This window comes from Diadema antillarum, unplaced genomic scaffold (genome assembly GCF_040938485.1).
Source record: "Diadema antillarum isolate AM-2024a unplaced genomic scaffold, OU_Dant_1.0 seq00000246_RagTag, whole genome shotgun sequence".
Lineage (NCBI taxonomy): Eukaryota > Metazoa > Echinodermata > Echinoidea > Diadematoida > Diadematidae > Diadema > Diadema antillarum.
The window spans coordinates 18,156-90,244 of NW_027271290.1; the positions used below are offsets into that span (position 1 = coordinate 18,156).

A 72,089-nucleotide genomic window follows, 5' to 3' on the forward strand; every position below is an offset into this window, starting at 1 on the left:
ATGTAATACCAGTATTTGTGATATTTGATACAAAAGTTTTAAGTTTCATTTGTCCTACATACAAATGTAGTAAGTACCCATCTGTATACTATATCATACCTTCCCCCTTTCAGAGAATTATTTGAGGCTGAATCTATCGAGGAATTATGCTGTTTGTTATGCTGTTGGATTGCCCACAAAACAATGAAAATGTGTAGAAAAAAAAAGAATACAAAATGTGGTAAGAAGTGTAGAAGATTTCTGTGAAATGTGTGAAAATATTGAAAGTGAAAGAATCAAGCCTGTACAGGTGTATATGATGCACAGATAATGTTGTGAAGACACCACCTCACAAGATTCTATTTTGATGTTGATGGCTATTTGTTTCACTTACAAATACAATGTGTATGCAAAGCAAACCAGTGACTGTTCGAAAATGGCCTAAATCTTGGTTATGATTCAATGGAAATGACTTGTTTACTAAGTATATGTGACTGCAAATGTTTCAGTGTGTGTACTACTTCTGCGGTGTGGGTTACATTGTCAATAGTAGTTACTGTGGATGTGCTCGTGGGTTTCCATGAGCTGAAATGTCAATGAAAGCAATTTTTGGCACGCACAAACACCCAAATGATTTTCCACTGTTTGTAGTTCATTAAACCACTTTGCCAATACATGTACCTCCAGGCCATGTATCTGCATTTCAGCCATAATGAGGGGATTGCAATGTTGTGTACAGAAAATGAAGCCAACTGCAATCGATAATTTTCCAAAACAAACAAAGTTTTAAGTTCATATTTCTCCAAGCAGGGTTGAACGGCAAAGATGTCGTGTAGAAGGGCTTGTCATCGTTTTACTGTGTCTATTTTGGTGTTATGGTCGTCGTTTCTAATAGGCTTTACATAATAAACATGCACATCTGTATACACTCATCTGCTCACGAATTTCCCTAAATCTGAGGCATTTTATTTACCCTTTGGCAGATGTTTTTATTTGATGTCCATTTTGCCTATGCTAAAACAGGGCTGCACGCTAGTTTCCTACTGGTCCGACCTGTCCCTGTCAGACCAGTAGATACACAGTGTTGTCATATTTTACTGGTCAGAACCTATGAAATTTTACTGGTGTCATCCTGGCCCAGACAATTTCATTCTCTTTCTACTAGTAAATTTGGCAATTTCTGAGAAGTTACTGGCCCAACAACAGTGATTTTTAATGTTAAGCATTGGCAAAAACAGATTATTTTTTATGAAAGTGGATGGCAACATTTTTCAACCAAAGTTGTCCCTGCTGCTCTACTATTCAAGGCTTCAAGCTAAATGCCCTGAAGGCAAGTTTTGGAGTAAAGCTGGCATGTGAAAGAGCTGCAAATAATTCTTAATCCTTCCTATTAATGCCTTGAAGGTTGACATCTTTTGCCACTTCATAGCCACACACAGCAACTCATATATGTTTCATATTGTTCTGTGTTAGTACAGACTCATTGCTTTTTTTTTTTTGCCTTCAAATTTAAATGCCCTTAATGAATATTACAGTAACATTTCTTTCCACTGAAAAAGATGAAAAAGGCGAAATATGGCTCAAGGTCAATTATTGCAAGGCAGTTTTGAAGGGAAAGATAACAAAATAACTCCCACGTGACTCCTGTAAGTTTGATGTTGTTTGTGTGAACATTAACACGCTATATACTTAATAGACATACACATTCCCCATGTACGTATGCAACGATTACGTACATATAATTTGTTAAATATATTATTTCTATCCAAACAGCCCTGACACTGTGTGGAAGTACATAAATGGCTTTTAAAGGTTTTATGACATACAAATGCATGTTAATTTGAGTTGATTCATGATACTCTCAACATCACTTTTGCGGTGAAATGATCTAGAAACAATTCGTATATATATTTTAAAATAATTTTTCTTCTATTTTTCTTCAGATTACTTGGATACGCCCACAAAAAAACAACAACTTCCAAACCAAGATTCTGGTTGTGACCTCATCTGTCAATCATTGCTACAGTACTGATATGTTTAACAAAAGACATTGGAATGCACCTTCCCCTCGACTCAGCATAACTTGCATGTTTCTGTGATATTAACGTGACTAACAAAAGACTTGGCGAGGGAACATGGAAGTTATGCTTGGTCTCGGGGAGGGTGCATTCCAATGTCTTTTTAAAATCATATTAGTACTTTAGCAATGATTGACAGATGAGGCCACAGCCAGAATCTTGGTTTTGAAGGTTTTTTTGTGGGTGTATCCAAGTAATTTGAAGAGAAATAGAAGAAAAGTTATTACAAAATACATGTACATGTATTCTATGGAATATTTCTAGATATTCATTTCACTGCAAAAGTGATGTTGAGGGTATCATGAATCAACACAAGTCAGCATGCATTTGTATGTCCTAAAACCTTTAATTTTGCAGGTAGTTTTGGCTTGACAAGTCTATTGTTTCATCATAAACATCCGCTTCTCTGACCATCTTCGGTGTGAAATTGGGTGTCACAGTTCTTATCGAATCACATTCAGCAATGGAATATCAAATCAGATTTAGTCGATGGCAGTTTCTCTTTTCAAATCTGCATGTCAGCAGGAATTTGGGTGAGTGAATTAAATGTAGACAGTTTATAAAAACAGATGCTTTTCTTTTCATTTGCTATGCTAATGTGCTGAACTTCAAATGAGGCAATATTTTCTGTTGTGACCCCTTCTTCTTTCTCCAGAAAATACTGCCTGTGATACAGATAAGGATTGCATAGGAAAAAAATTGATGAATTTATTTGACTGCATTTCTTCTTCCAAGAAATCTGCTGCCTTGTTTAATCTGTACTTGTTTCTGGTTGAATCATAGTTTTCACAGTTTGACTGCTCCCAACACCTAGGTTTCTTGTTTTGTTTGTTTGTTTGTTTATTTATTTTTAGGTCGTTTATATCTTTTTGCCAAAGTTGGTGTACTACCACCCGAAAAAGGTGACTAAGAGTTGGCAGTTCATGATAAAATTATTATACTGCCCTCAGTGACGATAGCCATACAACTCATTGCAGTCCCAGAATAATTGTTTCTTTTTGTTGTAATTATGTGTTATCATTGTGACCATTCTAATGATTTTTACTGTTGGAACCATCATTACTGCAGTGACTTCCGGTGATAAATAAACCATCAGTCAAATGCTCTCTGATTATTCTTCAAGTCATCAGCCCGTCTATCTGTAGTGTTATATAATTATTTTTAAAGGGGTTGGCTCGTAACTGATCAGTGGGAATGCTGGGGGATGATTATTCCAATCCTTGTGGGATTCATTTAAGAGTACATTATATATCTATTGTTGTGTGAAAATTATTTGCTTCAGAATGGTCTCATATTCAAGTAATGTGCAGTTTAATGTTAATGATTGCCCAGTCACTGTACTGGTATGCTAACCTGACAACAGTAAACTGCATATTACTTGAATATGAGACCATTCTGAAGCAAATAATTTTCAAGAAATATTATGAACATTGTTGTAGATCAACACTCCTATATTGAAAAGAAGAAAACAACAACAAATGAAATAATGAATTAGAATTGTACCTGGATGTATTTTGTGCTTGATACACAAATATTATTCATATTGCTGTTTACAACATACTTTTCATGGTGTGATCATTTCGATTCATTTTCCACCTCCCTTTTCATGTCTTCAGATGTGACTGGCAATGTATGCCATGGTTGTGGTCTCTGTCATTGGTGTTTCCTACTCTGTCTTAACTGTTGTACTGATTCTTTGCCGTAGTTACGGCATTTTAGACATGTCCATGGAACTCAGTAATTGCTGAATGATGATAATTTATTGAACTAATGGCAGGGCTGGACACTCCGGTTTTCTTTCTCTGCTGGACTATACGGGACCCTAAAATCTTAAAGTTAAAAAATTTGATGGCCTGAAAAAGAAATGTATTTGCCCAATATGAAGGGAAACAACAATCCATTTTGAATCTTAGTTAATCGGCTGGGACATCAAAAGATAACCTTTTTGGAAATTTGGTGATCCAACGTCAATTCTTAGTAGCCCTCGGCCACCGAACTACCGGACCACTGGACCACCACTTGTTGAGCCCTGCTAATGGTAAAATTTTCATTAAAATTGAGCACGAGATCAGAAAATGAGAGAATGTCAAAAGTTTTGCATGTTTCCTGTCCTGAATAGATATGTTGGTTGCAAGATGGCGCCGTCACCTCACGAGTTTCTCATTGGCATGGACACCAATCAATAAAATTTGTGTTATGTTTTATATCGCATCAGCACAAATAAGGAAGAACAGTTTTCACATAAAGGCTTTTGTAAGGTTGTAGTAACTCGGCAAGAACTTTTCAGGGTGATGGGCATATGTCGACTATCATTAAATTTGTGAAAAAAAACCCAACAAACCAACACAAGCTCTTTGTATGAAATGAGGGAAAATTGTGAAGCAGCCACATTCATTTGGAATGTGGCAGTTGCTACCAATATTTCTGCTTCATGAGAACAAGTGAATCTAATGGAGTTGTCAGTTCCAAAACTTGTTCATTCCATGTGTATGAATATTTTATCATTTCACATTTTTATCATTTTTTCATTTATTTTAGTTTAATGAAATGAGCTCACAGGGATTTTCATCAAAAAAGTGATATTTTCACTCCAGTCATATTTTTACTCATTATATGATTTTCTTTTCATATCAAAGAGTATTACGTTTTTAACATGTAGTAGTGAAAGATTTCACTCTGCTTATGGTATGGCATATCAGTAACAGACCTGCATCAAAAAACGAAACACATAAATGTTGAAGTGAACGCGAGAATATGCTTGTGCAGTACAGAAGTCACAAAAAGTGGTGCTGTTGGAAATTGCATGAGTGCTACAACATCAGCACAAATGCATTGTACTAAATTGACATATTTTGTGCCTCTGCATGCGTGCAAGTTATAGTGTGAACATAAAGTTGGCTCTGAACTGGCAGTACTGAGTGATGCATTAGCTATGTCCTTTGGGAGTGGACACACTAATGAGCTGATTGAGAGATTGCCCGACATCAAGGTAAATGAACACTGAATAGATCAGTGTCTGACAGAAGAAATCATGGGCATGCATACTCAAGCAGGATTCGAACCTACAACCACCTGATCTCCGGACAGGCGTCATTTCCACTAGACCACCGAGTTTCCACCCAACAGCCAGGGCTGGTTCTAATGAAATCCTTACAGCATGCAGTGGGTACTGTGTAATGCCCATTATTTCTTTTGTTGTGGCTACTATTAACACACTGATCAATCCATTACTTATTTATGTCAATGTAGGACAATTTGTCAGTCAGTTGCAGTAAAAACAACTAAATGGAAGAATCACACTACTGATCATTCGAAAGCGAATACATTGTACAATGTAATGGGAGTCATAAGTACCAGGTCATGAAGGAGGTAAAAAATCACATTCATGGTTTGAATTTAGTCCGTGGAAGAACACAAGTGCAAAATGTGTGCACCTTTCACATAACAGTATTGGTTGCCTGCTGGCGTACGGGATCTATCACATGCATGTATGGAGATGAAATTTGCATAATCCATGGACTAGATTTTGACTAACATTGTGTGAATTCCGGCCATATTGTGCTTTTATGCTGGTGCAATTTACACAATATGAGTGCATGCTCAGTGTATGCTCACAGACAGACTTGAATAAACTCAATTTCTAAGCTCTGAAGGAATTTGGTCTAACCTATGAAGTTGAAGGTAGTACCTCTTTACATAGAGTGAGGAGCACTGAATAAAATGGATAGTATCTGGGTGTGCGTGTGTGTGTGTGTGTGTGTGTGTGTGTGTGTATAGCACATTGTTGGTGGGGTGACAAGACCCTGTATCTCATATTTTGGTGAAAATCACTGTTTTAGATTAAATGTCAGATCATCATTTAAATGATGTCCTGTCTAAATCCTAGCTGTCTTATCCCCAAAATTAAGCCACCATTGGATGGCATGTCAAAGGAGAGGTGATTCCATTTGTTACAGTGCTTTGGCTTCATTTTTTTTTTTCTCTCCTGCACATTCAACACTTTTTAAGAAACGAGCTTTCATCACCCCAACAGCAAAATGCCACAGTGTTCAGTTAGTTCTGAGTTGAACATCCAAGCATGGACCACACTAGAATAAGAACAAGGCATTTGAATATCAGGTAAAAGTTGTGAGATTTCGTCTATCAAATTTATTTCTGTCATTTTTTCCAAAGTCTGTTTACAATGCAAACATTGCAAGAATAATTGGACAAATATCACAGTAAAAAATAAAAAAGAAAGGCTATACAATCTTCACGGAGCTTTGCAATCGGCATCAAGGTCAGTTTAACAGAGGATTAAACATTACTGAACATGATACAGAAATACCAGTCTTCATAGCAACTGATCGACAAATTGCCAGTTTTTGTCCCCAATAAACAAGTATATCTTGGGTAAATGGATCATAAATGAATGCTGCAAAATGAAACCATCCAGATTTATGGGATCTTGGGGCAAGTTTGATATTGATAAGTTGAATTTATTGTACACTGTAATAACTGCAGTTACTACGGAAATGACCATAATGACCCATAACCTGTTTCTATCTAAAGAATTAAAATTTCCTTGATTTTATTGTAATAAATTTAGGAACAAATCTCTGCATATACCTTTCAGATTGATAAAAGAAGAGTGAGTAAATGTTCTAATACATGCTATTCTGTATAAGGACATGATCAGCATAAATTTGCAAACATAGTTGCCTACATTTTTGAAATGAAACTTTAAAGGTATGTTACCACATTAACAGCATTTATATCTACATTCTTTTCTTGGTATGGAAGCGAAGATCATTAAGGAACCAGAAAGAAACAACAGCAACCAAATCATTTCCTTCACACACAGTGTTTACATCTGACACTTTGTTTACGTACATTACAAACCACTTTGTTCTTTTCACTACAGAAGGAGATAGCATCTACCCTTCCACAAAAACAATCACATTTCTTCTACTTGTCAACAACAAAAAGGAAACAAACTATAGATGCCCTCCATGTTTTTGTGTTCAATCATTGCATTACTGCTAGAACAAGTTAGTACTATTTTTCTTGGAACTTACACAGAAAAAAAACCCAACTTTATTTATTACAAGGCAAATTAAAAAAAAAGAAAGAAAGAAATGACTTCACTCCCTTTGGTTCTCAGATTATATATTTGAAATTACTATTTTATATATATTAAAAAAGAGAGCCAATTTGTCTCGATGTCAAAACAGTACAATATACATTGCTAAAAGACACGATGAGTTTACTGACATAATGTTGTATAATTCTTATTACACAAAAAAAGAATCTATCAAATGGCCTTATACAAGAGATCTTTATTTGTAAGGATATTTTGCTTCTTTATACATTATATTTCAAAACCTTCACCAAAGATTCAGACTCTCATATTTGCATACTTTTAATGTAAGATACACATATGACAATACAGGGGAAAAAGTCAAAACAACACAGAACACTACATTCATACTTCTTTGTAAACCCTGATAGAATCACATTATTTTGCGCTATCAAATATGCATGCTTGTAGATAGGAGTTGAAGGGTCTTTTTAATCTGCTTAGACACCAAAACTGTCCGCCAATTCTAAAAGAACTTGTACACAGCATATCACACAGTACACTACAAACACACATTTGTCTCATTAAATTCAAGATCAACCATCCAGTAAACACGTACATCAAGCTATTCTTTCTGCCATGCATGCAAGACAGTAGCTGTTCATGACCAACATTTAAAACCATGTATGGGCCTCATATTACAAACCAAGTGGTCAACAGTCTTTAAATGCTTTCCAAATGTTTGAAAATTCTCCTCTTGTAGAGGCAACTGACAAAATCACCACATGTGCAAAATTCTTTTTTGCCTAAGTAGTCACATAAAATGACCAACACAAGAATAAAAGCATATAAAAAAGATTAATTACTTGACATGATAGGCTGTTTGAAATATTGGTACTCACATGAATGAAAATCTCGCACATGACTTTCTGCAATGCCGACTGTCACTCTGGACAAAGATCACATGCTTTGTGTCGTCACAAATGTCTGACTGGTGTGAAATTAATTTTTGTACAGAGGAAATCTATGCTAGGAATTCAGTCAACTTTACTTTTCCCAATATAAATCTGCATTTTTTCTAGCACATTGCGCTGCATCAACAGCTTACATGTGAAGGTTTACAATTGCACTAACATGGCATTGTGGGTTACTATCAAAAGAACTAAAACAAAATAAAACAGAAACAAAGTAAAATGTTAATCAAACACTTGAATGTTGGCAAAAACATATAAACACATTAGAAAAAGAAGAGAGAGAAAAAGCTGCTTCAATGTTATCTTGATCTAGTCTCCAATCAAAAGCAGACTTATGACTCTGACAGAATTGCTGTACTAATCAAGACCTTAGACGCCTACCAACTGCTTTGCATAAAACAATTTCAACTTTAGCGAAAAACGTAGAAATGAATGCATGCAGATGACACAATGTTTTGGCACTGTTAAACATACAGTCCACAGTTTGTTAGCAAGGCGCGACATTCGGCATGAAAAGAAGGAATCGTCCCTTCTGTCGTACATGTGGGTGATGGAGTTGTGTTAGTCTGCAAAACGGATATCAACTGCTACAAATGGAGATGGTACATAAAAGCAATCTTAACAGCCACAAAGTTTTTCATTTTTCTAATCATTGCTTCTATCATTCCAGCATTATCTGGCTGCAAACTTGTCAAGAACAGCAAATAACATGACCAACACGATGACATAGTAGTGAGGTATTCTTTTTGATTTTTTTTTTCTCATTGGCAATAGTGAATGTCTCCCTCTATGGGACAATCCCAGATTAATGATGCTCTCAAGCACTTTTGGCAACAAAGATTTATTCTGGATATGTGAAGGCATTTATCACACAAACTAGGATATTCCTACCTTTTCAATCAGAATCTCGGTCTGTTGGATTAATACTCTACAAACACCAGAGTTCTCTTGACAGAGGATCTGTTACCATGGAACCTAGATGGCCTTTTCATCATGAGAAATACATTCTCACAAACCATCTCCGATCCCCTGCCATCTCTCCTTTGTTTAACTACATCTACAGTACTATATCTTGCTAAAGCCTATTTCTCTAGTAAAGCTTTGACATTAAAGCTACTCATTCATATACAGTACCTTGCCAACCAAACAGGATGACAATGTCATTCAGAATGACAAAGTTCTACTATATTCTAATCAAGAGCCCAAAACTATCATAAAATTCATCTGCACAAATAGGTGTATATCAGAACTACATGTATCAGGTTACAAAAATATCTCCACGACTTTTTATGATTACCATTTGCACAAAATATTCTAGAACTAGATTTTTTCATGTCAGATCTCAGCACATCATAACTATTGTCAAAACTTGAAACTGGATCATGAATTACATAATTAATACAGAAATAACAATCACTTAAAAAATATGAAAAGCAGTGGATGTGTATCCTTCTTTACACAAAAGCTTGCTTCAATACACACTACTTTATATTACTTGCCACAGATTGAACTCTCATTGCTTCCATAAGCAAACTGTCCTGCAACATAACTTTATGACGTACCCTCTTCATGTATTGCCAGTCATACCAAGATTCTCAAAACTTTGACATCAGTGTGTCGCATTATGTGAATAAGAACTTACCCCCCCCCCCCCCAAAAAAAAAGGAGAAACAAAAGTACAGATTTCATGAGTTTAGGACGCAAACTTTTGAACCCACATACAGTTCTGTACAAGGTCTAACTTTTATCTGTACATTTGTCGCATGTTGAATGATCCGAAACCTGTAAAAGTGTGCCCAGGGCAGCCTCTGAGTGAAAGCACTCTTCTTCACAGAGGACCCTGGCATTTTCCATACCCCAGCACTGCGAGGTAACCTATCCACACTGCAGTGTCATGAGCGACATACACATCCCGACTGAAAGTTTGCCCATCACTTGGGGTCTGAACCAGCGATCTTGTCTATTGAGTCCACACCCACATCCCCTTAAAATATTGAAATGCTCCAACTTGCATGCTGGTATTCAAGCAAGCCTATCGGTGTCCAAATTCCTTTCCTGAAGTCTGAAAATAGACTAATAAACATAAATGCATAGAACATTCAAGCTGTGTATAAATGCTAAAAACGATAAATTTCTGAGAGAGGTACATGTTAACAACAAAGTGAAAACTGCCGGCACTGTTGCCTACAAAAAAAGAAAGAAAGAAGAGTAACAAGTAATTTTTCTATCCCACGTAGTAGTCTAACACTGTGTGATTGAATGTTAACTGTAGGCACAGGGTACGATAAACCCTTTGGTGATTGATACATCATTATTTCCAATACTTGAGGTAATGCTTGTGGTGGTGTCTCAATTTGAGAGAATCTACAATGTACTCTTGCAGATCCATGTCAGGCTTATATCAAGGTAGATATTTCGGTTGCATACCGAATCACTTACATGTTTGTTCATCACAGACAACACATGTGCACCTCATTCTATCAAACAATGTAGTAGGTTTCTGGGTATTAGTATTTTAGTTTGCCTGAGAAATTATCAGAAAACAAATACATTAATCAAATGTCCTATTTCATTTTCCCACAATCCTTGGCACACACAAACAAACAAAAAGTTAAAAAATTAGCATCTTTAACACACATGCAGCTGAAAATGCCACTGTACAATAGTCACAGCACTACAGTTTCCAAAATCACCACATCACATCTAAGCAGAAATTTTCCTTCAATATGTCTCATGCCAGTCTAAAATTCCACACAAATTCCTCTTAAGTTTGTGTATAGATTGATGGCAAGGCATAGAGAAATTAAACCCATTCTTCATGTTCACTGCAGTTCTGTTAGAGGCACAGGGCCATCTGCAACCCACCTTATTCTCATCCTATGGAGACAATGAAACACTGCAGCTACAACTATGACTTGATTTTTGAGGTATTGACAAAGAGTCCACAACTGAATTTTTCTTTCACATTTCCATGAGTCTAAAGGGCTATTTCTGCATGTAGATCCCCCTCCCCCATGCTCCTAACAGGGAAAACATGGGTCTGGGGGCATGTTACACATTTAAACACTTATATTTCTGTTCTTTATTTCAATTACAGTATTACAACACAAAATAAAAGAATTTCAATATCTTAATGAGACCTGCACAGTAGATACATGTATTTACACAATCAAGCAACAGGTCACTCATAGAAGCCTGCAAGAAGCAGTGTCGGGTTGGTGTGTGAGTAGTGGGCAGTAGCTGTCAATTGCAGTCAACTTTCACACCATATCACCTTCAACTGGTATTTGGTGACAAGAGTAATCGTGGACCAAAAATCTTAAGAACACATCAGCAATTACTGCCTCTATTCCAGCGTGTGACAAAGCATGTTACATTTGGAAGAATTTGTTCCCTTCACATACCTCACTGTGCTTCATTTGCTAGTTAGCACATCAGCTGGTGTGGTTTCTCTGCCACAGAGAGATGAAAACTTAATTGTTATTGTGTGTGGGTTTCACACAGCCCTCCAACTCATCCTGATTTCTGTCACCTTGCCATTCACGAGAGACTGGAGCATCACAATGCCTCAGTAAATGGATCAATCCCCCATCAGACAATGTGTGTCCTGGGAATAGATATGCCGCTGCTGTTCCTTTTAAAATGATAAATCTAAGGCAACAAACAAGTATGTCGACAATTCTCCAGATTTCAGATCCAGGATTACATGCTTTAATACTCCACTAGTGTCTTGTTCTGTTCTGATTTTGTCTGCTCAGGGGTGAGTGATGACATTGTTCAAGCTTCCCTAGATATGTTTTACTGCACATTTTTGTTTCTCTTTAAAATTCTCATTCTATTCTTTACAAAATCCTAGATAAAAACAGCTCATGCAAGTCTTCAGTAATGTTGACCAGAAAATTATACATATATTAAAAAAAAAAAATCCACAGTGATCTCAACATTTACACAGTTATGATGCTAATAACACATACATTACATACATTTTCAGTGTACTTCAGTGGACTGGAACAGAGTTTGCTGTCATAGAAAAATCATCAACACATCCTAATTATGCTCTGGACCAAATTCTGACTGATTTAATTACACTTGTTCTCTAACTTTAAGAAACAGAACAAACAGCAAACCAAAATTTGGGAAGCAAAATTGCGCTATGCATACTCTAAAATTACATAATTCACCCACTGCTAAGTTTACCAGCAATTCATGGTTATTTTTCTTCATACTGATCCTGTAGATGATAGTACGCATCGTACCAGATCTGGCCCGAGGTTTTCAGGGACCTGAAAGAGAATGGCCACAGAAACAATAAAAACATCATCAAGACATCATCATTACCATTATCATCAATTTTATTATAATCATGATTACTATCATTATTATTTTTATGTTGCTGTTGCTGTTATTATTGGTACTATTATGTTGATGATGATGACAAAGACAACTATCATTACAATTATGATCATTATCATTAACCCGTTGAGGACAAGTCCCCGAGTATACTCGGGCAGGTGTCTAAAGGGAAATGCATGCTGTAGCAAACTCAAACCGTCCTCTACGGGTTAAAGGGATCGTATAGTTTTGGCTGAGACCTAATTTCAGGTTTCTAACATTTTTTTGTCAGATAATGAGAAACCTCTACGAAATATGAAAGAGCATGTAATTCCATGAGGTATTCAACTTTTATTTGATGAAAATTGGTTTTGAAATGGCCGAGATATCCAAAACAGAGCGATTCTAATAAGTGTGGGACCCACACTTTATTACGATCGCTTTGTTTTACTTTGTTTTTGGATGTTTCAGTCATTCCAAACCAGATTTTTATCAAATAAACTTTGAATTCCTCTTAAAATGGTATGCTCTGTACTATTTCATAAGTGTTTTCTTGGTATCTCGCTAAAAGTTAAAAGCCCAATTTTCATCTCCACCAATACTGTACTATCCCTTTAACATCATCATCATCAAACAATATGTAACCATCACCACTGACACTGTATGTGTGGTAGATTTTGCCATTATCATTATTCATTTTTTTTTTTGGTAATAGAATTTGACAAGTCAACTAATACTCGTAAAACATCACATCCTATCACATGAATGTGATGAATATCGTCTCCAGGGTGGAAAATCACTAATTTATATCCTGAATAGGAAATATACTTGCTTCTCATTTGTCACTACGGTTCTAAATCAAGAATTCATACACTTGTGAAATCGTCTCACAAGTCTCATTATTTGTGAAATATCGTACTTCGAAATGTATGGTGTACACAGTATTATTTTACAGCAACTGTTTGAAAGAATGACCTGCTGACCCCAATCCCCCCACTTAAAGAAAGGAGTGAAGAACTACTTTGCGTTCTGCCATCAGCAATGATCACAGTAACCTTGATGCCATGTAAAAAGCAAGTGGGGCTATCACAGTGACTATAATCACGAGGTGAGTAAACTCACATACATACAAATTAACACATGTTATGTCATTCCATCAATGCCAACAGAGACCTAGTAATCCTGGTCAAGGTCTACGGCAGGACTGCCGACACTGCCACTTTAAAATCAGGGAGTTTCATAAGAGCAATCATGATGATTCTTATCCACGTAATACATGAAAGACATACACCTTAATGGGGGGAGGGATTCCCAATAAGGGAGACTTTTGTATTCTTGTGTTAGGACAAGACAAGATACATTTCGTGCATAAGTTTTCAGGGAGCCTTTCGCAGGATAAGGGAGACTTGGTAGTTCTGCTGTCTTTTACTTTCTTTATCACTTCTTGGTTTTATTCTCCACATGCTTCACAAGAAGCACAGCGATGCAATATATAATATTTTATTGGCTTGTTTTTAAAGCAAGAACAGGGGGGTGTTTCATCAATGTTTGTCAGCGCTGACAACTTGAATCACAATAGTAACAGTCAGTGACCAGAGCATCTCAGCCAATCAAAATCAAGGATTTTGCTGAAATTGTCAGCGCTGACAGTTGTCAGCTCTGACAAACATTGATGAAACACCCCCCAGGAGAACAAAACTTTTCCTCAGCTCTGCAGCCCCCTTTAATACTCTATGGGCAGCATCTTTAACATTATTAGTACTGAATCCTCCCTGACTCATACATGTAGCAACATTGACAAGCATTTGGTTATCAAGAAGTTCACAAATAGGAAAAAAAATCTCAAGGGCCATATAAGAACAATTCCCGCCCTCCAGTAAATACCGGTTTGTGATAGGGTTAGAGTACAGATAAGGGTAGAATTGGAATTTGGCTTAGGGTTAGGAATAGGTTCAGGATTAGGGTTAGGGTCAGGGTAAGTGTCTGGGTTTATTGCCCTACAACCTTTTTGAGGCTAATACCTGAGATCCCTTGAAATGAAAGCAGGATCATTATCATTATTATTGTTATTATTATTATTATTTTTATTATTTTTATTATTGTTATTATGATTACTATTATCATTATTATCATTACCATACGAGCTGAAATTTTCGCGGTGGCTTTATTTTCGCAAATTTTGCGAATCGTCTTTGAACCGCGAAAACAACAACACGCGAAAATAACAACGCGCGAAAAACAAAACATGTTATGTATCCCATCCTGCGCTGTGCCTAGCTAGCCTTCAACTCGTCGACTATGCATGCACGTTGCACAGTACAGCTAGCTATAGCTGTTCAAAGTGCGTTCAGTCTACTCTTGCAGCTGCATTCTTGGTGTTCGCCTGTCGATGTCCGGCACAAATTTCAACAGTCCTTGTAAAGTATTTCTTTTTGATATTTGTTTTACTTTCAAATTGAGAAAGTACTAGTACTTACATGTGTAAGGTACTTATAGTTTAGACAGCTATAGACAGTTTTTTTTTGGGAGAGTTCAAGTAAGTTCAGTTAGACCTTCGCGACTGCGAAATTAACAACACACAAAAATGTCCTCCAAGTAGCAATTCGCGAAAATATCTGTACGCAAAAATTTCAGCTCGTACAGTACTATAATTATAAAATTATTTTACTATTATTATCAATCTTACTAATTTCTATTATTATTATTTTTTACCTGATGATGTCTGCAAAACCTTCCAGCAAAGTCTTGGTCTTGTATTCTACGTTGTGCTTTTTGCAGAGTGACTTGACATACGGGGAGATGCGGAACAGGTTGTGGCGAGGCATTGTCGGGAACAGGCTGGGGGAAAAAAAAGTACTTGGAGGTTCAGTACCACTGGTAAATGCATTAGTCAATCAAGTATTTTTCGTCCAAAACACTGGTCTCACACACCCTGGTTGCAACTTAGACATGAATTTGGGACTCCCCATAAAAATATACTTCTGTGGGGAGTTTTCAGTAGACAATGCTGTAAGCTCTGTGATGCAGGGAAGTAACCAACCTTGATAGACTGTGCCCTCTGGTCCGTTGTGCCTTGCAAACAATAACAAATGCATGACGCAGGAGCTCAGCGGACTTGCCACTTTCCAAGGTGCATATGACGCCACTAACAGTACTGTTCCTTAACCTGAATTGCAACATCAAGGATGACGCTATTCTGGCTGACTACTATTGTAAATTCTGGTAGATGCATACTGTGAAGTTTGTAACCATACCAACAGCAGAATTTTGCAGAAAACGCATAATTTAACACTCACCTCATATATTGAAACCTCCCTAGTATCTCTTCATGACAAAAGGATACAGCGTATGGCAGTTCACAGAGTCACAAACCCAGATACTTCATGGTTAAACATACCTCACAAACATGTGAGCCAATTAAAAGTTACATCTTCAATCTGCTAGGCACTACCTGGAAATTTGTTTTGAGAAATAAGGCTCAATATTATGTCCATTCTTCTCTCTCTCTCCATCCATCCATCCATCCATCTATCTATCTATCTATCTGTCTTACACGAGGTGCTGCAGAAAGTATCATTCATGCTCTGATATCATTTAGACTGGATTTCTGCAACTGTCTCCTTACTGGCCTGCCATCAACATCAATCAAACGCCTCCAGGCTGTACAGAATGCGGCTGCACGCCTTCTTACCGGCACCAAGAAGTCTGACCATATCTCTCCAATACTTCGTGAGCTTCATTGGCTGCCTGTGCAATGCAGAGTGCAGTATAAGATCTTACTGCTTACTTATAAGGCTCTCCATAACTTGTCTCCTGGCTATGCGTCAGCACTTATCAGTGTACGACAGCGACAACCAGGACTATGTTGTACTGGTCTGACTCTCCATGTTCCCAATACCCGCCTAAAGATGTATGGGGATAGAGCCTTCTCTCCTGTTGCGCCACGTCTGTGGAACTCTCTACCAGTCCAGCTTTGGAATTGCAACAGCCTCAATACCTTCAAGTCTGAACTGAAGACCTATACTTTTCCAGCAACTTTGTGAATGATGTGTGACATTTTGTGGGAGCTGGGCGCCTTTGAATGTTTCTACAGATAAATGGCGCTATATAAATGCTGTTTCATCATCATCATCATTATCTATCTATCTATCTATCTATCTATCTATCTATCTATCTACCTACCTATCTATCTATCTATCTATCTATCTATCTATCTATCTATCTATCTATCTATCTATATATTATCTATCTATCTATCTATCCATACCTCTGTCCAACTATGTATTCATTACTGCTGTCATTAGGGAGCTTTAGATTTTAGACGCGCGGACGTTCAAAGGGAAAAAAACATGGTCTGAGTGTGCGCAGTAGCGCACATCAAGTTGCTACGCACACTCAGACCATTTTTTTCCCCCTTTGAACGTCCGCGCGTCTAAAATCTAAAGCTCCCTATTATGTCCTGTCAAAAACAACAGACTGAAGGTATGACACAGTACAGTACATGCCAGAGATTGAAGAGCGTTCTGTGGAAGAGACTTACTGATGCTCTATCTGGAAGTTGAGATGTCCCGTGAACCAGTCGTTGAACCAGCTCTTCTCAAGGTTGCATGTGGCATGGAGCTGAGAAAAAAAAAAAGGTCAATGAAAGCATGCATATTCAAAATACACAAATGTACATTAAGTGAACTAGAAAAGCACTCCTTGGCCCGAATTCATGAAGGTGGTACAATTGAAACCATAGTTTAAACCATGGACAAAGACGGTAGTTCTTTATGGGGTGCCAAGTTTCGCGTGGCCCATTTCATTATGGAATCAGTTATTTTGTCGACGAAAATGACCATTTCTTTAACAAAGTGATCATTTCGTTGACGAAATATTACATTTCGTAACAAAAGTGGTTATTTCGTCAACGAAAAGACTGATTTCATAATGAAATAGGCCACACACACTTGGCGCCCCATAAAAAACTATGGTCATTGTTCATGTTTTAAACCATGGTTTCAATTGTACCACCTTCTTGAATTTGGGCCAGAGAGTGTAGATCTCTGCCAAGCAGCTCGTTTCCAACCATATTGTGATTTCCATCCTGTACTATTGACCGATTCTGTGATGCGCTATGTGTATTTTTGGCATGGGCAGCGCCATTACTCGGTGTCTTAGAAGATCCCCCCTTCCCACTCCCCACCCCTCTCCCTACATTAGCACGCGCGCAGAATGAAAAACTGATTTAGCCAATGGCCGTCTCGTACTGAGTGCGCGAATGCTTGCTTAGTGCGCGAACCTTTGTTACAAGTGCGCGATAAACATGTTGCCCGGGGTGGGGGAGAGCAGGGGGGGTCGGCTCAGACACCCACTGTGGCTGCGCCCAGTGCCATGAAATGTCTGCTGCCCTCAACGAACCCGAATCGGTCAATAGTCCTACAAGTGTACATCCTGATGGTGATCTGGATCACTACCAAAATTTCAATTTTAATCATCTGTTCTTTGTGTCATTTATCAACTTCTTTTGTCATCCAAATCTGTTCATAACTTTCTGACTTATTTAGCAAACAGACAGACACACAAACAAACAGAAAATTAACGCCGGAAAAAGCATAACCTCTTTGGCCAACTTAGCAAACCAGAATGGAAGCTAGTTTATATTGCTACTGCTGATACCAGCACTCCATGTCTAAATCACGGTCGTACAAAAAGTTATGAAAATCTGGTGGACGTGGTAAGTGGTAATTTTTTGGTCAATTTTGGTTTGGCCGTGCTCTGTACGGGGTATGGCCGTTGGCGGCTGTTCCACTGGTGAAGCAGTGCCTAACCACGTCCTGCCATGTGTATGTATGCGGAAAAATCAATTTGTCAGTGATATGCCGCTAAACACACGCTATTTCCCGTGATACCAACGCGTAACACGCGTCAGATGACCGTGCTCTGCCCATGACAGACCGCTAAACTTTCAAGTCTTATACCGCGTCTCCCCAAGTTTAATCACTGCCGGAACACGGACTATCACGTGTGTTTCATGTGTGTTGCACGTCTTTACCACGTGTGCCACCCGTGGTTGTCCGCGGACTAAGATTTTGAGCAGTTCAAATCTTTGTACCGCGTCCGATGTCATTCCGATTTTTTCCCACGTCCTGCCACATCTATAAATCGACCGTAGCTCGTCTTACACTCGACATCAACGCGAACAACATCGTCTGCTTCACGGGAGACCACTCTTAGACGGGTTTTGGCCGTGATTAAGCCATGAAGCGATGTGTGACCAGGGCTTAAGATCAGTGAGGCATAAATCAAAACATACTTTTCATGACATCGTAGACTTGTCTATCATGCAGCATAGATTTTTTTTTTTTAAGTACTAAATACTGCAACAAAATTAACAGGTGCATTTCTGCATAAGGAGCACTTGAGATGGGTGGGTCCTTCACATGTTATAGGGTACTCACCTGCAGCGCCAGCCACGGTCGTGCCTTGTCTTCATCAATCTCCATCGGTATGTGGTTGGACTGGGACACCCAAGTAAACCAGATGCTCTCCAACACACTGTTTGGTGCAAGGGGGGGGGGGGGGGATGGAAGATGGGGGAAATTGTGGAGTGTGGTAGTTAAACTGGATTCCCGCAGGCACATCGATGCTAGCATTCTGACGAGACTCTAGGTGTACGAGGCTACGCATCATCTCTCTTTCCAATAGCTTTTACAAGTCCATCAAATTTCATCTCAATGTACTACCCGTCACCAGAGGGGCATGGATCAGAATTACACATCTTACTACCCATAAATAAAGCAATGGGAAAACACAAATTCTGACCCATAACAATTTTGAAGGGGTATCCTTCAATTAAACTGGAATGGAAAGTACCATGTACGAACATCTGAATGAATGCATATATCATTTTTCTGTTTAAAATACAAACACATGCAGGCACATGATTATAAACTTGCTTATATGTTTGCTCAAGATGAAAATGCAGAAACACTGCCGCAACATCAAGACATAAAAAAATTAAAGGTCCGACTATATTTTTTTTTTCATATAAACTAGCAAGAATTTGACAAGAAGAATGGAAATTCTTCAAGTGTTTCAGAGAGGCTGTTTCAAACAAAAGAATGTATGAAGGTTATTTTTCACAAAATCTCCTGCTCTCCTGCTTGAGTTTGAATTTCTCCTCCTCAAGCTGTGTGTTCTTCTGCTTTCAATATTCTCTCCTGCTTTAAAGATCCTATATGAAGGGAATAAATGTTCGTAAAATTCGTTTGTAGATGAAATATATGTTGGTAATTGACCAATTATGCAAAAAGTTTGGCTCAAATCCCCGCAAGCATCTAGATATCCGCTATTTGCAAGTCCCAAACATCCCCCTCCCTCCCCCTCGAAAACCAGCCACAGTACGGGACTCCAAAAGTTGTGACGTCACGCCAGGGTAGTTAGAGCCACGGGCCCCGGATGCTCTGTAGAAAAGCATTTGGCATCGGGAAAGAATTTCTGTCAATTTTTTTTCAAAGTCTGAAATCTCTGCTATTTATACTTTTGACACCAACTCTTTACTGTTTGTCTACACTTAATAGTATTATCATGAACTGCTTCTTCTCAAACAATTATTTTGTATTACTATGATCTGCAACAAGCCCAAATTTCACACAATTATCACAATTTTCTCCTCATAGTTTTGGTGCGAAAGTAGATCCGGTCGGCCGTCGGTCGGTATGACGTATCACCTCGCAGCTCGTATCGTATGCATTGTACGTACGTACGTGCGGTTCACATTTGTATCATCGTAACTTTTTCATAGCGGTTCGTTTCGAAATTTCGCGTCGATCAATTTTGAGCTTTCACTCCTTCCGAAAATGGCCGAGAACAGTGAGTTATCAGAGTGATCTTTTTATGGACTTTGAGGAGTACGTTAGTGAAGAGGAATGAAGCGACAAAAGCAGAGAAGGGGACGAGAATATAGACGAGGACGATGGAAGTTGGGAAGATGTAAGCTGGGGAGAGGACGATGGAGAAGTGGGAGAGCAAGGTGCTGTCGACGTCAATCCAGCCGGGGAAGCAGCGGCAGGGCCACGGGTGCCGCAACCCTATGAGCCGCTGCCTTTCGATGGAGATGGAATGGCAAACGACGGGGATGCTCCTCGTCTCGATTTTAGACATATTCATTAAGACATATTTCAAATTTCATGGCGAAATGATGTTTCTATCTTGAGAAATTTAACTTTGAAATCACAGCAATATCACCCCATTTTTTTACGAGCACGCATGAAAATGTGACCCAAATCATGTTTGCAAACAACGCCGAAAAGCTGCATTCGCGTGTGGATCTCCAGCGATCAGATAATGAGCGTACAGCGGTTAGAAAATACGCGTAACAAGCGCAGAAGCCACTCCCCCTATGTGTTGTCATACCCTGTGTGCGCTGCGTGCGTACGTACGTGCTCGGTATTCAGTTTACATTCGATTCACATGTACCGTATTGAGCGCCCTACAACACGTACGAACCCCGCGTATGTATGCAGGCGCAGCTAGCTAGCAGCAGCTAGGCAGCCCCGCCGGTAAAATTCGGGGAGCCGAGCGGACGAGAGAGCATCGCGATTGCAAGCCAGGGCAGCCGGCATGGCGAGCATGGTTACGTTCGCACTTTGGCTAAGCGGACATGATTGTATTCACAACCGACTTCTCGGCTTTATAGTGCCAGTGACTCGAGCATCGCGAGTGCACTTTCGAAATATAAATGCCATATAAATGAACAACGATAAGATCATAACCAATCCACAAGTAAACTAATAATAGTAGACAGAAATTTAGTCTGGTTGTTTTGCAAGACGTACGTGATTTGTGAGCGTGACTGTATCCGATATGTACAGTACAGGGTGCGTGCTATGCTGTGATGCGTGTTGTAGGCCTATAGGAGCTATCGCAAGCGACACCAGCCCAGTTTCCTGCCTCGATATGCACATCATACACAACACATACACACACACACGTAGTGACACACACACACAGAGGTAGCTCTTTGCTGGCAGCATCTGGCGTCCGCACCGTACCGCGCGCTGGCACGTACAGAGTCGCATCACTCGCGGATTAATCTTTTACGCGGGACGTTATTTTTCCAACCAAAATAAAACTAAAAAAGTCCTCTCAAAATTCTAAATTTTCTGAATATTATGTGATGTATCAAAAAATCGTTCACTAGAACATTTTTTTCTAATAATTCTTAAACAAATTAGAACATAAAATCCATCATAAGAGAGCGATATGACGCAATTTTAAAGCTTTGACAGCACTGCATTTGCGTGGACATAAGAGGGAATACCCTTACGTGACATCATAATCTAGGGGTCTTGACTCAACGGGGAATAAGGCTTCGATATTTTGACGAAATTTGAACGCATATTCCTCAAAAACCAACCTTTTTAGGGGTTTGAAAGATGTGAGATAGGAAAGTATGGTTAATAAGCCTTTCAAAAACACAAACAGTCCAGTTTTTGGCGATCGGCTTCTTATGTGAACTTTAATATTCAGCTTTCTCCCGCCCAACTTTTAGTCTTCATGTTCTTGATGTGCACATGTTTGCGCAATCAGAGTTGCCTATTTGCTAGAGGGTCCATCTCTAGCCTGAGACTACTTGGAGTTGGAGTCTAGGCTTACTGTAAACGTCAATATTTTTGCGTGATTAATTTTTGGCGCTGAGCAGCTCAAAAACATATTCGTGTATTCTTGAATTAGTGCTGTGTAATATCGTCAACACATTCAAAATATTGCAACTGATTGACAAATTGCCCTACATCGATGTAAATAAGCACTGAATTGATCACTGTTTTTAAGTAGTAGCCACGATAAAAAATCATGGGCGTGCATATTTTTTATCATGGCTCCTACTACTAAAAAACACTGATCAATTCAGTGCTATTTTACATCAATGCAGAGCAATTTGTCAATCAGTTGCAATGAGAACATCTCGACGGAAGAATTTCATGAATTTGAATACATTCAAAATATATAGAGAAAATTGTGAAGATATTTTCACAGGTTTTAGAGGTCATGCTAGCCAAAATTAGTGCAAAATACGCAAAAATTAATGTACCATGAAAATTTCTGTGATTTTACAGTATCTCACACTGGATACTCACCGGAAGGTTTCATAGAAGAGGAGCAGCTGCCACCATGTCATGAGAGGGACGTAGCAGTAGAGGAACCGGATGTAGTACACCACGTTAAAGGCAAGGTCCTGAAATAAATCAACGACACTTGATTGTGACACTGAACGTAGTACACCAAGTTAAAGGCAAGGTTCTGAAATAAATCAACGACACTTCATTGAGACACTGAATGTGAATAATGCGCTCATGTTTTATGTACGATAAAACTGAAATAAAACTAACTGAAACAATCAAGCTGAAATTAGTCAAAAGGTGCTGAACAAGAGAAGAGAGAATAAAGATTGGATCTGGTGTCACACCACAGCAGCATACATTTAGTAAGTGCCTCTGTGCAAAATTGGAAGAAAGTTAAACACTATAAACATAAATGTTCAATACATGTACACTTGTATATATACCAAGAATGTATCTGTGTTGAGTTGACATGTCAGAGAGTGAACATTCTTCTGTGTGTTTGCCTGTTGATTTGTCAGTATACATGTTATATTTACAATGACTTTGTCCATCACTGTAACAAGACATACAGTTATATTTCTAAGTGGTACGTCAAAGAGATGTATACAGGCAAACATACATGTAAAGCATGATTACCTCAAGAGTCTGCAGAAGGTAAATCAGTGTCATAAACAGTTAAAATCATTTTCCTATCAATTAATAACAAAATACAAAAAGTTGATGGACACTTACGACCCACTCCCTTCGCTTAATCATGTGGCGGTAGATCATAAACTGGAAGTAGACAGGAAATAGGAGGGGAGGTCCAACTGAAAGGAAAAAAAAAAAAAAACAGAAACATAAATCTATCTTGACAATCATGTCACATAAGTCATAAATACAGTTGTATCTGGTCTCTGCTAACTCAACTGATATGCTACTTATACAGTTTCATGTGTGTCTAACCAATTCACCCATACTAACACAAGTAGGTGGGGCATCACTGCAAGATTGATTGGTCATGGTATAAAAAGCAGCATAAGCATAGCCTTTTGAATGCATAGTGAAATACCAGGAGGGCATTTCATGAAGTGTTTTGGTCAAATATTTTGCTGACAAACTGTTACAAGCTACAAAAATCCTTGCATCTGATTGGCTGAGAGCAACTTTGTAAGACAACTTTGTAAGACAAAATGCTTCATGAAATGCCCCCCAGGTAGTTACTTTCTTGTCAACCAAAACGTAGAATGATTCAATTGATCATCCATTCAAAGATCCCTACCCATTTTCTTCTCTCTTTTTTTTTCTTTTAAAATACAGTCTGAGAATAGAGAAAAGTTACATTGAAAGAGCTTTCTTTGAAACGATAACATTTCTGGAAGCAGGGTTTCAAAACTTCTTTATAATCATACAGTATGTGTTCTGGACATCAGACAAACAGTGTATGGACAGCTTCATCAACTAAAGGGTAAATGAAGCCTGCTGATCGTAATATCAATGTAAAAATCGAGTATAGTACGAATGTCGACATGAATCTGGGGTTTCATAGCACTTGCAGATTTCATTGGGACAAGAAGGTTGACCTGTTGCCTGGGAAATGGAAACAGCTTTCAAAGCATATCCCACGCACTTTTTTCCCCCCGTTTTTTTAGCATCATATCTTGTAAATAATTGATTTGCCCACACAGTGCAATATCCACTCATCTTCCAATCAAGCTGCATCTTTGATTGCATACTTTAATCTAACCAGGACACACTAAATATAGTCATGCCAAGTGCAAAGTCATCAAGTTTGTGATCAACACTAACTACAGTTAACAGATTATGACAGATATGACACTGAAAGGTGTATCTATGCAGGTCACATTCAGCATCTTCCTACTCACTTGAACTTTGTACACCAACTGACAATAAGTAATTAAGGTACCAAGTGGTAAAAAAAAAAGTTGAACTCTAGTTTATGTACCTACACAGGTAAGGTGTGTGTTCCTGTAAAAATAACATTGCAGGTGGCACTACACAATGTACATTGTAAAATTCATAACCACACACACATACACACAATTAAAGAACCCAAAGCACTTTCCCGCCCTCCCCCCCCCCCCATGCAGAAATACATTGTACAGATACAGTGCCTGTGTATTCATACTTCATGGTTCACTGTTTTGCGAAAGAGAAAGCACAACAAAACATGCACGCACCAAACTTACAACTGGACTCTATGCACAAAAGCACAGTAAGAAAGTACAAGAACTGCATGTAGGAAGCTATGTTTGGACACCATAAAAAGATGGTACAGTTTTGACTGGGATAATGGATTCTGATTTTAACTTTTTGCGAGATAATCAGAAACCACTTATGAAATATTGAAGAGCATACAATTCAAAGAGAAACTCATAATTTATTTGATGGAAAATTAGTTCTGAAATGGCTGAAAATTCCAAAAACAAACTAAACAAAGAGGTCCAAATAAAAGGAGGGTCGAATTAGGACCTCTCTGTTTTTTAGATTTCTCAGCTATTTCAAATCTAGTTCTCATCAAATAAATTTCGACTTCCTCTTTACAGGATTGTAGGCTCTTTGATATTTCAAGAGGTTTCATAAAAGGTTTCTCATTATCTTACAAAAAGCTGGAAACCTGAAGCCCCATCTCAACCAAAACTATACACCATTCCTTCAAAACCTAATTTCTCATTTCACATAGCAGGATGCCTTATTTCAGGCTCAACATGTACGTACATAAAATCTTCCAATACAAAAAGAGAGCACATCAATATTACAGGGGACTGTACTTTATGTATGGATAGCCAAGTTGCTTTATAGGGTGGAATGATTTTGCAGTGAATAAAATAGATTCATCTGCCTGGGTCTCTCTATTCAAAGCTGATCTGTAATGGCTGGTACGTACTGATGAAGAAATACTTGTGTTGATGATTGAAGGGCATGTTTGATTCTCCACTTTCAGCCACAGTGATGGGCATTTTCTCTCCCACGACAAAGAGCTTTTCGAGGCGAACATCTGGATCCTTGTTGATCTATATAAGGTATAAAGATTAAACAAAATGGATGACAACATAAATAAATCTCCTACGATGAAAATTGCTGTGTTGCATGAGTAATACAAGTATACAGAATCCTGCTTCCCAATCTCTTCCAGATAGCTGTTAACCCATGAGGATGAGTCCCGAGTATACTCGGGCAGGTGTCTATATGGGAAAGGCGTGTTGTAGCAAAACCAAACCGTCCTCAACGGGTCAACTGTGAATCAAGGAAAGTTCACATGCATTTTGATTTTGTGAATTTCGATGAGCCAGGATTCACGAAATTAAAATGCATGCACAAGTTCTCGTCTACACTATTTGCAATGAATGCCACCAACATATCGCAAGAATTTCATGCTGCGAAAAAGGCTGACGGCTCCAACTCATGAAAATCTCAAGTTGCAAAAATATCAGATTTTCATGTATGACACAAAAATGTAGAGGGTCCACGTATCCCAGCATGAAAGCTAAAATCATCACCATCATCATACCAGTTCTTATCTGGGTATGTCCATGATAACACAGGGGTGGCTGAAATCATCTCATAGCTCTTATAGCAATTGCTCTCACACCTTCTTGCCATCTCTTAATCTCAGAAATATCAAAGTTAAAACATATGTGACCCGCTACAACAAAAGGATCCTAAAGTCGCTGACGGGCGAGCCAAGCATGGCCCAGAAAAATGCTATTTTCAGGCCTTTCCTTTGATCATTTAGCTTCAAAATTTCGGCAGATGATAGAAGATACATTAGACTACAAGATTATGTTAAAAACAGAAATCCGAACGTTTTGACAGATTTTGGTAATCTGACTTCAAAACGATATTTTCGGCTCACCCATCAACGACTGTAGGATCCTTTTGTTGTAGCGGGTCACATATACTGAGTACATGTAGTGCTCAGAAAGGTTCAAAATTCATATTTAGCCATTCGCAATTTGCTTGCGATTACATCAAAAGGGTCTGCCAAGAAGCTTGTCAGGCTGATACAATATGACAGGGGATAACGAGTTGCTTTGGAGTACTTTAAGATGAAAAGTGTAAAATAATTTCAATCGTAGCACACAACTTTTATCATTCAATGCACCATATCCATTCAGTAGTGAGTACATGGAATGTTAATTGTCTGGGTATGTAATGATTGAATCGTGTCCTAACTGTGGTATTGAATTGAGCTTGGAAGCTGCATGCTGCATGCCATTCTCTCTCACAGGAAGGACTGCCGTAGACTGATTGTATGAAACTATATAAGATTATTCAAAACAAACAAACAATTATACAATATCACATAGAGATCCAAACAGGGTATGCTCCAATACTGGCTCCTGGGGTACCTTCTGGGGTAATATTTCAAATTTTTGTCATTACCGAAGTGAAATTGTGTTATCACAGCATTACTTCACACATTTCTTATGCTTTAATACAATATCTCTTCTGTTTAACATGATTTTTCGCGGCATGAATTTTTCGCAAATTGGAGCCGACGGCCTCTTTCATGGCATGAAATTTTCACTAATTGCCTCTAACATTCAATGCATATAGTGTAGACAAGAACTTTTGCGTACATTTCAATTTTGCAAATCTTGGCTCTCGCGAAATTAGCAAAATTAAAGTGCACACGAACATTCGTTTTACAGTATTTTAGAGCAAAAATTGACAGTTTCTGCAGTCACATGGAAACAATGTTTTACTTTCAAAGCCATTAGTGCAGGTACATGTACTGTATACGCTGTTATTTTCGCAAATGAGGTCATAGAAATTTTCTCGAACCGACGCTGACGCTAACGTAAATGGTAAATGCGCTATTAACCTAGCGCATGGAGTCATATTCGTGTGTTGTTAAATTTGCGATCCAACTGAGATTCGCGAAATTTGCGAAAATTAAACCCTCGCGAAAATAACAGCTTATACAGTACGACCAAAAGCCACCAAAACTGTAATTGATAGCAACAATCTGAATACCCTCCCCCAATTCTTTGCTATATTCTTATGTGCTATTTGTTTTCGTTATCACTTCCTGAATTTCAGCTAACAAAATTATGTGATGTAGTCCAGGTACATTTTTGTGAGTTGACATGCATGTGTGTGTCGTAACATTATCTTTCATAACTCACAAACAAGGGTTTCTGCACGTGGATTCATCCTTAGGTTTGCAGGTCCTTCAATCTAGTTTGCATCCAAATGACTGTCAGACAACTACACTGTACATTTTCTGTATGTCCAATCTTCACCCCCATGTTAAACAAACCAAGCCCTGATTATATCCACACTAATCACTGCTTATCATTATGCAAACATTACAACTCACTGTTACATCAGGAATAATTTTCTGGATGCATAGACTTGCAAACTCTGCAGTGGACTGTAAGGTTACACAAACTGTATCACCTGCTCCTCTCTGAACTAGGATATCACATTACATCACAATGACATACAGACTTCCTTTTGTCTCTTTTACTTCACTGCATCAACCTATTTTTTTTTTCATCTTTTGTTTTCTTTGTTCTATTCAAGAGTTTTAACAGCATTTCACATTATTAGAATCATGGAGGAAATTTCTGCTCATTTATAAACTCATTCAAGGCTAATCACAAGTCTACTCGGGTGGGTGTGTATGGAAAATGTGCATTCAGTATAGCAAATTCAGCTTGTCAGAGACATCACTTGGACACACAATATTTATTAGGATCACCAACTCCAACTGGGACTGCAAAGGCTAGCAATTTATACAACAACAAAAAAGAGAAAAACTACAAGATGTTCAAATGCATTTCTGCACTTAGAAACATCAGTATTAAGCACTACAATTTTGTATGATGATAAGTATTATTCATTATTCATTATCATTATCATTTTCATTTACAGCAATGCCCATTATTGTCACATCTACATATCACCATATTCATCTATTCCATGTCATTACTTGATGGAAGTCATTAGCAGCCTCTCTTTCAGCACGGAAAATTTGACAGAAAAGTGTCAAGGAGAATGTTAACAAACAGTGACCATTCTACGCAAATACCACTCCCTTTCATACCAGTGGTTCATCTGTGATGTAAAATGATAATATGTGGCATACATGTAAGAGATAAGCTTCGAGAGGTCTTACCACATTAGGCTTCGCATGGTGTTGGTAGTGCATGTGTGTCCACCACTTAGCTGATGCGCCCTGCAGAGTGAAGAAAAAATATACCGGTATAATGGAAGAAAATAATGAATCAGCTTACCGGTATTCATTCGATTACAAAAGAGACAAAAAATCTCTGAAATCTTATGAGCTGATTGCCAAGAAAGAGTAATTTTTGTTGATTTTCTTTTTTTTTTTCTTTTTTTTTTTCTAGTTTCTACTGTATATATTTTCAGCCATATGTTTAATAGAGAACTTTGTCTTAATCTTGTGTACAGCCATGTATCTTGTAAATTCCTCACATGAAATTCTTGCACTGGATTCCTCACTCAAATGTTACCTACAATATTGGTTCATTTTCACATATTCTAGTATGTTAAATGGGTACTGCTGTCTTCACAGGAATACAAATTGTACTGCTTGAATCAATGGAATGGGATGCACACATTTCAATGCTTTGGAAATGGTTTGAAACCTCTTCAGCTGCATATCATGTGATTATGCCATATTAGATTAACTCATCCATGCAATTCTCATCAATCCATTCATGTCTGGCTATCAATTTAATAGATTGAATATGAATCAAAACAAGCTTTAATGTATTCACCATCTGTAACAACCTACATCTCTTACAAGGTTTCACACAGACAAAGCTAATTACCTACGTGATGATGTTTAATGACACATTAACAATGGCTAGATTGTTAAGGGCACTATATGCCATTTGTATGTGCGCATTATACACTATCTTCTATGCAGGATATCATATGTCATACAAGTAGTTTGTAGAGGAGAAAATGATACAAATAATAACTTGATAGCACTCTGCACACACATCAGCAAGTTGCATGAGAAGTATGATACAACATACAGATATATCAAGTACATTTGAGTAAAATTGGTTTCAATACCAAACCAGTACTCAAAACACTCTTGCTGTCAGGCAATAAGTGTGATAAGGCATACTGATGCAATTACTCATTTTTGTCAATGGTGATAACCACAATATCAGGCAATTTTGGTTTCAGAGCTCAAGATTACTGTTGTACCCTGGCCTTGCACTGGGTATGTTCACGGTATAGTACCTATAGCAAAGTGGTGGCATACAGTTTTCTTCTCTAACACTGCATTAAAAGACCACTACACAATAAAGGAGTCATGATTGTGTTTTGAACAACAGTATTTATAAAAGAAAACACACTTTTCCAAATGTTCTGAATACATCAGGGATGTCTCTTTGTCTCATACTTTTAAAACATAATCGATGTTGTACAGAAGAAAATGAATTATAAACCCACAAGTGAATAATACACAAATTGGCATACACTTTTCAATTGAAGGTAATAACACTGCAATAAAGTACTCTTCAGCTTTAACATTATGTTGTGCTTTCATAATACCTTTCCACATGACTAGAGATAATCTTTGCAAAAAGGCACCAGAAGACAAGAAAAATAGAAAAAAAAAAAAGTTAGAATGAACATGATAGACAGGATGAGGAAGGGCAGAGGGAGGAGGAGTAGAAGAAAGAAGAATGAAAGCTCCACAAAAATAAAACAAAAGAAAAAAAAAAGGAAACAAACCATCACCCAATATCTATGAAATCTGAATGTTTACAGATTCAAGGTATATGTGACCGTGCACCTCAAAAGGAACATAAAGTCGCACACACTGATTTTGCATGAGGACTGAAAATAAGTGAAATGGGTCAACCTACTTGTAGCCGAACTTAACTTTTTCATATTTTCTGAAAGAGCGGGTCTTCTTTTACATTATGCTAAATTTCGGTATCATAAAATGGGCAGGAAGTGTGTTTTTTTTTCAGCAGTTCATCTCAAACATTTTTGGTAGAATAGTGTGATTAGGTGTATCTTTAGAATCCCTTTTTCATTTCTGAAAAACCTTGTCCACACTCTTCACTTTCAACTCTAATAACTTTTGAAAGAATAGTGATACTGCTTTGAAAGTTGGCATTAATTATGGACAGAATGTGTTAATGAGGCATGCTTAATTTTAGTTTAATCTGATAATCCCTTCATTGTTGTTACTCTGGTGTCTTACTTCCTGTTTTTTGTCCCATTCATCGCACAGCCAGCACGGTTTGGTAAAGATTAAGCGCTTGAATAGACACTGTACTTCAGAGCCTCTTTTTTCAGTTCACACTTTTCCTGAGTTTGTGCTTTCTTTCCAATATTTAGATAGGTTAGAAGAGTCCATTCAATTTGAGTTATATATCATTTTAAAGCTTAAATTCTGCTCTTTCAGAATATGGTCTTAACTAAAAATTCATGTCTGTCGACTTTTTGTTTGTTTTGAGGTGCTGGGTCACATATAACAAAAAAGCTTCAAATACAGAAAAAACAATAAAATTATAAAAGAATAAGGGGGGTAATAACAAAAAGAGAAACAGACAGATATCACAAAGTTTGGAAAGAGGAAAAAGCAAAAACATTGAAGAAGTTTAATATATGATTTGATTTAATATCAAATTGTGACAAAATGAAAGCAAACTTTACTACCTCATGTACTCTGTGCAGACAGAAAAAAAAAATCTGAGGTAAAAATAGATGAACACAATTTTGAAACTTTTGAGCCTTACCTTGATGGAACTCATGAGGAAATAGTGGAAGAAATGATTCCAAAAGGTAGATTTAAAGCAAGACAGATGGCCAAAGTCATGTTGCACCCAACCACACTGGGCCTGCAGGCAGGAAATGACACAGAGTTCAACTTAGATACCACAGAGGGTAAGTCTCAGATTACATGAGAAGCTGGCATTGAAAATGTTACATCTGTTTTCCTGACTTATATCAAGAAGAGGGGATCTCCGTTTGCTTGGCAATGTTGCTGTGCAATACAATTTACAACTGCAGGTTGATTTGCCAAGGTTTGTGTTGCAATGTGATACAAATTACACCTTCATACAAGAACAACTCAACTGTATCTATGAAAGGGACTCTCTAGTTAGCATGGAAAATTTGTGTAGGCTGGTAAACTTTTGCCTCTTTCCCTGGGGGACTTTTCTGAGTGTGCAGAGCTTGGATGTTGCTGTTGCATGAGCTGGATTTGTACTCCTCACTTGAAAAAGAGGTAAAACATAAACTCGCAGTTGGAGAGTGACACAAAAGAGTTCTGGAAACTCTCCGCATTTGATCGATATTTCTCTCAACAATTTATAATGGTGAAAAAACATTGGACAAACAACATGAGACAAAACATAATGTACATTTCTCTCTGGGATAACCCAGCGCTACAATGAAACAATTTTGGGCACTGCCAATTGACTGCTGATTAAACTTGGAAGTACAAAGCTTGCCTGGGCCCTGTTTTATGAAGAGTTAAAATTGATTATATAGTTGATTTCAACTGTAAGTCTATGGCAGCCTGTGTAGTAAGGAAATTTAAAATCGATTTAATCTTTTGATAAAACGGGGCCCACTGATGTATCAAAGCACCTGTAGAGTGGCAATCAGGGATGTGCAGACGATGAATGTCCACCAGGAGAATCCATACGTCCTCATGATGACATAGGCTGCTGCCTCCAGGGCTAGAATGTGGAACACTTGAAGGAAGAAGAAGAAGAAGCTGGCATTGAACAGACCCTGGGATGCAGGAGAAACACAAGAATACAAAGATGTGACAAATCTTTAATAATATGGATACTACAAGCAAAGGCACGTCAGTGGGCTCAGAAATGCACATAGAGCTTGACATTATTAATATTTTTTTTTCTCTGGTGGCCACTTTTCATAAAATAGAACAATGGTAACAAAGTACCATGTAGTGGTGTTTGTACATTGTATTTAATACCAAGGTATAATGATTAATACATACAGGTGATGAATTCACTATACTTGAATTGTAATGCAGTTAAAGATTGATTACAATGTCATATGGGAGGGGAAGGAAGAGTGCTTTCCCATTTATTGATGACACAAAATGGTATCCCCGGGTACTTATAAAAATCAGCCATTTTGTTGAATTACAACGTGCATCTATTTTTTTTTAAAGGTTAAGGTGAACTCTGGGTTGCCTAAAAGTGGGAAATTACTTTGGTGCTGGAGCTAACATGCACTAACCATTGCACTGCACTGCACTGCACTGAAGCACACACTATTGTTAGTATAGCGTACCATGCATGCATAACATGCAGTGGCATGGGAATGACTAAGTACACGCAAACACAGTGCATGCATTTCTCTGCGGCTGTTCTCGAGTAGACACAAGGTGGCGCTACACAACGTGGTACCCCGGGGTACTACGGTATCCAGGGTAACGCGTGATGCATCATATAGGGCTTATAACATACATAGATTGCACAGGAAGGCATTTCACGCACTATCTTTGAGAAGATATCAAAGGTATGACATGCACACACATAGTAGTAGGAAGTAGGAATGGTGCAACACAGTGGCACTGATTATTATGCAATCATACATCACACTGAAAGTACTTGTAATTTCTACAGAAATTGGTACTTGTATTCAATACAGATGATCATGGACCAGTGCGCTTAACTCTGTCATGTTATGACCATCTTTACTGTGTACCCGTTGTGCATTGATACTGGAGTTTTTCTACAAATTGAACATCCTTTCAACAATATTCTGATCTACTATAGCACTAGGTGCACAGTGTTGTATGTGCATGTAACTATTGTAGATCTTCACAACCACATTTTTCAGATGAAAATGCCAACCTTCTTGTAATAAATCAAAGCTTAATACTTACACTTTATCTCAACGCAATGAAATCTGTACCTGACTTTGTTCAATTCTGCTGAAACACAATGACATTCAGTGTCTGGAAAAATAGACTATTTTCTGCACATGTACTGCACAGGCATTCCATGTTTGCCTTCTTTCCTTAGGGACAATGAGTGTGTACCCTGTATGTGACATTGAGACTGACATTCAGCGTGCACACAGGCTATAGTACCCAAGATGGTGATATCTTGATTGTATTGCAGTATTCATCACATTGTATGGTCCCATTCCAAGCAATCCTTTTCTCTTAACCCATCACGTCCCATCAAAAAAACCCATTTCTGTTGTTTTGTAAGTGCTGAATCTTTGTGTTTAATCATAGACACATAAAAACAAGACCGATGTAGCATGGGGATACCATGAAGTACACTGTAAAACATGATATATTCGCGGCATGAAATTTTCGCGAATTGGAGCTGACAGCCCTTTTCTTGGTATGAAATTTTCGCGAATTGCCACTGGCGTTCAATGCATGTGGTGTAGACAAAAAATTTCGCATGCACTTTAATTTCGCGAATTTTGGCGCTCGCTAAATTCGCGAAATTAAAATGCACGCGAAAATTTCTCTTTTTACAGTATGATGCATCACATTACCCCGGGGTACCGTAGCACCCCGGATTACCGCTTTGTTTAGCGCCACCTCACGTCCATTCGAGGACATTGAGCCAGAGAAAAATGCATGCACTGTGTGTGTGTGTGCATAGTCATTCCCATACCACTGCATGTTATACTATGCGTGCATGGCACGCTGTGCTACCACAAGCGTGTGCTTCAGTGCAGTGCAGTGAAGTGGCTAGCACGCGCTAGCTCCAGCACCAAAATAATTTCCTCTTTTTGGCACCCAAGGTACACAACAACCTTTTTAAAAAATAAATAATTCAACAAAATGGCTGATTTTTTTTTTTTTGTACCCCAGGATATCATTTATGTCATCGAAGGCTGGCCTGACTTGGATGAGGGTGGGATGCATTTGAGAAACCAGGGAGGTGGAAACCACCTCCCTGGAGAAACCAAATGTAACATACAATCTGTATACATGTCTGGTATCACAAGCAGCCGAAGAGTCGAACATTAACCAATGCTATACGCTTCAATGCACAGTATGTTTGCTGACGGGTAATTCTATACATAGCAGGCCGGCGCTATTGGCAGTTTTCGAATACAGTTCCCTGGTGGGCAGCAAGTGAAAATCAATGCAACCTGGCCAAATGTCTCTCACACTACAAGGTCTTCGGCTTTCCATGACAGAGCTAAAAAATTCTCTTTATTTTGAGCCCAATGTTTTTCTTTGACGTAAGTGTTTCCAGTTGCATAATTCTTCTAACAAGCATCTTTGTTGCTAGATTTGGAATAGATTCTTCAAAAGGAAACAAGTACAAAAAAAAAAAATAAGTTGGCAAAGTAACAATGTATTTCCCCTGATCTTGTGCAGATTTAATGAAATAAATACAGTTCAATCTATTTTTTTACGATTAAGAATGCTTCCTATTAAACAAGGTAATGCTCTGTGCATGTCCTCGTATTTGTCATGATGAATGTATTCAGTTAAGGGGTGGGGAAGTTACACTGCCTAAAGAGATTCATCATAGATCCCTCTGATTTCTGAAATGATTTAATTGACAAACTAGATCACAAAGAAAAAAAAAACATAACTATTCCCCAATTCCTTCATTTTGGAAAGGTTAATTCAGAGTGAGATGTGTCAGAAATGTTAACATATAATGCAAAATGCAATGAAACAAAGATTGGCAGTGTTTTTAGTATTTGGTCCAAGTAATATCATGACAGATCAGCTTGAATTAAATTATACAATCAGTAGACTGCTTTGCTTTCATTTTACCTTTTAGTACTTTACTAGAAGAACAATAGAAACACACCAACAAAACCCTTGAACAATGTAATTTCTCTGCATAGTTTTTGCCAGTTGATTCTGATTTGATGCTGTCATAGTGATTACAAAAACTCTTGCATCCTTGTCCAACTCTGTTGTAATACACATTTACTCACTGGAAAAAAAAATCCACCTGAATTGCCAATCAACCCAAATTAGATTGAAATCCCTGTCAAACAGGATAAGAGTCAGACTGTCAAGCTTACAACTGTACCTTGGGGGGGGGGGGGGGGGGGGAAGGAATAAGTATGGAAGATCAAAGTTTAAATACCTTGTCAAACAGATGGGGGTGACTACACATTACTAAACACTTCAAAGCTGGTGTACAATTAGCAAAAATGTCAAAATCTTAAATGAATTCAATAATCTGTGACTGCTTTTTACAAATACTACTTCAGCATAAATATGCAAATGTTCACAGAAAATTCTGAGAGTTCAGAACAATTTTATGTTACTTATAATCTTCATAATTCACAAGCATATTTTTTTTTCCCCCTGTAAACTTGTGAACCATACTACAGATGAATGAGTGCAAATGAATCCATCAACAGATCACAGAATTCACTGACCTGTAAAGCCCTTGGATCATGTGGGCTGAAAATTCAGCGGGACTATTACAGTAATGACTTGCAATGTATCATTTTGTTACACACACTTACATTGTATACAGTAAAAGCATTGTGCACCAGTTCTTGATTTACATTTTTGATAGAAAAGACACTTACATATTAAAATTCCCTATAACACACAAACTTGTACAAGTTGTATGCTCACAGTATGATTTTGAGGGGGTATTTGGGTACCAGTGGATACACAGTACATACATGTAGGTGCCTCAAATGTTCTCGAAAGTGCATTGAAGAACAAACCAAACAAAAAAACAAATAAAATCCAATTAAACACCTGCATTGATTCGTCAAAACACAGACAATTTTTGGACACGTTGCACTTGTGTACGTGCAGAAAGACACAGCATCAAGGTTAATCCACTGGACTTTGACTCATGATGTCTGTATTGTACAATGGGGTCATAATCAGAACTTTTGACAGTGTGACATTCAGACTGATATTTCATGTCATACTCTGAAGATACTGGTACCAGCTAACCTCCTTCCTGATTACTGACATCAAAGAGACAACATAAGTACCACATCTTATCACTGTTTTCTTTCATGTTCATTAATTACCATATGGCAGGGCTGCCAACACTGGAAACTAGTTGAGAGTGAGACTCCCATAGGCCAATGCTATAATTTAGGAGTCAAAATGAGTGAGATCAATAGAAATGCATGCAAATGAAATAAAGTTTTAGAGTGAGAAAGGACCAAAATGAGTGAGTCTCATGCTCAATGCGTGAGAGTTGGCAGCCCTGATATGGTGGCTAGCTTTAAATGTTGCAAGAAGTTCACAATGGAATGGAAGTCCAAACTGCCTACACTTGTACAACGCAGTTCATGGCACGATCAGATACTTGTATTGATGGTTGGTCATGCCATGTGATCTGGTGATTTCAGCATACCAATCCCCTTGAAGGTGAACTTCCATTGTATTTGTATAGCAGATTTATACCGTCACAGCAGGCAGTCCGAACTTGTGAAGGGGTCAGTGAACTTTTGATTACAACATCTGCTATGCTATGAATCGCGCCCTTGTTTGTCAAACTTGTGTAGCATGAAAACTGTCCTGTAATCATACTGACAGATTTTGATAGCACTGTATGATCAGACAACTACAAAAAGTATGTACTTCATGAAGAAATTTTTGCATTCCAGTTCATCATATTCATCAATGAGCATCTGCTATTTTAGCACTTTTATTTAACAGATGTAGTTGATACAGATCTACTTGTTGCTTTGAGAACTACAGCATTCCTAGATATTTCATTGTCCATGAGATGACCAAAAATGGTATTGGTTGACACCTGGCTTCAGGTTTCTAACTTTTTCAGTGAGAAACCTAATATGAAATATGAAAGAGCATGTAATTCCAAAAGGAATATATATACATGTTAGCATTTATTTGATAATAATTGGTTTTAAAATGGGTGAGATAGCCAAAACAAGCGATACTGATAAAAAGTGGGACCCAACTTTTATTAGGATCGCTTTGTTTCACTTTGTTTTTGGATATCTCATCCATTTCAAGACCGATTTTCATCAAAAGAACTTTGAATTACTCTTAGAATGGTATGCTCTGTAACATTTTATAAGTGGTTTCTTCATGTCTCGCAATCCTCATCTCCTCCAGCACAGTGTACCATACCATCCCTTTAACCTCTGTTATGTATGACAGAATGGACTAAATAGTAAACACATCATTAACAAAGATTTATTAACAAATTATTTGTGGGATATGGCGTGCAAATGACTTCATTTGTTTGGTTTTTTTTTCAGTTTCAATGCTACAACACTTGATCCCTTTTTCATTCCACAAATATCGATCTTGCATGACATCAAATTTCAACACTTACATAATTTAATATGCAAGCTGAATATGAATTTGAATATAAAAAGAGAACAGTACACATATGAGCAGGTTTTTTTTTTGTTTGTTTTGTTTTGTTTTGTTTGTTTGTTTTTTTTTTAAAGCACATTTTCCAGACAGGTTCTGCTTTCACTTGATATAAGGAAGGAACTCATGTATATAGTTGGTGAATTGGGTCTTGTGGAGTTATAGGACAACTTTTCATGTGAATTGACAATTGAGATTAGAGTGATAGACGATGGGATGAAAAGAATTATTCCTCATTAGGAGAGGAGATGACATCTTTCTGGATCCTGGTGATACAAGAACACATTTATAGTAACACTTTTCCACCATTTGTTGATTTCATAAAAATCAATCAGGTCACAAATTTCTCAGAAATACATGCAAAAAAATAAAACCCACATTGCAAAATATCAAGCACATACAAACAGTATCTTAAACCCTAAAAAGGCCTGGGGGGGGGGGGGGGGGTGAATCAACCCCCCATGACATTTTTTCGCGACTACTCCGACGTGAGAAATTTTTTGACCGCGCCATTCGCTGACTTTCAAGTCTCGCGCATCTTTTGACACCATTTTCGTGAAAATCGTGCATACCGCTACGATGCTGCATAACGTTTTATACAAGCCTGTCAGACCGAAAATGGCTCAAAAACGTGATTTTGTGTATACAGTCTATGCAAATTAAGTTTTCTCTTCTTATTCATAAAGATTTCACCAGAAATTAGGATTCTAGGAGCTTTAATTTCTGATTTAGAGCAAAATGTCTGATTTTATGATGCATATAGTATTAGCATAATTAATTATTATGATGAAAATTTCCATTTCTTTTTGTATAGCTTGGTAGATTACGCCACAGGTAATGCAGGTGCCAAATTTCATGGCGATTGCGCGATCAACATCTGAGATCTGGGGGGGGGGGGGGTTTGAATCAACCCCTCCCCAGCCACAGAACACCCAAAAAAGCCCGGCCTGGTTAGGGTTAATATGAAAGCAATTTTGATGTACACAGTTGGTTTATAAGCATGCTTACCATCTTTTCAGCTGTTTTCCGCAGCTCTTCCATGTCTTTAACTATGTCTTTTTCCTCCACTTCTTCATCGCGCAGTTTTCCGATGTGGATTGCCTTCATATACTTCCGCACAAATGCCTCATCATTGTGAAAGGCTGTGAATGCTTCCTGTATGTAACAGACAGACAGATGGCCAAAAATGTACCATTGATAGGCAGGGAAAACATACAAACACACTCTGCAGTGGATCAAACATTGCACAGAATTTGAACAATTGTAAGAATTTGAATTCTACAATACATCCAAACTGATCTCCAAGATGTGACCATGATGATCTATTTTCATCCTTGTGAGGTCTTTTCTCCTTCTCCATCAATCAATTATAACAACTTAGATTGTCAAATTCCTCAAGACCTCTTACATCTTATAATATCATTGAGAAACACAAAATACTGGTAATATCAAAAATATCAAAACAAAGATGGATTTTTACTAAATCGATCTAATGCAGTGACAATTTTAAGGTTTAAAGGCATAATGTTCCATTTGCAGACTAAAGCATTAGTGCTGTAACACACGTGTAGTTCTAAAATGTGAGTTTGGGATAGAAACAACACTGTAAAAATTTGAATCGGTAAAATCAATGTTACGTATTGTTAGATATACACAATGTGAACAATAGATAAAATAAAAATGTTTCCAGATTAAACTGTCTACAGTTATGGTTTATTGAGAAAAATACAGATATCTCCTTATATTTTAGGCTTTATCACGAAAATTATGTGATGGGATATTTTGTGGCACAACAGACCTACACATATGCATTAAATGTCATATCTTGTAAATCTTTTAAATCACTGTTTCCAAGTTAAACAGGACCTTTAATATCTCTACCATTTACTCCCTCCAACTAAATCATGCAGCACAAACACAAAACACACTGCCCAGAAGATATCTGAGCAAAGTTAATGGACTGGACTTACTGTTGCGTCTTGCCCTGCATAATGAGTGATGACCTTGTACCCCCCTGGATGCCTCCTGCTCCACCGTGTGATATCATACACTTGATTGTCGATGACCAGCCACTTGTCTTTCACCTCCTTCCCATCATGCTTTCTAACTTCCTCCCAGGTGAGTTCACCAAGAAATCTCTTGGAGGCAGGAGGGGTACTGTGCAGCTCTCCGTTGCCCTGTTGATTGGCTCCTTTCCCCATTTTTGTACGTGACCTGCCTTTCCACAAGGAAAACACCAACAAAACAAAAGAAAAAAAAGGAAAAATATTAAAGAGTAAGATTCAAATGCCTTTTGTCAATATTTTCATCATCCTCAGTTCCACTTTACTTTCATTACACAGCAAACAATGACAAATGTTTAATACAAGGAATCTTCTACTTCTACGTGGATACTCAGCAACGTCCAAAACTGGATATATTACGCCGAGGTGTAACTTGAGTGCATGTGAAGTCGGTGGTGCATAATATGTACAAGTGCAAGTAAAAAACCATCCCTTGGAGCTAGTTGGATGAGATGAGTGCCCTGAAGACGTCCACGGATGGAGCTGTGATGACGTCTACCGGCAAATCATTCCACAGCCTTACAGCTGTAGGCATGAAAGAGTATTTAAACACATCTTTGGTAGAGTATGTTGTTAGAGGCTGAAATCTAGCTGGATGATAACTTCTCAATCTCGTGTTGGACATTGGAGAGAGATAGTTGTCTTTATTGATTGCAATGAGGTTGTGTGATATCTTGTAGAGCATGATTTTGATGGCGTTTTCTCTTCTGGATTGGAGCAGAGCCCATTGTAGTGAATCAAGTATTGCAGTTACACTTTCAGTATGTTGGTATATGTTCTTCACAAATCTGGCAGCTCTTCTCTGTATGGCTTCGATCTGGTTGATGGAGGTCTGATGGTATGGGTTCCATACAGTTGAGCAGTACTCCAGCTGTGGTCGTACTAGAGAATCATTATTAAATTAATCTAATGATGCACATTATTACACATCATCATAAGAATACATTCTACAGCAGCATTATTAATTTTTTACTTTCTTTGTGTATACTTTTCATTGCAAAGAACAAATCATTATCTCTGGCTATAACTTGATGATGATGATGATCCACAACATTTGTATAGTGCTATTTTATTTGTTGTAGAAATATTCAAAGGTGCAGATTCCTCCAAGAAAGTTAGCAATTGAATGCCTGGTGAAAAATGAGAGTCTTGAGTGAGATTTGAAGTGACCCCGTTTGTCAATTTCACTTCCATTTGTCGTAGTAACATACTGTATACATTTTTTTTTTCTTAGCTTTAGTATTGTGGTTAAAAGTTAAAACTGACATCATATTTCCCTACAACTACAGAACTACATGTGGCAAAGCAAAGCAGTGATGAAAACACTGAAGACAGAAGTGGCTTTCCTTAATGACAATGCAGTGGCAGATCCAGAGAGGGGCGCAACCGGCGCACGCCCCCCCCTTTATTTTTCATGAAAAACAAATGAAACAAGTGAACATCCTTTATAGTGTAGCTCTATCAACAAGGAAAAGTAGAAATTACGCGGTGCGTAATATATGTCCCCGCCGGAAGTAGCATTTTGTAACAAAATGTGCAATATAGGTAAAAAATCAAGGTCAAAGGTCAAAGAAGTCAAAGGTCAAAATTCTGTGTAGAAGTTTTGAAGCCCTCACCTAGTGCCATCACATAAAGCAAATGGAATCGAAATTGGGTTAGAAATGGCGAAGGAGTAGCATTTTGTAGCCAATGTACAATATAGGTCAAAAATCAAGGTCGAAGGTCAAAGAAGACAAAGGTCTAAATTCTGTGTAGAAGTTTTGAAGCCCTCACCTAGTGCTATTACATAAAGCAAACGGAATCGAAATCGGGTTAGAAATGGCGCAGGAGTAGCATTCTGTAGCAAAATGCACAATATAGGTCAAAAATCAAGGTCAAAGGTCAAAATTCTGTGTAGAAATTTTGAAGCCCTCAACTAGTGCCATCATATAAAGCAAACGGAATCGAAATCGGGTTAAAAATGGCGAAGGAGTAGCATTTCGTAGCAAAATGTACAATATAGGTCAAAAATCAAGGTCAAAGGTCAAAGAAGTCAAAGGTCAAAATTCTGTGTAGAAGTTTTGAAGCCCTCACCTAGTGCCATCACATAAAGCAAACGGAATCGAAATCGGGTTAGAAATGGCGAAGGAGTAGCATTTTGTAGCAAAATGTACAATATAGGTCAAAAAATCAAGGTCAAAGGTCAAAGAAGTCAAAGGTCAAAATTCTGTGTAGAAGTTTTGAAGCCCTCACCTAGTGCCATCACATAAAGCAAACGGAATCGAAATCGGGTTAGAAATGGCGAAGGAGTAGCATTTTGTAGCAAAATGTACAATATAGGTCAAAGGTCAAGGTCAAAGGTCACGACTGAAATTCTGTGTAGAAGTTTCAAAGCTCCCATGTAGTGCTATCATATAAAGCAAACAGAATCAAAATTGGCTCATAAATGACAGAGAAGTAGCAAATTGAAGATTTTGATCACACACGGACGCACACACGGACACACGGACACACGGACGGACGGACGGACGGACGGACACACGGACACACACACGTACGGAGCCCGTTTCATAGTCCCCTGCTCGAACTCGTTCGGCGGGGACAATGAAACACGGAAGTGCCACCAGAAAATATTAGTCACGCCCCCCTTTACAGAATTCCTGGATCTGCCCCTGCAATAGAACCCACCATCACCATCACCTGACCACCACCTGCCTGCAGATGCTCTTTCATATTTCATAAGAGGTTTCTCATTTATCTCACAGAATCCCCACCTCAACAAGAACTGTCCCTTTAAGACTACATACAATAGTCAGTGATAGTAGCTAGCAGGCTGCTTAATCATGTTAATACGAATTGTAACGTTAGACCGATAAATCTGCCTCTTGCGCGGTGGCCTCCTGTCTTGTTCACTAGAGTCTAAAAAAGTGGATCTAGCCCTATCCCATCCATGGATGCGTTATGATCATTTATAATATCTACACCTCTGTGATGTACATGAAACAGCGTTAGAAATTTTGGCCAATTTAAAATGACAGAACTCTAAAATCACGTGAAAATGAGAATGTACCGTTTCCTAGGCGTTACATCACACGACAGAGTCTACTTAGTCGATAGCCCTAACAACAATATCTGGACGGTCTAGACGTCTTGCCTCTAACTTCTACACTAACACAGGTAGACACTGACTAATGAAAATGTAATGTAATGTAACGGTTAGGGCCTAGTCTACATTCCAGAGGCCCAACAAGACAGGTGAATACAGCCTATAAACGTTAGAGTTAGATCCTCTACAATGAATTATGTTTACAGGAGAATACCAACGAGTAACGTAAAACAGTGACCTCTAACGTTTGTTAAAATTACATAAAATACAAATACTGGTCGAGTGAACGGTATTCTGCCACTAGCGCAGGCCTACCTAAAAAAGCTGGAAAGGTTTTGAATATTGGCCGTCTGGAATCTATTTATCATTGTTAATAGAGTCTAAATCTAACTTAAATTTACCGTGTCCGAGGAGGTCACTGGTGATGCAAGGAGGAGGTGCGGCGACAGCTCGTGCAGCGGATATCCTCTTCTCTTCTTGGAATCGGTGCAAGACGGAGCCGGTGGTGGAGTGTTGTGGTGTTACACAGGTGCACAGCAGATTGAGGTAGGTAGGTAGCAGGCTTACGGACCCGAGTATTACGCCTGGCCTACGCGACGGGACGGTTGTTAGCGGGTCTTCCGCTTCGCTGGTAGAGGGTGAAGACAAACAGGAACACGCCTTGTCGGCATGTGCGCTTGTATCGATAACACAGACCGATCACTGTGAACTTTGCCCTCCCAGGTCTTGCGCCTGCGTGTAGTGGACCGAGAAAGAGAGAAACCGCATCAAAAGACACTTACAAGTGTTGCGCCTCAAACCCCTTCAGAATGTCGTCGGATTTCTGACAAATGTTTCTTATCTTGATGGTTCAAAATCAGTGGAGACTTTAACTGAATACGTCCTATCACAAAAATGCCGCATTCTACAAATTTTCTTTCTGTATAAATTCCTCAGCCCTGAGAATCAGGTGATCTACCGACGATCGCACCACTCAGAGGAGCAAGAGCGATCTATCTCTATCAGGTGATCGATCAATACAGAACTTACGCAAGGTTGGAAACTCGCCTTCATCTCCTTCCTGCTGGAAGAGGGGTTGGGGTGGGGTAGCCCCGGAGACCGCTCCGCTAAACACGCTGCACTGCACGTTGGGGCTGGTCGCAGTTAGGGGTGGGGATACTAGGGAAAGGGGGAGGCAGAGGGGGTACAAAACAACCCCTTCTTGATCTTACCAGAATAGCTGTTTGTTTCTTTGTTTGTTCATTTGCTACAGCTAGTGAGTACATGTATATCTGCTTGTTTGTATTTGAAATTTCCATTATGTAAAGTCATCTAAATGTGCAACGAGTACCTGGTATACCACGAATATAGTAAGTGATAAAAATATTAACTTTGTAGGCCTACAAGCTGGATACTGGTACATGTACCATAATCTTGGTTTCTCTAGCCTTCACTGTGTAGATGCAGCCTATCCGACAATAATGCATTTTCTCTCTGTCCTTTATAGGGCCTAATACATGCACATGTCTCTTTCTCGAAAATCTTTTATTGATAGCATTCTTCTATAGTAACATCCGTGCCGTAAGCAGACATGGGATCAACCGGATTTGAGATAATTGAGAATAAAGATGCTGAAAATATCAGAAAATGGTTAAAATATATGTGTGATAATTTTTCTCTTTTTTTCTTTTAATATTCTTGGGATATATCAAGTGCAATATCAATAAAAAATTCTCTGATGATGATATCTTTTCTTTTACATTCGTAACTCTTGGTGTCTACAAACGGTGTCTTGGTATAGGTGTATTAATCCTGAGCAGTTCCTTTTCCAAAATCCGCTTCTGATAGTAATTAGGGGGAAAACTTGGATTTTCATTTCACATTCTTCTGAATGTGTTTATACATGATGACTCTCCCATGACCCATATAGGGTTCCCCATATAACAGGATAAAGAAAATGGATATAGGCATATATGCGTCTGCAAATATTTTTGTAGATTCAAAATTCTTTTGGATAAAAATTCTTCTGTTGGATTTTGTGGATTAGCAGTGTGGAGTCGAAGCGTTTTTTTAGCATGGTGCTACCACAACACGTAAATGTTGTTTTAGTGACCCGTAGTTTCTGTGACTTTGAGATTTTTTTTTTTGAATGAAGTAAGTGCCTATTTGATCTTTTGTTTCGTCCATCTATATAACATTTTTATATGCACAAAAAATGAAAAAAATAAATTCACAGCCAAGAATCAATTTGATAGGCCTACGTGTCATCTGGAGAGCTATACACGGCGGCAAGAAAGCCAATACGAGTCTGGGTTTACTATACTCCGAGGTAAAAGTGTGGTCGACCAATGCGTGAACCACTGGTTTCTGATTGGATCCTGCGAGATTACCACTTTAGAACAAAACTGTATTTTTGATCGTTTGTCTGATTTCTCCATGTTCTCAATTAATTTCAATAAGCCTATTTTAAAGAGTTTACTGTATGATGGATACATTATTTTGTGTTTAAAAAAAAATGGTTTTGCACGTTTTGAAAGGAGACGCTCGTCATATCATAGCACTTCGCCCGCTATAAAAAAAAAATAAACATCAAACAAGCCGACAGCTTGTGAAGTTAAATGATCGGATATCAACAAACATAATGGGTACCATACCTCTCTGGCCTCTGCTGTGAGTATCGTGATCCCTTTATCCTGTGATGCTGTACCTATCCGCTAAGAGTGCAATGATAGTGTTGTAAAGAACAAACAATTACATAAGTCTGTCGATCAATTTGCAACGATTACAGAATGGCATGATTTTGTCGATGTTTTAGCGGAATAAGAGAAAACGGGTTGAAAGAGCTCTGAATATTTTATTTTTTCATTACAGTCCCCTTGTATAGGCCTGCAATGGAACAATATTGACTAACATATTATACGTAGAAACCCGTATTAGTGTGCCTACAATCTCTACGATGAAATCATGAAATTACAATTTCTTTGACTTGGTCCAGGGAGTTCTTCCCACCTTCCTACTTGGTCAGACATGTTTTTTTTTTTTTTTTTTTTTTTTTGGGCGGCTGCTGCTGGGTTTTTTTTTCCACTTTTGTATAAAAAAATGTCACATTGGACATCGCTGGCTTGGTGTTAACGTGTACCAGTGTCTGATGATGTCTACTGCATAATTTTGCACAAAAAAGCAACAATTTTGCCGATTAAAATCCCTCCCCACTGGATAGGTCTGAGTGGGCGGTGCTAGTTTTTCACGCGTTGTACTTTAGAGGGCGCTCGTCACACTGCGATTCCTTTAGGACCGTACGACTCCAGAGCCTTCTAAGGTTGGAGGACACTATGTTGCCAGAGTTGGCATAGATTATGCTTTCTGCCATACTTTTAGACATTTCAGCATCTAGCATTAGGCATAATTTGTATATTTTTTAGCATATCTAGCATAATTGCTAGCGCTGCTAGAGAAAGGAAATGCGTAGGCATTTTTCCTGCTGTGGTATCTTTTTTTTTTTGGGGGGGGGGGGGAGGGGGGTTCTTAAATATTAGTATGTCAGTTAATTTGTCAACAAAATTGACTGTAATAAGTTGTGAAGACCTGCTTTTGTGTGTTTGTATATGTGTGTGTGTGTTTTACCTATTGAGTGCCACAAAAAAATATGAGGACTTTCTGTTTTATTTTGGGTTTTTTTCTAGTCGATTTGTCACGGTTGGGCACCACAAAGCAATATTGGGAACCATAATGGGATTACGCAACACATACTGTATGTGTGTGTGCATGTTTTTATTATTATTTATTCGTATCCGCCTACCCCCCCCCCCCAAAAAAAAAAAAAAAAAAAATGAGGTCAATCACATTATTGTTTTGCAAGTCAGCTGATTAGGCATGCACCGCAACATTGCAATTTAGTACTACACTTGTATAGTCTCATTTCTTTCGTTGGTCACACTGCTCTATTATGCTGGACTGTATTTACGCAGTGCGTTTTCCAGTAGCTGTGCCTCTCTGCACGCACTCTGACTTTGCCTTTGTTTATAATGCTATATACTGCTGGAGGATATTTAGTATGCCATTATTTTCAGAGTAGGATGGATGCCTACTGAACTGCCCGTCCTCCAAGTCCTCAAAATGTCGAAATAGGAACAATCAACCACTGATTAGTGACTCCCCCACTCTCTCTCTCTCTCTCTCTCTCTCTCTCTCTCTCTCTTTCTCCAGGGGCGGATCCAGGAATTCCGTAAAGGGGGGGGGGGGGAGGGGGTGGGAGTAAAATATTTTTGAAACCACTTTTTTTTTTGTCCTCCCGTTTCTCTGACCACTTCCGGATTTCATCGGCTTAGAGGCAAAAAAACAAAAAAACAATAAAACAATCAATCAATCAAACAAACAAACAAATAAACAAACGAACAAATAACCCCCAAAAGCAACTACAAATAACCAAACGAAACAAAGTAAAACAAAGAACAACCGCTTGTATCAAAGTAGAAAAATAATAACATAAGTACATGGGACTTTCACTGACCGTGATGCTTATAATTCCTCAATGCATCATGAGGCATATGTGCCTGATGTGTGTGTGTGTGTGTGTGTGTGTGTGTGTATGTGGGGGGGGGGGGGGTGTTGGTGGCGATGTCTTCATAATTTTGTAACTTTAATGATATTTTCTTTATTGAATTTTCGGGTTATCAAGATACATTGACAACGACATCTGTAAAGATAGATGCGCCAAGATCATCTATAAATGTACATGTACTGATGAACCTTACATTATTCAAGGTGGAATACCGCTGAAACGGGAAACCAAGGTACATGTACATGACTGTTACATCAAATTTTACGGTTCAAACAATGATTATATATCACGATATCACCTCGATATGTTTTTAGGTTATATGAAATGCATGAACGCAGATTTCTATAGCTCATAAATAGAACTGCTATATATTGTCCCAAATAGCATGCACAAATATCGTATATATTTATTCCACATTATTAACTATACACGTTTTATATATATATATATATATATATATATATATATATATATATATATATATCAATGAAGAGCTTGCAACCAAAAGTTTCTAGGACTTTACATTGATAGTGATCTATCCTGGAAAACCCATATTAACTATTTAAGTAAAATTTTGTCCAGAAACATTGGAATTTTAAATAAGATGAAATATTTTTTCCCCATACATATATTACAAATTATATACTCAACAATGATTTCCCCTTACCTCAACTATGGAATTCTTGCATGGGGTAATTCGTCCAGATTTTTGCTTGATTCGCTTTTCCTCCTCCAAAAACGCGCCATCAGAATTATCAATAACGCTGGATATCTACCTCATACAAATGACTTTTTTTTTTCACAAGAAAAAAATATAAAATTTGAAATTGACTGACTTGTTTGATTACAACCTAGGTATTTTCATGTATAAATACTCCACGCATGATCTTCCTGATGTTTTTCTTCACATGTTCAAAAGAAACTACTCAGTTCATAATTATCCCACCCGCCAACGGGACGCTTATCACCTTCCACGCACTCGAACAAATTTCGCGATGAAAACAATTATGTATGCGGGACCGAAATACTGGTACGATCTCCCCTCTGAACTCACAGGCTGTTTATCACTATCACCCTTTAAATGCAAATTAAGACAGTATTTATTGAATAATTACATTAATTCAGCTCACTGTAATCTGTTTTGTGCTGTACAGGACTATCCCGCTGTACTGTACTCCAGAGTTGTTATATGTTAAACCAGCTATTTGTGCCCTCAAATTCTGTCACTGTGTTTATGACTTATTGCATTTTCTTCCTTCTCTAAGACAGTTGGGGCGAGGTAACAGCTGGTATTTTAATCCCTTCTGCACTGTAACTGGTTGTTGAATGTCTTTTTTTTTGGGGGGGGGGGGGATTTGCAGGTGCATGTGTTCTTATACACGCAATGTATAAATCTCTAATACATTTTAACCGTATCATTGTTATCATATTTTATATTGAGTCATATTGTTATTATTGCCAGAACGACAATGGTTCATCCGCCTACAGCATGTGGCTTATCTGACCCCAAATCTGCATTAGAGAAGAATTTGCTATATAACTGTATAATTGTACTTTTTTTCTCTATGTTTCGGTCATTGTTGTACCCGTGCTCCCTATCTTAATCTTTAACTCGATTTGAACTGGGACCTGCGCTCAACAAGCTCGCTTTTAAGTAGGTTCCTTCATATTTCTTTAGCATTCATTCACAGATTCAAAACTTCATACAAAGTAGATCGACCACTTTTACGTTTTATATATTTGCAATATTCTATGTATGTCTCCAGCTTGTTATCATGTACTTCATTTAATGTTGTTATATTTGATGTATTTTTTCATCGAGAAATATGAAAATAAATCGAAATTGAAATCGAAATTGAAAAGGCGCTAAGTCTATAATTTTTAATGATTTTAGCGCCTTTTGGTTGCAAGCTTTTGCTAATACATTCACGTTGAGATCAGAGAATGCACGTATTGGCTCCGAAAAATGCATTACCAGTCATGACATTGTGATATACTTTTGACCAATCAGTGATATGAATCTCACTTATGAGGTATATGAATATATATATATATATATATATATATATATATATGTATGTATACAAAGTATCAGATATAATAACGTTGCAGCAAGAAATGGATTTATTCATTTCTTTAAATCTATATTCGTACCCCGCTGAACTAGTTTAATTTTGCATGTTTAGAATGTTGTCATGTGCCTTGCGCGTATAGGTTTCATAGCTGTCATTAGTAATGCATAATACACGAATACTATACGATTAAGATTCAGAAGATATTTGAAATCAATTTAGGTGAGCAGTGACACCACAGCGTTCTCCCCGCTACAGTAATCATTGGTAAGTAAACTACAATATAATTTTGCAAGGTGATTTACATTGAATTAATTATCACTTTATATCAGATGCATGATCATACTCTCCCAAATAATCATATTTATGCCTATAGAAAATTATGCTAATGAGTAAGCTCACACACGTTCTTAGAACTTCATATAAACGATAAAATGATATTGTCGATTATCGTAAATCCTATTTGGATGTTGTGACGAGACGATGTTATATTACTGTTATACAAGACCTGCCTTCTGCTTAAAGGGACTGTACAGTTCTGGTTGAGGTGAGAATTTAGTTTTTAACGTTTTGCGAGATATTCAGAAACCACTCTATGTGATGTCAAAGAGCATGCAATTCTAGGGGGAATCAAAAGTTTATTTGATGAAAATCGGTTTTGAAATGGCCGAGATATCCAAAAACAAGGTGAAACAAAGAGCTTCTAATAAAAGACGTGGCCTGTTGCCTTTTATTATTATCACTTTTTTTTGATATCTCAGCCATTTGAAAACCAATTTTCATCAAATAAAAAAAAACGTTGAATCCTTACAATTACATGATCTTTCATATTCCATAAGAGGTTTCTCATTATCTCACTTAGGAATGTTATAAACCTGAATCCTCACCTCAACCGGTACTGTGCAGTGTCTTTAAACAGTGTTGGTGGTTGCTTTTAGTGTCATTGTTAAAACAAGGAAAAGTAGAAATTACGCGGTGCGTAATATATGTCCCCGCCGGAAGTAGCATTTAGTAGCAAAATGTACAATATAGGTAAAAAGATGAAGGTCAAAGGTCAAAGAAGTCAAAGGTCAAAATTCTATGTAGAAGTTTTGAAGCCCTCACCTAGTGCCATCACATAAAGCAAACGGAATCGAAATCGGGTTAGAAATGGCGAAGGAGTAGCATTTTGTAGCCAATGTACAATATAGGTAAAAAAATCAAGGTCAAAGGTCAAAGAAGTCAAAGGGCAAAATTCTGTGTAGAAGTTTTGAAGCCCTCACCTAGTGCCATCACTTAAAGCAAACGGAATTGAAATCGGGTTACAAATGGCAAAGGAGTAGCATTTTGTAGCAAAATGTACAATATAGGTCAAAAATCAAGGTCAAAGGTCAAAGAAGTCAAAGGTCAAAATTCTGTGTAGAAGTTTTGAAGCCCTCACCTAGTGCCATCACATAAAGCAAACGGAATCAAAATCGGGTTAGAAATGACGAAGGAGTAGCATTTTGTAGGCAATGTACAATATAGGTCAAAAATCAAGGTTAAAGGTCAAAGAAGTCAAAGGTCAAAATTCTGTGTAGAAGTTTTGAAGCCCTCACCTAGTGCCATCACTTAAAGCAAACGGAATTTAAATCGGGTTACAAATAGCGAAGGAGTAGCATTTTGTAGCAAAATGTACAATATAGGTCAAAAATCAAGGTCAAAGGTCAAAGAAGTCAAAGGTCAAAATTCTGTGTAGAAGTTTTGAAGCCCTCACCTAGTGCCATCATATAAAGCAAACGGAATCAAAATCGGGTTAGAAATGGCGAAGGAGTAGCATTTTGAAGCAAAATGTACAATATAGGTCAAAGGTCAAGGTCAAAGGTCACAATTGAAATTCTGTATAGAAGTTTCAAAGCTCCCATGTAGTGCTATCATATAAAGCAAACAGAATCAAAATCGGGTCAGAAATGGCGAAGGAGTAGCGTTTTGAACATTTTGATCACACACGGACGCACACACGGACGGACACACGGACGCACGGACGGACACACACACGTACGGAGCCCGTTTCATAGTCCCCTGCTCGAACTCGTTCGGCGGGGACAAAAAAAGTAGTATTAGAGTTATCTGATTTTGCGATCTTAACGGTATATCAAATGGTTTTATAAAACGTAAGTTGAAGAAAGATTAGTTTAGTACATGTGTATATCAAGTCTCGTTCTTTCCCACGCAGTCGTCCTTTAACTAAGCTGTGTGATTGTTATCCCTTGCTTTTCAACGTTATGGTGTAATTATTAGTGTGATATCAATACCGAATAGACATCTATACTTTTCTCATCGGTGACATAATAATTATATAATATAATATAAATATACATAATATGTAATAATACAACTACACACATCTTGGAATTTTCCACGTGTTGGACTTAGAATATCATCATTATACGTTTTAGAATGAGTCTCGAATACGCCAACTGTAGTTCAGACAAGAAGGCTTTTATTCACAAAATTTTCAAAAAAAACAACACACCACTTTCTTATTGGAACTCACAGATGGCGTATTATGGGGGTATTCGAGACTCCTTCTTTGTACGTACGTACGTATATATATATATATATATATATATATATATATGGAGAGTTTGTTTGCAAAAACCGATAAGTCCATTTTTGAAGATTTTGAAGTACGGTCTCTGTCAAAAAGTACAAAATTATACCTTTTAAATGACATATTGGTTACTATTATAAAGGTGTATTTTTGAAATTATGGTCGAAAGAAGCAAACATTTTCTTATTATTATCTTTATTTTTCTTGACCTTTAATCGCAAATATCTCCATTTGACAAATATGGACTTATCGGTTTTTGCAAACAAACTCTTCATATATATATATATATATATATATATATATACATGAATGTGAAGTGTGTCAGTATCATGCGTTGTGAGAGAACAAAAGGCGATACATTCTATACGTTATTGCTTTAGTGCACTTTTTATTTTGCCAAAATTAACTATTGGCAATTACACGATTTCTAACGATGATAAACGTGATCTAACAGCGTAGGCATGCAGAATCGTAGTTTGCACTACAAAGATAATCAAAGTAATGCTTGATAATCAAATCACAATAGTTAGATCAAGCATTATGATTACGATTTAAACACGGTACCGCGCTTTACAAGGCTTCTGCAGTTACATCACTAAAGTACAGGCAACAAAGTTAATGCGTATTATCCCCATATACGTTTATACCTATTGTACATTGTCATAAAATCACAAACAAGTATACTAGTAACACATACTGTATACACAAAACGATACACGCTTAAAATCTATTTAGACCATGGAGACTAACATGAAATGCACACTGAATTCGGCATAAACAAAGTGAATTATTGAAAAAAACAACAACAGTGTTTTATGTAATTACTGTATAGCACACCAAAAAATAAAAACAGAGTTTAAAATACTATAAAATGGGTTTGTGGAACCAAAAAGAAAATTCATGTAAAACAATATAAACAGTTTCAAAAATTGTTAGAACAATAACCATTCTTTCAAAATAAGTATTTGTTTAAAATCTAAAAGTCAGCTGACGGCATAATTCTCTTTAAATATTTCATAAGAGGGGCAAGCTTGTAAGAATACTGGTAAAGTGTTGAATATTGCACTTCCGTGGTAAGAAAGATATTCGCATGTACTCTGTCCGTGGTGTTGGCACAAAAAGAGGGGGCTGTTGACTGCGTATCTGGTATAGTATACTGGTCTAATGGTAATGAGTGGGTTTAGCGAAGCAGCACACTCTGTCACTTGAATCTTGTGAACCATTATACATTGCTTGTATTTAAGTCTTTGCTCGACTGATTGCCACCGTAGCAAGAAGAGGAGAATCATTCTGACATCTCTGCAGTCTTTGCGTATATGTTTTAGTATTGTTGCCCCAGACCATACAGCAGTAATCCAGGGACCATTAGAGAAAGATAAAAATCCATTAATGTTTCTTGATTAACTTAGGGCTTAATTTTAAGGAGACATGCATTTATGTTTTAGATACTATTTTTTATGATCTGATCCACGAGACTAGACCAACGTATTTTTCTTTATTTCTTGACACAAACAGCATAACCTTCGTTTAACCAACATAACATGTCACTATTGATAGCATACATCCATTATAATGCGATTAAATTGGCTTTGTAACGAAGATTCAATTTTCTCGTAAATTTCCCCTGTTGGACATAATCGTGTCACCAGCATACAATGATAGTTTGGTGGATGAAGAAAATTGGACATGACAAATATCATTGATGAACATTGTGAACAACAAAGGCCATACGGTAGATCCCTGGGGTACACCTGACTTTATTTTCAGGAAGTCACTAATTTTGCCGTCTATTGAAACACACTGTTTTCTTTCTGTTTGAAACCACCTATATTGCGTAATTATTTATATTCATTCCATAATATTTCTGATATGATCTCATCAAATTTTGATTTGATTTAATCACGCTGACGTGCAATCAATAAATACTCATCATTTATCCAAGGAGTCGGATTTATTTTTTTTTTGTCTTACACTTATATAAGGTGCATGTTTGTTACAAATAGACCCCCCCCAAAAAAAAAGAAAGAAAGAAATTCTTTAAACTCGCGCCATAAACTTTCAATATCTTTTTCAGACTCCAAAAAGTGTCATTGTTAATTTTTTTTTAATATTAGTAAAGAAATCTTCCTCTTTGTATTGACGGAATGACCTCATAATCATATGACATTTTTGTAACTGATTTAGGCGTACACTCTTTCAAAATCACATAAATCAAAGGCTGCGTTTATCAGCTTTCCCCTGTTTAAACGGCTTTCGAAAGTTCTTTCCAAAGCCCTTTCCAAAGCCCTTTCCAAGTCCTGTACTATTAATGTGCCGCTTGTTTTCTAAGAAGGGACGGCGAAAAGCAATTACCATCATAAAGACATATCTTCCTTGATGATGATGCAATGCCATATGAATCAATTGTCTTCCTATGTGTGAGGCAGCTCCAGTTTAGCACATACTTCAAATATTTCTGAGTGGCGGCATGAGACTTTGGCTGCGTTAATCAACTTTCCCCAGTTTAAACGGCTTCCAAAAGCCCTTTCCAAAGCTCTTTCCAAAGCCCTTCAGAAACAGCATCCAAAATAGTTGCTTTTATCAACTCTCTTCGCGAACACGGTAACTGGCCTGTCACTGCACAGCTGCATTGTGCAATTCGACCCGAGGAGAAGAGGTCATAAGGCGTGCATTGTTCGTAAACTGCAGTAAAACAAAGCCGTTTCAAAGCAGCTTTGCGTTTATCAACTTTAAAAGGCTTTTAAAAACAGGTTTCTGAAAACCTGTTTAGGAAACCTGTTTGGAAAGCCACAAATTTGCGGCTTTCGAAAAGGCTTTCAAGGGCTCTCAAAACAGCTTTGCATTTTTCAACTCGTAAAAATTCCTTGAAAGCTGTTTGGAAAACCTGCTTCTACCGAGAAAAGGAAAGTTGGTAAACGCACCCTAAGAGTGGTCAGATATGGACATGGAGTATAAACCTGAGAAAAGATCACCTAATGTTTCAGATACAAAATCAAATCTATTAATGTTTCACTATATCGAGTTATCCTCGATCGTTGGTTTGGTTACAATCTGTAACATGATTATGAAGACTAGTCATCTCCACAATTTTTCGTGAAAATTATTTTCAGTTAACATATTACATAAATGAATTAACGTTGTCTTTATGAATCTTCGAAAAAGAAAAGTACCATCGCAAGATTATAAGCAACCGACAAAAATGATATTTACGAGGACTGTTATAGTGCATGCTCATTACAAATAACTGGAGTAAAATACATTTTGTACGATATCGGATATTCAACTGTAGCATATAGGATATGTATGTTTACATAATATACATGCAAGACAATGTCTGAACTTTACGTAATATATTCCAATACTCCGATGTAGTATAATGCAATTGATTTCTTCCATTAACATTCAAGTTTCATTGCTACTGGTAGTGCTGGGGCACTTTGTCTTTGTAGATCTCTGAAAAAAAAAGTTGCAGAATTAGCACCCGACAGAAATGATATTGACGAGGATTGTTATACAGTGCATTACAAGTAGGCCTAAATGTACGATGCATGGTTTTAAATTTAGTTAGCGTAGGATATGTTGATATGCATATGAGTGTCTGAACTTTTAAACAAGAAATGAAATTCAAGTGTTAAAAAATGTGAAATTGAAGTGTAACTAGTGGAGATCAATCAAGAAAACGAAGATACATTTTATTACAATCACGCAGTACATTTTCCTTTGTAATCCTTTATACAATGTACAATCAATTGGTCCTAACGTTAGCTTATTTTATGTATAAATGATGAAATGTTTATGTCATGTTTACTCTATTGTTAGTGTTTTAATCATCATAAGCGATGTCTGACTAATCTTTCCAACTACAAAGTCCAGATAATCCAAATGTCCCACTGCAATGCTAGGAAGCAAGAACAAAAATAAGCAGGTATATATACATAATATTCATATATACAACGAGAATTCTCAGGGTGTGAATGGCAAGATGTCATAAAAGTCAAAACACTCCGAGACTCTGCTTTGCAAGCTTTCATTGTCCAACACTCCCTGTGCAACACGTTCCGGAGACGTCGTGGACAATAACGGTCAGTGTAGGCGACCTGGTAGCCACTGATGTTGACGTCACGAGGACTTCCCAAAGACCGGCTGGAACATGAAAATGGTCTCCGAAAAAAAAGAAGAACATGTTTGATTATATCGCGACTCTTCGGAAACCAGACATATGGTCTTGAGGAGACGTCATGAAGGTGTCTCCGCTTGTTTGATGGTATATACAATATGCAAAATACATGTAGCCACAAATTTAGCTAAATCACATGCATTTTCATTCATATAGGCACTAGGCACAAAAAGAGGGGGCTGTTGACTGCGTATCTGGTATAGTATACTGGTCTAATGGTAATGAGTGGGTTTAGCGAAGCAGCACACTCTGTCACTTGAATCTTGTGAACCATTATACATTGCTTGTATTTAAGTCTTTGCTCGACTGATTGCCACCGTAGCAAGAAGAGGAGAATCATTCTGACATCTCTGCAGTCTTTGCGTATATGTTTTAGTATTGTTGCCCCAGACCATACAGCAGTAATCCAGGGACCATTAGAGAAAGATAAAAATCCATTAATGTTTCTTGATTAACTTAGGGCTTAATTTTAAGGAGACATGCATTTATGTTTTAGATACTATTTTTTATGATCTGATCCACGTGACTAGACCAACGTATTTTTCTTTATTTCTTGACACAAACAGCATAACCTTCGTTTAACCAACATAACATGTCACTATTGATAGCATACATCCATTATAATGCGATTAAATTGGCTTTGTAACGAAGATTCAAATTTCTCGTAAATTTCCCCTGTTGGACATAATCGTGTCACCAGCATACAATGATAGTTTGGTGGATGAAGAAAATTGGACATGACAAAGACCATTCATGAACATTGTGAACAACAAAGGCCCTACGGTAGATCCCTGGGGTACACCTGACTTTATTTTCAGGAAGTCACGAATTTTGCCGTCTATTGAAACACACTGTTTTCTTTCTGTTATATATGAGTGAAACCACCTATATTGCGTAATTATCTATATTCATTCCATAATATTTCTGATCTGATCTCATCAAATTTTGATTTGATTTAATCACGCTGACGTGCAATCAGTAAATACTCATCATTTATCCAAGGAGCCGGATTTTTCTTTTTTGTCTTACACTTATATAAGGTGCATGTTTGTTACAAATAGACCCCCCCCCAAAAAAAAAAAAAAATCTTTAAGCTCGCGCCATAAACTTTCAATATCTTTTTCAGACTCCAAAAAGTGCCATTGTTATTTTTTTTTTATATCAGTAAAGAAATCTTCCTCTTTGTATTGACGGAATGACCTAATAATCATATGACATTTTTGGAACTGATTTAGGCGTACACTCTTTCAAAATCACATAAATCAAAGGCTGCGTTTATCAGCTTTCCCCTGTTTAAACGGCTTTCGAAAGTTCTTTCCAAAGCCCTTTCCAAAGCCCTTTCCAAAGTCCTGTACTATTAATGTGCCGCTTGTTTTCTAAGAAGGGACAGCGAAAAGCAATTACCATCATAAAGACATATCTTCCTTGATGATGATGCAATGCCATATGAATCAATTGTCTTCCTATGTGTGAGGCAGCTCCAGTTTAGCACATACTTCAAATATTTCTGAGTGGCGGCATGAGACTTTGGCTGCGTTAATCAACTTTCCCCAGTTTAAACGGCTTCCAAAAGCCCTTTCCAAAGCTCTTTCCAAAGCCCTTCAGAAACAGCATCCAAAATAGTTGCTTTTATCAACTCTCTTCGCGAACACGGTAACTGGCCTGTCACTGCACAGCTGCATTGTGCAATTCGACCCGAGGAGAAGAGGTCATAAGGCGTGCATTGATCGTAAACTGCAGTACAATACTACAAAGCCGTTTCAAAGCAGCTCTGCGTTTATCAACTTCAAAAGGCTTTTACAAACAGGTTTCTGAAAACCTGTTTAGGAAACCTGTTTGGAAAGCCACAAATTTGCGGCTTTCGAAAAGGCTTTCAAGGGCTCTCAAAACAGCTTTGCATTTTTCAACTCGTAAAAAATCCTTGAAAGCTGTTTGGAAAACCTGTTTCTACCGAGAAAAGGAAAGTTGGTAAACGCACCGTAAGAGTGGTCAGATATGGACATGGAGTATAAACCTGAAAAAAAATCACCTAATGTTTCAGATACAAAATCAAATCTATTAATGTTTCACTATATCGAGTTATCCTCGATCGTTGGTTTGGTTACAATCTGTAACATGATTATGAAAACTAGTCATCTCCACAATTTTTCGTGAAAATTATTTTCAGTTAACATATTACATAAATGAATTAACGTTGTCTTTATGAATCTTCGAAAAAGAAAAGTACCATCGCAAGATTATAAGCAACCGACAAAAATGATATTGACGAGGACTGTTATAGTGCATGCTCATTACAAATAACTGGAGTAAAATACATTTTGTACGATATCGGATATTCAACTGTAGCATATAGGATATGTATGTTTACATAATATACATGCAAGACAATGTCTGAACTTTACGTAATATATTCCAATACTCCGATGTAGTATAATGCAATTGATTTCTTCCATTAACATTCAAGTTTCATTGCTACTGGTAGTGCTGGGGCACTTTGTCTTTGTAGATCTCTGAAAAAAAAGTTGCAGAATTAGCACCCGACAGAAATGATATTGACGAGGATTGTTATACAGTGCATTACAAGTAGGCCTAACTGTACGATGCATGGTTTAATTTAGTTAGCGTAGGATATGTTGATATGCATATGAGTGTCTGAACTTTAAACAAAATGAAATTCAAGCGTTAAAAAATGTGAAATTGAAGTGTAACTATATAGTGGAGATCAATCAAGAAAACGAAGATACATTTTATTACAATCATGCAGTACATTTTCCTTTGTAATCCGTTATACAATGTACAATCAATTGGTCCTAACGTTAGCTTATTTTATGTATAAATGATGAAATGTTTATGTCATGTTTACTCTATTGTTAGTGTTTTAATCATCATAAGCGATGTCTGACTATAAATCTTTCCAACTACAAAGTCCAGATAATCCAAATGTCCCACTGCAATGCTGGGAAACAAGAACAAAAATAAGCAGGTATATATACATAATATTCATATATACAACGAGAATTCTCAGGGTGTGAATGGCAAGATGTCATAAAAGTCAAAACACTCCGAGACTCTGCTTTGCAAGCTTTCATTGTCCAACACTCCCTGTGCAACACGTTCCGGAGACGTCGTGGACAATAACGGTCAGTGTAGGCGACCTGGTAGCCACTGATGTTGACGTCACGAGGACGTCCCAAAGACCGGCTGGAACATGAAAATGGTCTCCGAAAAAGAAGAAGAACATGTTTGATTATATCGCGACTCTTCGGAAACCAGACATATGGTCTTGAGGAGACGTCATGAAGGTGTCTCCGCTTATTTGATGGTATATACAATATGCAAAATACATGTAGCCACAAATTTAGCTAAATCACATGCATTTTCATTCAAATAGGCACTAGGCCTAAAGTTTCATTATACAGTGTTATACAGATAATGCGCAGGTTAAACTCTGCACCGCATGTGGTATACTTATTGCGCAGATATTACGTCATTTAAGTAAAAGTGTTGTCAAATCAAGCATCCAGTGTCCCAAATTTTGTCAGCGGACTGCATACAAAGGAACACAATCCCCCGATATTTGCGGTGGGTCTTTTCAGCAAGGATCGCCCATCCTCTTTACATTTGCAGTGGTCGAATCCCATGTTATGACTAATGATTCAGTTTGAATGAAAGCAGAAAATGTTACCAGGTATCATGAAAGTATTACTTTGTCTGTTCAGCCTTCACTGAACTGCTAAATGAGTTTTCGTTCCTCCACGCGCTTGTTACCCCTTGTTGATCTTTCATACTGGCATAGTTGTTGACTAAACCATGAGGTGATCGCGGTCCAACTAACTTGCCGATGAACATCCATCTGAAGCCACTATAACAACACACTGATTTTCTTGCGTGTCAAAAACATATATAGGGCTCTGTGGTGCTCTCGATGATAATAAAATCGAGATCACCATCATATCAGAAACCCTTAGTAGGAAAGGTGAAGAAGTGAGGGTCAACTTGTGTCATGCCGAATGCATTCAGTGCAGAGGTGCCTTGAAGACTACACTTTGCATACTTTTTGTCCTACAGCCCTGCGCTCATTATCAGTGAAAACAGCACTTGCCAATCCAATGTTGGAGATCACAAATCAGTATGACGATTTGGACGTGCCATCTTCTTCCGATACAACCCACTTCCGTGTTCTTTGCCATACTGCATAGCAGTACAATAATTTGCTTGCGGTAGGCCTACTGCTGATGGCAAGTGTAACACACAAAAGGCTGATGGATGCTCCTGGTGATAACCAAACGAATCACCATTGCACAGCGCAATACTAAAGCAAAGATTATCTCATAGGTCCCAAATCAGTAAAACCACACTGCCATTGTCATACTTTCAGAATCTAAAGCACAGGCTGACAGTCAGAGTTCAGCATCGAAAAATCTGGCATAGCTGATAATATTACTATTGCTTCACAAAACTTACATCGGCAACCCTTTCCAGGATGATGGGTGAAGCCAAAGTCCATGCTGGCCTCGCTACAACTCTTTGGTGGCCGCCTCCAAAATCTCTTCGGGAAGCATCTTCTAATGATGCTTTTAAATAAAACCTCAAGACCTACGGTACCTTTCAATTCAAGTTGACAATTGTTTACCTGTATGCATGTATTATGTACGTATATTGTTTGCTTGTTTATTGTTCTTACATCTTCAACGATACTCTATTGTAATGTGATACATATGTACTCTGTTGTACAGCGCCATGAGTATCTTTTTAGGGAGAATGAGCGCTTTATAACAGTCTCTAGATTATTATCATTATCATTACTCGAGCCACGTACCGCAGTTGATACCGTGACACCACTCCCATAAGTGACACAGGAATGGTCCACTCTGCAGTGGTCATCAAGATCTTTGAGCCACACCAGGAGCAACAAGAATGTAGATCCCTTTCCAGAAAACGAGCAGATCTTGATGATATGCATGAGAGTGTCTGCAACAGACTTAAACTATGGGGATGATACTACTAACTGGCGGTTACAAGGTGACACTGTTGAACAGCTCATGTTTACAAACTACAGCAGATATTTCGCCAGCATCTATATAGGCTATATACCTTCGACTTCGAGGCTGTCCATTGTATATGGGTGCGAGAGGAACTGCGCATGTAGCCAATTAACTAATGTTGTACAGATCTCTTGGTGTATATGTAGTACTCACTGTGAAAATAGTGATGACTTAAACTACGAAAATCGTGCTCAGGGCGACGAGAGTGTTTTTGTCCCCTTTGTTTGATAGAACACAGGGACAAATACAATTTTTAAAAGGAATTTTGCAGCAACAGCGCGTTTGAAGACGCTTAGCAGCCAAGATTTTACAAATCTTGAGAAATAATTGCCACCATTTTGGAAGTCCAAGATTGGTACAACAGGATGCTTGAAAATTATTTTTTTTTTTCGCTCGGGTTGATCAGGTCTTCATTTTTCAAAGATGTATGGATTTGCAAATATTCAGGAAAAAAAGCTTCCAAAATACACTGAAAACCGAAGTAAAATGGATTCAACTGGCAACTGTATAGGCAAGAAGCAGCACAGGTATACTGACCAGCACCTCTATAGGTCATGAAGATATTCAAGTACAGTATTATGCGTAATTATTGGCACTCATTTCAGGCAAGTTTGCACGATAATCAAGGCACATGGAACTGAGATTCAAGTGAATTTGAAACACTTTTATGAAAAAAAGAGCAGTGTTAACATGCACAAAACAATCAATTTCAAATACAGGTAGCACACTTTAAAGCAAGTCTCTACTGGCATCCTGAGAATATCAAAACTCCTAACAGATGAACCCATGAGTCTCCCCCCTTGCAAATTGGGAGCACATCACGAGACCGACACCCACGAGTCATACAACCAACGAGTTAACGGGCCTACAGCCCTCGAGTCATGAGCCCATGAGCTTGACACTAAGCAAGCACGGCCCACTAGGCTGACATGAAGCCCGTTGTTGTAATGTCAAACTCGTGGGATGGATTTTTACCTATTTTTATAGTGTGATAGAATCATGACCCTTATTTGCCTAGTGTCGAACATTAGGGGTGTAAAGACTCGTGGGCTGTTGACTCACGTGGATTTTTTTTTTCAATGCTGAACTCGTGGGCTGTATGAGTTGTGGGTGTTGGTCTTTCGGGATGACTCGTGCCGATTTAGTTGTCCATTCAATAACCATGATATTACTACATTTCCATGCGTCTGGTCATAGATATATTATTAACACACAGAGACATTCATAAAGATGCAGAGTAGAGTGCTATCTACATGCGTACAGTGGGTTATCCACCATTTCCAACTCTCCCTCGTCGACCATGCTTACTTCTGCATATTCATCCATGTTACTATTAGCATTGACGTCAGTTGTCCGCTTGTCTTCTCGGGAGCATTGTAATACTTCTGCATTACCTGCTGAACTGCTGAACTGCGGTGTCATTGTGCTATCAGTGGAATCTATTTGATATTTTGGCATAGGGCAAATGTTGTCTACTTCGTGGTAGTAATAAATATCGAGTCCGTTTGTTTCAAATCTAGCTGGTACAGGTTCGCTGTTGATTGTCCTAGCCAGAGACTTCTCTTGGTAATTGGTAGCCATTTCTCCAGGTGTGTTCTCCAATACATAGTAAAACCCACTCTCGCCCAAGTTGGCGTCCGAGCTAGGCTGTTGATAATCACAATACTCTGCCACGACTAATTTTGTCTCCTGATGGTTTGGAGGTAATCGTTCATGACCATGACATTCGCCGAGCGGAGAGCATGTGTTCTCCAACTCGTGACAATCCCTGATCTCATTTGAAGGCGATGTCGATTTTTGCCTCTTTCTTAATGTACTTTCTTGAGGGCTAGGATATGACGTTGTAAGACTTTGACTCCCTTTCCCGTTAAGCTGTGGTCGTGGGGGAACTTTTGGACGTTCGCGGTGGTCACCTTGTGTGACTGACGTGAGGGCATTTTTGCAACTAGGAAGGAGTGGACGAGGAGCATACTTGTGCGACGTCGGTCGATGAGGAAGAGGCCGTCTGGTCATCTCAAGTGCAGGTGCTTTCGGGAATTTCTCATCGCTTGGTAATTGCCAAGAAGTGATATGAGTGGAACGTTGGCTGAAAGCCTCCGAAAAAGGGGGTATTTCGGGATGAACAGGTGGGCAGGGGACAGTGGATGATGCGTTGTCCGAGTCATCGGTGATAACGTAGTGGTTATCCGCACCTACATAGTCTTCATGTGTGTTTTCTATTAATGCTGTCAGAAGGGGCAATGGTTGTGCGCCTAGAGACTCCACAGGAGCCGCACCTACTTGGCCGTGAGGGTAAGAACGAGTAACTTCTACCGTCGGATATTCCGATGAAATTTGACTTATCTGTAGTTCGGTGTTTACAGCATTGATTGTATTTCTCCAGGTGTCTCTCTGTCGGGGGCTTCTTGTTCTACGGTCCCCTGTTCTTGAGGACTCGCTTGGGTGTCCTCTTCTCGATTCAAGCTTCTCTCTAATTGATATAGGAAAGCAAGAAGAACTGAAACATCAAACACGAGATCATTTCCATTTTAGAGACTCGATCTCCAAGAATACTATCACCTGGACAAAAATGCGGACAGGAAAAATCAATTATATTGATTGTCAAGAGAGTTGATGAACTTAGAAGCAGAAATTCCTACTTTGATTTGAATTGATTTGGTTTTTGCATTCTTTTTTCGTACAAGAATATAAAAGAAAGCCAAATGAACAACGTTCTTGAGTAATATTTGAACAGTGAATTACTTGAGTACATGGATATTGGTTGATGGTTAACTTATACAAATAACGCTGTTTTTCTTATAATAGGCTCTATAAAATGATTTTCAACGTTAGTCATGTCACTAAGAAAGTGTTGTCGAATGTATGCCAACGGTAATAGGAATGCAGCTATTAAAGAAATTTGGTAATCTAACATACATGGTAAATATAAAAGACCGGAAGGAGTAAATCATGACAATTAATGTTCAGGCGGTAAAATCAGGGTCCTCAATACAAACTGAAGGAATAAATGATTTTTTTTTTGTATAAATAGTCCGCATATTTGTTTTATACCTTAGCCTTAGATTAGTTATTGTATAAGCAGGCGAAAACCAATCGAGAAAACTTCTATAAAACTAATGATTTGTACTGCTAGCCACACATGTTTCACATGCAATGTATCATGCAATTTCATTTTCCATGCAAAACGAATTGGTACGCACAAGCACATACAGGAGAGTATTAAATACAATAACAAAGCAGCTAGTACGAAAACATGCAATCTATGCTGCTTGGACATTACCAGAACATGAAATACGCCACCACATAAACAGTACCAAGGAACTATATAGACAAAGTATTATATAGATGGAATGGGGGCTATGTCATTATTTTCATTTTACAATAAGAAACTATCCTAGTAGAGTTCATTAACTTAACTGTTTACCTTCTTGACGATGATTTTCATCTTTTATTCATTATTTTTCTTTTTTGATAATTGTGATCCGTATGAAATGGTTACGACGGTCAAGGCATCCTTTGAAGAAAATGAACTTAAAAAATAAATGACATTCCACCACAATCATCTGTGTCATATAATATGAAAGTCTGACTGTTACAGATGAAATGTTGATCCCTGGATGTATGTTACAAATACAACACTGAATATTTGTGCAGAAACTTAACAAATGAATTGAAATGTTGCTATTCATCAATCATAGTGTACGTGTTAACGAACCTATACGCAATGTCTAACACAATCCGTGTACCGTGCAATGGGGAACCATGCATGTGGAATCAATGTCTTTCTTATGATGTACATTCATTCAGCGGTAACTAGCTGAAACAAAACAAAACAAAAGGCAAAAACAGTGCTTACGATGGCACCATTCCTGGCAAGGTGAAATTCTAAAATGAAATCAAAGGAAATGAAATTAATCTGAGAGAGAAGTGACTGTTCAAACTTCAAACAAAAATAATTGAAATAAATATATTGCATAAATACAGGATATTAGCTGTATACATAATGGTATCATTCTCATAGCAAGTGCAAAATCAGTGATTTAAAGGTCAAGTCCACCTTCTATGCCTTCATAGACATGTGGATTGAGGGAATGCAGCGATATTAGTAGAACACATCATCACTGAAAGTTTGGGGAAAATCGGACAATCCATTCGAAAGTTTCTACTCAGTCATTGCTGGATGAGAAGACTACTATAGCTTGTGATGTCACGTGTGTAGAACGATGTAAAGAAAATAACCAAAGAAAATTCAACATATTATTTTCAAATTTCTCGCATATGCTTGACTTGCCTCTTTCAGAAGACAGGGGGAATGATATTGACAAGTGGAGGACATATGTATTCTTTTTTCAAAAAAAAAAATCCTTATATCGTTCAACGCAAGTGACATCATAAACTGCATATAGTAGTCTTCTCATCCAGTAGTGACTGCGCAGTACTTTAAAAATGCATAACTTTTGAACGGATTGTCCGAATTTCCCCAAACTTTCACTATGTTCACTGATACGTTCTACTAATATTGCTGCATTTACTCAATCAACATATGTATGAAGGTGGACTTGTTCATTGAGTTCATTAGTCGAGTTGGAGTCCCTAGTTGTGCCGAACTGCGCGAGCTTGAACTTGCGTGAACTCGCGTGAACTCGCGTGAACTCGCGTGAAATTTGTCAATATTAATGAGCTGCGCATGAGTGATCTACGAGGCAACATTGACTTTACTACGATTGTGGTACGAGGGATCCGAGCGTGATACGAGTCACACCGATCTTAGGGCGAGTTGTGATGACCTGTGTACGACTTAAATCGACCTTTCATCGAGTTATAAAGAGCTTGTTACGAGCCCGTTACGAGCCCGTTACGAGTCCGTTATGAGTTCGCGAAATCCCTGTGAAATGTGAATAATTCCATATCAATAGGTCAGTTCAATGCACTCTCAATAAGCGAACACAATACTCGTTGTAAGTCGCAGAGCTCGATCTAAACTCGCGCTTAGCTCGAGGGCAACTCCCCCTTACACATACTGGTAGTAGGGTCGTAGTGCTCATATTGCACTCTTCAAAACTCGAGCAGAACTCGCGTATATACTTGAAGATGGCGAGTTACGAAGAGTTCATCGCGAGCTTCGTCCGAGTATTGAGAGTTTGTTACGACTAGTACGAGTACCGGTATACATCACGAGTATCACGAGTTTAAAAGAGTTCAGCACGAGTTACTTCGAGTTAGGGAAAATTTTGAACATGTCCAAAAAATTTTGAACCACTCGGGAGTTCACGGGGAGTTTTGCAGATTGACTACGAGTTACGTGAGTTGACGCGAGTTATCCCGTGTTACATGAAGAGCTTTACGCGAGTTAGCTCGAGAGCCCCTTTGAGGCAACTCGCCACAACTCGCCAAAGCTCGGCACTGTAACTCGGCGAAGTGGGAACCCTGCTTTACGTAGAGTTACGTAGTGTTACGTAGTATTGCGTAGTGACTACACAACACTACGCCACTATACGCTGTGAGAACGCAACTCTACGTAAGAGTACGTCGAGGGACGCAAAATAGGTACGCGAGATGTACGCAAAAAATTAAACATGTTTGATTTTTTTCGCGTACCCTCCGCGTAGAGCTCTGCTACGCAGGTTTTACGCAAGTCTACGCAATACTACGCAACTGTGCGCCATCTATACGAACAGTACGCCACCGAACCCCGTTCACACCAGAGCACTTTTGGTGCTCGCGTATGACATTGCGTAGTGTTGCGTACTGTTACGTAGACATTTGCGTAGACTTGCGTTGACCTGGCGTACATTTTCGTAGACTTCCGTAGACCTGGCATACATTCGCGTAGTGTTGCTTACAGTTGCGTAGCCTATTATTATAGGTGCAGATTTGGCATTAAAATGCCTGACCCATGTTGGAAAACTGTTAGATATCATTCATCCCATTGGACTCTGAATTGCTAGTGAATGTATAGCCTACTTACCTGTGCTCTGCGAGACTTAACTATTTCTGTAGGCCTAATAATTGTAAAATGCCGAAAAGGAAGAACAAAAGGTGTGGTAGGAACAAGAGTTCCCTTACTCGTTATACATGCCTCTAGTGATCAAGATGCAGATTCGCCAGCACTAGTAGACCCAAACGCATTTTCTACAACCCGTCTGGCTCGTGAAAGCCTATACGAGTAGTTGTAGACTCGCTGCTGGCTAGTCATGTCACAAAGTGACAGAGGCTGATGAGCCATGTCACAAAGTGACAGAGGCTTCATCAGCAAAGTCCTCAGCGCAAGAGCGTCATCTCCCACAAGGAAGTAGTCAAGTGGCTGCATGGTCATCATGGGGCAGAGGGTCTGCTGCAAGGAGGTTCAGCTTCTTGGTCTTCATGCCTGTTTTGAAAGGGCTCTGCTGTTGAACACCCAGCATCAGAGTCAGAGCCAGTCTGTCCAATGTCCATGTACATGAACCTGTAGTGAGCGTCTACAATTGCCAGCAGGTTAATCGAGAAGAAACCTTTGAAGTTATAAAACAAACTTCCGGTCTTTGCAGGTTTCTTGATGACAACATGTTTATGAGCGAATCGAAATCCATATTGTAGGGTCTTGTATGTATTGCCAGTGGCCAGAAACCTCAAAGTTACAGCAAGTTTCAGGTTCCAAAGATTCCAGAAGGTGGTATCTTGTTTTTTAATTCTCAGTGCAGTTCGTGTCTGGAGTTAATTGAATACCTGTGGCGCCATCCGCATAAAATTGATCATTTTAATGAAGAAAAATCTTCGGCATGCAGTTCTGTCATCAGTTGCTCATATTGCCGATGGATGGGTCGACGCCAGACCCAAGGTTTGATCCACACTCTCCTTCTCATTCTTGTAACAGCTCGTTTTCTTCTCTTTTGCCGTTCTTAAAATTGTTCGCATTCTGCGATGCGAATCTGTAGGGCATCCAAAATGCTGAGGAATTAAAGATAGTACATAGCAAATGATTTAACCTCCCCCATGATATTTTGCTACGTGTTCGAACAGCAGGCAAGAGTGAATTGAAAAGCAGAAAGCTATATGCTGAAGTAGCTCCGCAGTTTCATTAATTTGTTAACAAATCGGCGGTACGCAACTTTACGCAACTGCAAGCAACTCTACGCGGTCTTTATACCCGACCTACGCATATGTACGCAACTCTACGCCCGCTATACGCATATTACGCTACTTGGATACGTGCTTCCTACGCAACCATACGTAACTCTATGCTGGGACTACGCCAGTCCTGCGCGTATCATCATATTTATTTTTCATGAGTACGCCAAAATTAGCTGCGTACTCATAAAAAAACAAAAATGATTATGATGATATGCGCAGGACTGGCGTAGTCCCGGCGTAGGGTTACATATGGTTGCTAGGAAGCGCGTATCCACTTTTTTTTTTGCGTAAAGTGGGCGTAGAGTTGCTTACATATACGGAGGTCGGGCCTACAGGCAGCGGAGAGTTGCTTCAACTTGCGTAAAGTTGAGTAACGCCGGTGTATGCACAAATTTATGAAACCTCGAAGCTACTTCACCACATAGCTTTCTACTCCTCAGTTCACTCTTGCCTGATGTTCGAACACGTAGCAAAATATCATGGGGGAGGATAAATCCTTTGCTACTATCTTCAATTCCTCAGCATTTTGGATGCCCTACAGATTCGCAGAATGCGGTCGTTTTCGAGAACGACAAAAGAAAAGTAACCGAGCTGTTGCAAGAATGAGGAGTATGTGGGTCAAACCTTGGATTCAGCGTCGACCCATACAGCGGCAATATGAACAACTAATGAAAGCACTGCATGCCGAAGATTTTTCTTCATTAAAATTACCAATTTTATGCTAATCGCGCCATAGGTATTCAGTGAACTCCTGACACGAATTGCACTGAGAATTACAAAACAAGATGCCAACTTCAGGAAATCTGTGGAACCTGAAACTTGCTGTAACTTTGAGGTTTCTGGCCACTAACAATACCTACAAGTCCCTACAATATGGACTTCGACTTGCTCATAAACATGTTGGCATCAGGAAAACCTGCAAAAGACCGGAAGTTTGTTTTATAGCTTTAAAGGTTTCTTCTCCATTATCCTGCTGGCAATTGTAGACGCTCATTACAGTTTATGTACGTGGACGTTGACAGACTGGCTCTAGCTCTGGCTCTGATTCTTGGGTGTTCAACCAGAGCCCTTTCAAGACAGCCATTAAGACCTAGAAATTGAACCTCCCTGCAGCAGACTGTCTGCCCCATGATGACCATACAGCCACCTGACTACTTCCTTGTGGGAGATGACGCTCTTGCGCTGAGGACTTGGCTGATGAATCCTCTGCCTCTTCGTGACATGACTCACCAGCAGCGAGTGTACAACTATAGGTTTTCACGAGCTAGACAGGTTGTAGAAAATGCGTTTGGGTTGACTAGTGCTGGCGAATTGTCTGCATCTTGATCACTAGAGGCATGTATAACAAGCAAGAGAACTCTTGTTTTAATTCGCCACACCTTTTGTTTTTCCTTTTCGGCATTTTACAATTATTAGGCCTACAGAAGAAATGATAAAGTCTCGAAGAGCACAGGTAAGTATACATCCACAAGCAATTCAGAGGACATTGGGATGAGTGATATCAAGCACTTTTCCAACATGGGTCAGGCATTTGAATGCTAAATCTTCACCAGTCCTATAATGATACGCAACTGTTAGCAACACTACGCATATGTATGCCTGGTCTGCGCAAGTCTACGCAAATGTACGCCAGGTCTACGCAAATCTACGCAAATGTCTACGTAACAGTATGCAACACTACGCCATGTGATACGCGAGCACCAAAAGAAGTGCTCTAGTGTGAGCGGGGTTTGGTGACGTACTGTTGCGTATAGATGGCGCACAGTTGCGTAGCGTTGCGTAGACTTTCGTAAAATCTGCGTATCTGATCTTTACGCGGAGCCCAGCTAACATTTGGACGTTTTCTGAACGCTCTTCAAGCGTTCCAAGTTCGTTATTTGGACTTTTGTTAAAACGTTTTCGGAATGCCTTTTTGTGGAAGGTTTTCGACGTTATAAAAACAATTTTTTATACGTTTAAAAATCAATAAATAAAAACCTTTCGGAATTATTAAGGACCTGCAGAAAACCTTTTGGAAGCTATAGACGTCAGTAAAACCTTTATGAACATTCAAAACGTTCTGTGGACGTTCTGCGGACGTCCAGAGAACCTTTGAAAACCGTCTAGAACATTCAAGAAACATTTTAAGAACGTCTAAAAAGTCTTATGACCCGTTCCAGAACGTTTAGAGAACCTTTCATATCCGTCTAGAACGTCCAGAAAACCTTTTAAGAACGTCTAATGTTTATTTTTTATTGGGAATTTAAAAACAAAGTTATAGTTATGAAATTATACAGGCACCATCTGAGATTAATGTACCCTAATCCTAATCCGATATAATCCTATCCTAACCTGTTCTTAATGTCCTACCACATATTCCTATTTATCCTATTCCCCATTGGTGATCTGTATCACATTCCTTTATAAACCACCGAATATTGTAATGCATGAAGACATGGTTACTAAAATTAGATCACACACACCTTAATTAGGCCTATTAACATATGAAAATATCTCTCCATAACAGATGGCAATTTGAAATTTTGAATAACTGAACAATAACGTAGGCAAGTTTATTTTTTACACAGAAAGTTTGAACCCAATATAAATCTTTAGATTTCAATGTCTTTTATCTATTTCCACTAGTTTTCAAATCTTATATTTTCTAATTTTAATATTCGTAAGTATGCATGAATATCCATGATAAAGAAAACAATGACGAACACGTGGCTGACAAAATAAAAATGTTTTTAAACGTTCATTAAAGACGAAGTCGACGTAGCAGACCTAATAAAAATGTTTTGTGGACGCTTACAAAGGACGAAGACGTAGCAGACATAATAAAAACGTTTTGTAACGTCCATTGGCGTTTTCAAAACGTTTTCCAAAAAGCCCGTGTGCTTTGCGGTAAATGCTAAGTCCCAACTTTGACGTTGTATGTACGTTTTAAAAACGTCCATTTTATACGAAGACGTACGGAACCTAGAAAAAAAAACGTTTAGGAAATGTTCTGAAAACGTTATGTTTTTGCTGGTTTTTGTACACGAAAAAAGAAATAAACATGTTTAATTTTTTGCGTACATCTCGCGTACCTATTTTGCGTCCCTAGACGTACTCTAACGTAGAGTTGCGTTCTCACAGCGTATAGTGGCGTAGTATTGCGTAGTCACTACGAAACCCCACGTAACTCTACGCAATGCCCGGTGTGAAACCTCCTTTGCTTTGATTTGATTTGATTTATTTATTCTCCGTATGGCATCATTTACAATTCTTTTTTTATCAACACAATCAACGTTATTCTAAGTTATCAAGTTAGTCTGATAAGAAAAAGTAAAACATTACGAGTTCAACGGTTTACATTTCATTAAATCGGATGAAAAAATAAGGAGGCTATGTCATTTTTAAGTTTCGCTATGGGGGGGGGGGACAGTTCTTGAACAGTCAACATGAATATGCAAATGGAAAAGTGAACATGTCTGTCATTTCCTCACAACTTACCATAATAGTTTGTACATAACATTTTGCAATTTCCAGTTTAAAGCGCAACATGCTCGAGACTCAAATCCTCGTATATCTAACTGATCACTATTCTGAAGTTATTCAAC

General features: G+C 38.2%; 1 protein-coding gene across 1 annotated transcript; it reads right to left on the reverse strand.

The window, feature by feature from the left end:
• Positions 1-12,227: 12,227 nt before the first annotated feature.
• On the reverse strand, positions 12,228-43,863 carry LOC139729552 (acyl-CoA 6-desaturase-like). Its single transcript, XM_071640477.1, has 13 exons — positions 43,391-43,863; positions 39,812-40,055; positions 38,850-38,996; positions 32,129-32,275; positions 31,273-31,374; positions 28,656-28,715; positions 25,416-25,542; positions 23,261-23,337; positions 22,544-22,641; positions 18,863-18,959; positions 16,963-17,042; positions 15,135-15,260; positions 12,228-12,373 (listed from the first exon to the last, which is right to left on the reverse strand). Exons 2-13 carry the CDS (start codon positions 40,040-40,042, stop codon positions 12,301-12,303), a joined length of 1,365 nt encoding a protein of 454 aa, XP_071496578.1. The 5' UTR covers positions 40,043-40,055; positions 43,391-43,863; the 3' UTR covers positions 12,228-12,300.
• Between the last annotated feature and the right edge of the window lie 28,226 nt (positions 43,864-72,089).

What these genes read in the sequence shown, in the direction of transcription:
- LOC139729552 (XM_071640477.1), bottom strand. Translation starts at nt 40,042, where the DNA reads ATGGGGAAAGGAGCCAATCAACAGGGCAACGGAGAGCTGCACAGTACC. An exon ending in TCCTCATGAGTTCCATCAAG is followed by an intron (nt 28,716 to 31,272) that starts GTAAGGCTCAAA and finishes TTCACTCTGCAG; the next exon opens with GGCGCATCAGCTAAGTGGTG. An exon ending in GGTTTTGCAGACATCATCAG is followed by an intron (nt 12,374 to 15,134) that starts GTAAAAAATAAT and finishes ATTCTCTTTCAG; the next exon opens with GTCCCTGAAAACCTCGGGCC.